We start from the raw sequence: 62,943 nt of genomic DNA on the forward strand, positions 1-62,943 counted from the left end.
GCTGCTGGTGGCCGACGCCTCCATGGTCCGCAAGTACGGGAAGGGGCTGCAGCACTACCTGCTCACCTTGTCCTCCATCGCCTCCCGGCTCTACGCCCACGCCAGCCTGGAGAACCATGTCCGGCTGGCCGTGGTGAAGGTGGGGGCCCTGGGTGAGAAGGAGAAGGGGCTGGAGGTCAACAGGAACGCTGCCACCACCCTCAAGAACTTCTGCAAGTGGCAGCACCAGCACAACCGCCTCGACGACGACCATGACGAGCACTACGACGCTGCCATCCTCTTCACCCGCGAGGTAGGCATCACCCCGACCAACGGCGACTCGGTGTCCCTCGAACGGTGTGTTGGGGGGTGACAGGGCTGCGGTGAGGCCGCCCTGGCAGCCCTCCAGCCACACTGCCCTGCTTTGCCCGGTGGTTGTCTCCTGGCAGGTTGCACTGCATCTTGGGGACTGGCACCCATGTGCACAGCTGCCGGGGATGGAAGAGGGGTTGAAAACCCAACAAACTGTGTTTGCATTTGTGTGTGCCCCCTCCTCTGCGAGGTCATCCCCACTGCAGGGTACGTGGTCATTCGTGCCGGTGCGGTGCTGGGACTCCTGGCAGGTGGAGAGGTGGTAATTTGCCTGATTGAGGGACTCGTCTGAGGCCACCTAACTTATCTCTGCTTGAGAGGTGACGTTGTTCCATCTTTCCCAGTGAGATGTTTCACACACAGCCCCTGCGTCTCCAGGAGAGGTGGTCCAGGCAAAGGGCTGATAGCACTCCCTAGCCTAAACTAGTCCCCGAACAAACCTGCTAAGGAAAATGGCAGAGAACACCTTAAAAGTACGCGCGACTTCCTTGTTCAGTGCGTTGAGGTGCTATTTCCAGCACGAACGGCTCAGCCGCACTGGAAGCTGGCAGTGCTTGTGGTTCAAGGGTAGGACATAAATGCAAACCGCAGGTAAACAGAGCTGCAGAAGTTGAGTGAGTTGGGCTGTTGGTAAGGGGATGCAGTCTCTTTCTCGCTGCCCAAGTGAAAAATGGGTGTCGTGATCAACTGTACGTCGGATCCAACCGGTCTTACCCATGCAGAGTTGTGTCTTGCTCCCTTGCGTGGTTGTTAATGAATTGCATTGCCAGAGGTCGTTAAGGGACATTGCTCTAGTAGACATGTGGCTGAGTTTATGCAGTGAAGTTCTTCTTTAAGTATATCCCTTCAGCGGTTTGGGTTTGGTGTTTTCTTTTTTTCCCTTCCCCAAGTACGAAAAAAATAACTGCATGACTTTCCATTCGTTTGAGTTCTCCTGCTTTTCTACATCATAGAAGCCTGCCAAAAAGGATGCTTTGGATGGTTTGTGGAAGGAGTTGCTCCAGAAGGGGGAAAAAAAGCGCCTGGCTTGCTTTTATAGCTGTAAATAGTTGAAACATTAGGTTCTGTGTCAGTCAGGCATCACTTGTACAGCAGGAGCCTTTTTTAGCAGTTTAAAGCCCATTGGGCCAATTCGCAAGCTTTCATTTTTTTATCATTATAATCTGAATGAAAGCAGGCTACCTGGGCTGGGTCAGAATGCTCTTGGTTTTTTTCTATAAACATCCTTTCTAATGGCTTATTAATTAAGCCTGGGCCAGAATCCATCACTTCTCACTAAAGAGTATTTCTCTCTGACGATATTCACATTTTTTTTCCCTGGGATTTATTACAATTCAGAAACTCTTAGGGTGGCAGACTGTGAATCTTAACATCAATTATTAAGTTAATTTGGATTGAGATAGGATGTGAATTTAAAGTGCACTTGCTTTACAGATGCTTATCTGTAATTCTTTGCGTGGATGCCCTCCTGCCAGAATAAGAGTGTGCTGCTAATCAGTAATCCACTTTCAAAGAGTCCTGAGCAATACATCTTCCATGCGTAGAGTAACTTCTTTTGGATGTAAGTAGTACGTAAACTAAACAAAATGTCACGGTTCCTGTGTCCCCTTCCACTCTTAAGATGCAAATACTGCCTGCGCTGTTACTTAGGGATGTAAATGCCTTGCAAGAAAAAAGCACAGGCTTCCCTTTTCTTGGTTTACATTTTAACACGTTTAAGTACGGGATTAGCTCCTCAGTGCAATTCAGCATAACTTAATCTGCTTCAATGATTTGCTGTGTGCACACACACATTTTTTGTCATTACATTTCATTATTTGACTCAGTAAGAACAAGACTGCAGTTTCTTGCTGCGTGTGTTCATGACGCTCTTTGCAGGGAGTATGTGTGAGTCCACACGATTTTTATATGCTTACACTTGAAGTGTCAACATGAATCTGTTTGCTCCTCTTGGAATGTAAACACAAAAAGGGTTAAAGGATGAAAAAGCAGTAGAGATGTTTCCTGGAGAAAACAGCCCCACTTTGAACTAAGGAGAGATTTTTTCCAGTTTAGCTTTTCAATGAGAGTGGCAGCAACTGGCAGGAGGATCCAACTTTTACAACTGTGTTTTGAATGTATGAAGTACGTTGCTTAGCTACTAGACGCCAAGCTATGGCTGCATGTTTTGATGGGCTCTGAATACCGTCATGCTAATTTTTGAACATCCAGATGTCTTCTAAATGGCTTGTTTTTCAGGCATGGGGTAAATGTGTGAGGTACATTTTCCGTCTTTGTTTACTAACTGAGGCCACCTTGAACTTTGTGTCTCTGTGTAAACAGAATAATATTTGCAAATCGTTTGTCAGCCGAACACATGTCCTCAGCTGTATGTATCTGTTTATGTGTAGTTAGAATCTAAATTATGCATGCCTGTTACCATACAGGTCTCTAATATAATAATTACCTTCGTTCTGGAGTGACATTTACTTGGATGTTCTTTTTGACACCAAAAGAGGCTCTCTGAAAAGATAGTAGCTTTACTCGAGTGCCTTATAAAGGAAGAATCCCGTCAGAATTCAGCACCATCGCTTCCTGCTTTTCTGTTGTCATTACTTGTTTAACGATAAATTAATAACCATTGATAGGCTAAGCTTGTGCTGGCAGCTCTCCCTTAAAGTTAGTACTGACAGTTCAAATTATTATCATCATCATTCATACTAGGAAGTACTTCCCATGCAAAAAGGTTTTTAGAAGGAGATTTACTGATTCCGGATTAAAACATCCACTCGCTTTTGATCATAATCTGCATTTAATTTGATAAAGGCTTTAAAGCAATCATGCTGCAGAGCATAGAAGATAGTAAATGAATATGAACATGAGTTCAGTTCACAGACAATTGGTGTTAAAACTATTTTAATGCTCTATATTTCTTATCAGTGGTGGCAAGGACTATGTAACCATCCGTTAACTGCAGCGAATCCTACGTTTACTCTGTAACTGCGAGGAAAGCTACAGGTAGCATGTCTGGTCATTATTATCACCTGTGTAGGAGACTTAAAAAATATTTAATGGGCACAGGAATTGCCTGTCGCTAAATATTGCAGAAGCTTAGTTGGGTTCCACAGTGATTATTTTAAATTCCCAAAACCTGGTCAGGAGAAATATATTTTCCCAGTGGTCTCAATCTGTCATTTTGACCCATGATGGCCAATATTTAGCCTGACAGAGGTCTGGTTTGTCAGTGCCAAAAGGTGATTGCTTTCTAATAAATACCGTGAGAGCTCTCAGTTTGGCCATAACAGCCTTAAAGAATACATGGGTCCCCTGCTGTTCAGCTGCTTTGTGGTTGAGTCCTTGACCGCAGTTGTGAATTTTTGGTCTGCATGCATCCTCAGAGCATCCTCCATGGAATATGGTGATGCAAGGATTCGATCATCTGGTGGGCAGGTGAGTCCTCTGCCCTGTGCGGTGGTAGAGAAGCGGCTGTGTGGTGGGAAGGAGGAAGAGCTTGTAAAGCCCTCTCCCCCTGGAGATTAGCTCCCTTTGTTCTCAGAGTCAATGAAGTCAACAACAAATTTAGAATTTAGTCTGTTTCAGGCTTTTTTATTGTGAGCAGTTCTCGGAAGCTGGAAACGAGTTATCTTCAGTCTTCAGGTTTTTATGGGTGCAACAAAATACTTGCCAGAATACTTGTCACAGTAGAAAAACGTATTAGATGTGGCTTGCAAGCTGCACTTGAACTCAGACTGTTCTTTTCCAAGCTCTAGCCTGCTCCGCAATTATCCTCTAGCATTCATCCAATCTATTTCATTAGTGACCCTTAGTTAAATTTCAAGTGAACTGTTGAATGCATTTGGACAAAATCCAGTTCTCTTCCTTTCCTTTCCCCCCAGTTCTGAATCATGTGAAAATTAAAATAGATATTTCTCACAGCAGACACAGGCAACAAGAGCAAGAAAAAATACTTTCCTAAGTGCTTGTTAACATCATCTGTGATAGTACCATCATGCCTGGCTCTAACAAAAAGTTCATACGAGAGCCAAAGGCCGCTGTCCTGCCTTTTTCCACACAGTAATTATAATTATATGGGTCTTGTGTGTGTGATTTAGTTTAACCGTCAATCTGACAGTGCTGTTGAAATTTAACAGCAAGCTTTGGATTATCTCAGCCCTATAGGTGATCATTTCATTGCGTGGAGCACGCACTTTCTTTGGCTCTAGTTTCTTTCCTATATTATCATCTTCCCACAATTATTATTCCATATTACTAAAACAGGTCACTGTACCAATGGTCAATAGAATATATTTCACTAATGTTTATTATTATTCCTCTGAAGAAATTAGAATGTGATGTGTCTACCAGTTTCACAGTATTTTTACCAATTTTGCTGCAAATCTAATACATTTAGATAATATCCCTGGGGAAAATAAAGTGGGGCATTATTTGTGCGGGAGAAGTAGCATGATTCACACTGATCTGCAGAGATTGTGTGGAGTTTCCCCACAGAGGCACTATGGGTTAGGCAAGTTAAATCACACATTTTTCCCTCTTCACCAGTTTCATGACTGAAATTTTGTTCGCCCTTCCCCTGCCCATTCAGAGCCCAAAATCTTTATGTGCGTTTTGTCAATATTTTTTAATAGTCTGTGGTTTGCATAATGCTGCTGCATTTTCTTTATGTGCTTTAGGAAAAAAAGAAGTTTTGTTAATAGGTACATTGAGAGCATAAAAGCTTCATCCAGTTTAGGCTCTAACGCTTTGTTGCCATGTCCTTGATGACAAGGGCCTAGGGTCCTGGTACCTTACAAAGGGAGAGTGAGAACATGCCTAAATACCCAGTCTGGTAAGGAGGTAGTTTCTGAAGCCAGCAGGAGCAGCATGCATGTGCTAAACATGGATGTTTAGCCCAACAGGACGTCACCCATACATTGTGTTTTCTTGGATTTCACCTTACCCAGAATTCAGAAAGACAGCGCTCTACATTTGACATTCAAATACACAAAACTCAGGCCTGTGTTTATCATGTTAACCTGAAAGGAAGACAACCTCAATTTTTAAGTTAAACTAGTGGAGGAAAAGATGGGATTTTTGTTTTGGTAGGTATGGCAGGTATCACCACTCCTGTTTTCCTCAAAAGGTAACTGGACTTCAGTCTTTCTTCTCAAAATATGGCCATGGGAGGACAAAGCAGTATCCCAGTGAGTCTGACAGGAGGGCCTTCCTCGCTTCACAGCAATGGCCAGGCCCTCTCCCTGCTGCCATAACCTGGACACTCGCATGAGCGAGACCCACCAGTGTCTCAGGAAGAGGACTTTTCACAGCAGGCTTCCTCCAAGGCAGCATTCCACCCATTTTGGCTTGTAAACACTCTCTTTTGAAATTGTTTGAGAGGTAAAATAGACTATTTCCTAATTATATTGTTCACCAGTTCGCCCGTATTTTCAATAGCTTTTGTGGTTGTATGTCTTGGGTCTTGCACTCCTTTTGGCTTCCAGACATAATGTGCTCCTTGAGTGATACCTGTAATACTTGCTGTTTGGGTGAACCTTACTTTCCTCCACGTGTGCCGTTCTGCGTTGCTGTGCCATTAATGAACTTTCACCGACTTTGCGGAGCGGGGCACGGGAAGGGTGGATGCGTGGGTCCCAAACACCGCCTGACCCCACCCTCCCTTTACAGGCCTGCGGTGGGAACGCTGCTGCAGGAAGTCGGAAAGTCGTATTTAATTCCTTCCTCTGCTTGAGGGATTTTAGGGCTGTATCGCCCACCTCCCAGGAGAGGTCCTTAACTGGTAGGTTGTAAGCTGTTCCAGGTGTTAAGGAAACTTTCCACCTCCCTGACCAAAGCTATGTCACTGTTCAGCGAGTAATTCAAGATTCATATGGTGAGAAGGAGAGAAATCGTGACCTGAAGCTGCTGACTGGAGCGCGCCGCTTAGAGCAAGGCGGCCTGTGTTCCCAGAGCGCGGAGAGAAGGCTGTTTCTGTAATTTACCAAAGGACTGCTCAGTGTAAAATACCGAAGCAGGCTGAGGAATAGGCACCAAAAATGAAGTCCCTTCACCCCGTGCCATAAGCACTAACTGCGGCCTGGGCTAGGAGGACCTTTGGCACACGGGCTGCAACAGGAGGAGCCGCAACTCCCTGCGCGCTGGGGCACATGCAGGCCTTCGCTGCAGACCATACCCTGGGGTAGACCATAGGGCGCTCTCCTAAGAAACACGCTTCTAAGTATCCTCATCCCTCAAACGAATGTAAAGCTGGATCACCTTCCTACTGGGCAAAGGCTTTAACTGATGAGCCATTGTAAAGAAAGGCAGAATAGCAAGCGAACAAACACACCGAGATGTAAAAGCTGTTACCTTTAAAAGGTGATGTGCAGCTGTGCCTGGTAGAAAGCCTAATCCTGTTGGTTTCTTGTCCATCTGATCTGAGAACGTCTGTAGGCTTGGCTTCCCTCAGGGGCAAAGATCGAGAAACATTAAGCATCTCAACCCCAGTCAAGCTTCAGTATAAGCTAAGTGCTAAGCTGCTCAGGACTGTAAAACTGTGGCACTTTGTGGCCCATCAGGTCACAAACTGCAAGCCCTGTGAAGGGTGGATAACTCAAAGACCAGAGGACATGTGAGCCAATTTTGTTCTTCTGCCCTTACATTCCACCAAACTGTCCGCCTTGGTGCTTAAATCCTGTTTTGGATCCAGTCCACAGGTATCTGGCATAATATCAGGTTTCACTAAGCAGTTTATTCTTGTTTTTAAGCCTACTGCTCAAATCAAAGAATTTCAGGTAAAATAAATTAACTGCTCCAGCAGGGAGCCACGACAGTTATCTTCATTCACAACAATGCCACGTATACATGGCAAACAGCCAACTGCTCTTGATGTACTTACGAATGCCAAGAAAACTTGGCCTTTAATAAGCTGTCTAATTAACTACTAGTCTTATGATGTACAGCTCAGTTTTCCGAAGTCATTCCTGTGCCAAAGCTTAAGTCTTGACATCTATTGCCTCCTGTGTAGCAAATGTGTTTCCTAGTCATTCTTCTATTTTGAAACTACTGTAACACAGATTAAGGGCCAGACTCTGCATTCCTTCTTTAGAAATATCAAGAAACACTTATTCTTCAAAGTTTCTGCCGCTACTTGGAGACAATTAAATGAATAGACAGATCTGAGTAAGCAATTAACTTTTTAAATAGAAGCCACACACCGGAGCAAAATAATCATTGGAAACTGATTTTAAGTATCATATGAGTCCCTGCTTTCTTCATGCTGTAGCTGGAGTATGAAAAGTTGAGGAGACCCACACAGATTTTTTTAGATTGCATCACTACAGCAGGGTCTGTTTTTAACCAAAAAAAATTATTTTCAAGGGAAATAAAAACTTTTAAAGTACTCCCAGAAACTTTACTTCATAAAAGTCTGAGACTGCTTTCCAAGACTGTCCAGAAAAACTAAAAAATGGCTATTGATGCTGGTAACAGATAATCCATGTCCAGTACAGCTACAGGAGATTTCAGTCAAAAGAAATTTTGCTTAGAAAGATTTAAAACGGTGGAAGTGTAAACAGGAGTGATTTTCGATATCGTCACTCGAAATCGTGCTGTTGGGAAGGACCATGTAGCTAGGGAATGGTGACTTGACCTGGTAGCAAACTTTTCAGAATATTTGTCTCAGAGATGCCACCTGATAGGCTTCAATTTTGTGTATAATATGTACTATGTGATGCTATGAGTAGAAATATATTGAAGTCCAAATCATGCAGAGGCAAGAGAAATAAAGCATAATTGAGGCTATAAGTTGAGAACATAACGGAGCTGAGTCTTCACTAATCTGCCTAAGTGATTATTGACAATGTCAGCATTACCTTACAAAATGCATCCTCATGCAGTTGTTGAGGGCTGAAGTCTGCAACGAAAACCAAAGGCTCAGCACATGCTCTCTGTTCAAAGCATAGCCAACACATGCCCTGCTCTACCAGCAGATGGGCAACCCGTAGACATCCCTCCAATAACAGCTTCATACAAAGAAGCTAATGCCAGAAAATACTCCCTGTCCTTGTTTCCAAGATCCTTCACAAGCCTCCTCCAGCACTGCCCAGCTGGGATTCGGTAGGCGGCCGCAGGGCTCCCCACGCCGCCTTGCTCAGACCACTGGGGAGGCAGCGCGGATGTGGTCACGGAGCTGGCTGAAGGGAATGGGGCTTTGCTGTATCACTGTCCGCCGCCTTGTGACCACAGTGTGGTCGCTCTCCTCTCTTCTCCTTTACGGGAATCATTGGTCCCACACCATCTGAGGACAGCTGTTTTCCAGCTGTTTGTGGGGTATTGGAGGAGCTAGGTAATTTTACAGATAAGCAATTTTCAGAATCACTTATCTTCTGCTGTGGGATTTCCTAGGAGCAACAATTAACTAATACAGCCCTTCAAGAAATTTATTTTATCTGACCTGAAGCTTTTTATAAAGAAAGCATAAAGCCTGCTTTGTTTTGTCTAAGGAACTGTTAAGCAGATGAACACTGCTTTGGAAGTTACTAGTAGGATGCTGAGATCACAGAATCGTAGAATAGTTTGGGTTGGAAGGGACCTTTAAAGGCCATCTAGTCCAATCCCCCTGCAGTGAGCAGGGACATCTTCAACTAGAGCAGGTTGCTCAGAGCCCCGTCCAACCTGACCTTGAATGTTTCCAGGGATGGGGCATCTACCTCCTCTCCAGATAACCTGTTCTGTGTATTTCACCATGGGTCATACGCTGGGAAATGATGAAAATGGAGGAACTGTGGTTTGATGAAGTGATGAGTTCTGAGGAAAACCCGGACATGTCATGTGGTAAAATGTCAATAACACGTAACATATGAAAAGTAACCAAACATTGCTATGTCCGTTAGTGCTTGCATACATACATAGCTATTTTCTTGATGTCTAATGAAGGTGGCGTAATGCAATCCTGTACTAACCAGCCAAGAGTCAGCAAGGCTGTTTATGGTTAACATCTCTGTTGTAATTTTCCATACTCCACACATCCCATCAGAAGTAACTCTAAGGAATTTTATGAGATTGTCTGCTTAGAAAGATTATATTCTTTTATTTATAGTTGTGTTATCAAATCTGGAGAATCATTGTGAGGTCTGGTTTCGTCTGCTGGTATAGCTTCATAGCCATGTCACTGGCATAGCTTCTTCTTGTATGTAAATGGAAATAAATCATGCACTGGCATAAGACATCTGTGTGCTGATATAATTGTGCCCATACTTGGAGCAGTACTGATGTAAGTATCTACGTAATAATAACACCCAAATACAAGAAAAGACCAAATGACACAGAATCTGCATGCAAAGACAGGGCCTTAAGTAATGTATTTTATACTATTCTTGGCACTATCAACCTGAGAGTAATTTAGACTTCCTCCAGTAAGCTGCTTCCTGTCTTATTTACATGCTTTTTTTTGGTTCTTGTTAAGAATTCCAGTTCAGCTCCTTGTGTGGATTCAGTTCAAATCGCACTGGTATAAAGGTATCTTTACTTCTTATGCAGCTTACACTCATTTATTTAGACCGATTATATCACCATGAAAAGGTATTTTTGTTGGTACTGTGCACATGCATTGCTTCTGAGTTTTGTTACTCATGCTGCTGAAGGTAAACCACTTAGAGTTACAGTTACGTAGAGTTTTACTATAATGTAAAATATACCCTTAGACTGAAAGGACGAGATTGGGAAGTGATACATAAAGGGCTAAATGGATACGAACAAAAGCAAAAGGAGTTCAAGTATTGCATCTTCCTTGTTGAATATGCCCCCGATGATAGACACTATAGTAACGTGACCTCACTTAGGGCCTCTTCCACCATTGGTCCAGAAATGCTGAAAATGGTATAAAGTTTATTCGCCTGAATAAAACTGGAAAAAATTGCATTTTTTTTAAAGTAGTTGAAAATGGGCATCCTTATCCTGTACCTTTCCATAACCTATGCAGAGCCAGAAGCAAAGTCTGGGGAGCTAATTGCATCTCAAGGTTGGGAGCCAGGGGCGTTAGAGAGAAAAATCCCTGCCTATTATCTGCATTGCTAGAGAATGGAAGTTTTTCTTAAACCATGGATTATACCTGTGAAAATTTGGGAATTGAAGTACTTTTGAACTTTATTCCTTCTATCCTTGTGAGCCTGTTTTGTTCATTGGTACTGCAGCATTTAAATCTTGACACTAAGTAGCACCAACAGTGCACTTACCAAAAAGAGTTCCCAGATACCTGGAAGCCAGAAGAACTGATCCGGAAATTCTTGTTCCATGTATATAATATTGCTATGTAATTTTAGCTTGAAAATTTCTTTTTAAAAAAAAATTACACTTTTTTGTAAAGAATTGCTCTGTCACAGTCTCTGTGAACTCAGTGTGTTTTTCTTTGACTTCAGTGGGATTTGAATCCTGTGCATTTTTCTGTTTGCCTAAATTTGAAACTGTCATAATCAGTGAACACTGTTGACCTGGAGCCTCATACAGGATATCTGTTATTCAGATGGATTAATTATGAAAGGCTTCATGAAAGAAAGTCATTATAAAAGGAGATCTCAAGGGAAGAAGAGAGGCTTAAAAATGAAGGGAAAAAAGGTACTCTTTGATCATTGTGATAATAACATTTGATAATACTGTCATGCCTTGAAAATGATATTTTCATTCAACAACAACGAAATGTCTAGGAGTGTTCCAAATGGCTTGGTACCTACTTTTTTTTCTCAATCAAAAAAGCATATACATGTACATTCAGACTAGTATTCTTCTAGTATTTTCAGTAGAAGCACTGAAAAGTTATTGCTGATGATGAAAATAGTATGTCTGACCAAAGCTACCTTCATCATTATCATTATCATTATCATCATTATCGTTATCATCCTGGAATGGAAAGAAAAAACTTAATGCTACCTGCATGTTTTTTGGAGACACCCCATATCTACAAGTAGGAAACATGTGATCAAGTTGTTGCACTAGTAAGTCTAGGGATTTTACACTCTGTCACATCACTAACTCTTTAAGCAAGCTCTGAGAATTGCTTAAATACTTGGTATATCGGGCAATACATTATTAAACATTGTACTACTTGACAGGTGTGAGATGAGGTTTAATATATAAAAATCTCATTTCTTTATGTGCAAGTATAAGACTTGCCTTTTGAAAAGAAAGGTGATCTTTGGTTCAAGGACTCATCAGGAGTCTGAAGCTTTTTCTTTGTGCCTTGGTTAACCTTCTGTAAATAAAGAAAATATTTCTTCTATTTTGATTGTTGTTGAAAAAATGCTTCTACAGCATGTATTTTGAGTACTTAACTCAATGCAAGTTTGAGCCTCTGTATGCATTGCAGAAATACAAATTTAAATAACAATAATTAATTATAGAATGTATACAAATCCTGTTGAAGTCAATGAAAATATTGCCACTAACTTTACTGCATTGACATCTTTAGGTGGAAGCTTATATTGATGTTTTTATCCAGGTTCTACTGTTTGCAAAGGGCTGGTGACTTTAACCTGTTGTTACCTATGGGTGTAAAACTTTATTTTAATGACTTTATTTTTTTTTTCCTTCCTGGGCAGGATTTATGTGGGCATCATTCATGCGATACTCTGGGAATGGCAGACGTTGGGACCATATGCTCTCCTGAGCGCAGCTGTGCAGTGATTGAAGATGATGGCCTCCATGCAGCTTTTACAGTGGCTCACGAAATTGGTATGCAGTGCCTTTTCTGTTCGCTTGCCAAATCAAACACTTGTAACAGCTGCATTAGTAACCAAAATACTCTGCGATTAATTCCAGATTTCCCCTGGTCCAGATACTCACTTGGGGATTAAGGCTGTATACATATGCACTTCAGGGTTAACTAATAAGGGATCAGAAAGCAAGTGAAGGCTCACAGTAGGTGTTTCCTTTCTGACAGTGTCATTTCTAAGCAGTAGTTGAAGTGAAAATTCAAAGGCTGCTGCTACTGTCCAAAGATGTCAATACATGTCCCTCCTCAGAAAGCATTCGGCTCATCTACCGTAATTTGCAAGCATTTAGTGCATACACAGTGGAAAACAACTCACCTTTTTGAACTGCTTGCATGCTCTGTTGTTACGAAACTTTTTCTTGGGACGATGCATTACCTGCAGAGAAGCCTTTTGTGGAAAAAGCAGAATTCTAGTATTTGTCCGAGTGTACTGAATTTCCACCTTTATGGTAAAATATGATGCTAATGTGAATCCTAAAATAAGTGAAATAGTATTTAGGTGATAAAGGTTTGGTCAAAAAACTGTTTAACTTTCAGTTTCCACCTCAGTGGACAGCAATTTAATTTAGGAGCCTTACATATATCCTTCAGAAGGATTTAAGATAGAATTAGATAGACAGAAGAAAGCTCATATTCTGGGACATTACATCTGTCATGGTAGATGAGAGACACTGCTGCCATCTTGATTATTTTTAGTTTACTAGTGTTTTGTGAGCTGTGTTCACTGGAAATACGTTTGGTATATGGGCTCTTCGCTTTGGTGAGTGAACAGCAATTTAAAAGTGGAGAATATTTTTTATTTTTAACATTCTTGGAAGGAAATAACAAGGAAAGGAGAACGTTCAGAGCGCGCCAGTTTCTGAATTGCCTTGTACCTCATGCCAAACCAAAGTAAAGTTTGCTTTGGGAGTATCATTGCAGTAGTTCAATTTTCAAGTAACTAGCAGGTAGAGGCCAAGAGCTGTGTGCCTTATATATACCTGGCTCAGCAACCAGAGGTCACCAAGAATGAAAAAGCAGCTGGCATGTCAGTGGCCTGACCCTTCAACGATTAGTGAACCTAACCCTACTGCTCTTACGGTGCCACAAAGAAATTAAATCAGTAGTGGCTGGAGAGAAGTCATGTGTTGCATGAAAACATAAAGTGTCGTGGCAGAATGAGTCTCCAAACTAGAAATTTTATTTTAATAAACAAGAATATAAGTGCAAAAGAAAAAACCCTCTGAAATCACTAATTCAGAACATTTGTAGATAAGCAAGGCAGTACATCAAATACAGCTTCACATCAGAGAAGTTTAATGACTGGATGCTGTGAAGCTAATGACCCATCACGAACCCGGTGTAGACTGGGACAAGTAGATAGATTGGCAAACTTAGCCTATCACTGAAAGGCCAGTCTGCTAGAGGCAGTGCTTGTATGTCCTTGCATCCAGAAGTGACGCATATTGCTGAAGGTTAATAGGCATTGGTGAAGTTGGATGAGGGACCTTCTTTGGATGCCAGTATTGACGGCATCATCATTATCTGGTGTGTGAAGAGGTGAGTAATGTGTCCAGACTACCATTCTATCAGCAATAAATACATGTTTAGATAGATTAAAATTGAAAGAACATAGATCAATAAAGATAGGGATGAGCAGTAAATATACATACTGTTACTTTGAATTTCACACAAAGAAAGTGTAAAGGCAAGTGAATTATTTTTAGTGATCTAGAAGCATATTTTTGAAAAAAACATTTTCATACCTAGACGTTTACAGGAATCTGTAAAAGCTATAATTTTCAATGTAAAAAAAGCATGAATTGAAATTAAGAAATAAGTACCCTAATGGACCAAAAAACTGTAGTTTGAGGTTGTTTAAAATAACATCCCCTTTTTTTTCTCCTCACCATAAGATTTTAAGAAAGGAAGGGTGTCAAGTCACAGAATGATCTTTGTGTGTGTGGCCTAAAGTGGGAGAAGTTGAGAAGAAAACACAGCTAAAATTGCTTGAGTACTTACATTAAATTAAAGGTCAAAAAAAGATGAAAAATAAAAGTGTGGCATGGATACCCTTTAGTTAAGCACTTTGGGGAAAACCTTGCTTTATTTTATTTGGAGAGCAGATTTCTTCCTACAATTCAGAAGTCTTAAAGTTCCCCCTGCCCTGTGGGTAGGGTGTAGCTTTAATTTACAGCAGCTTAGTTATTCGGTGGAATTCACCTGGCAACGTAGGAGATGCCCTGCAAGGCAGAGGGGATGCTAAAGGCTCTAAGCCTAAGATGATTCTTTCTGTCAGAAGGAAGAGCAAGGTGAGCCACTAAGCGAATCAGAGTAATCATCTGCAGTTTTTTAAATAACCCTGCTGCATGCGTAGCAAATGCAGCATCATTAACATGGACTTGATCCGGAGAATGGCTGTGTGTCCTTACTTTGACTTCAAGGGGATCTGAATGCTCTTGTTTCCTCCCTGAAGGAACCAAGAGCATTTCTGAGGATCATATTCTTTCTCTGGAAGGCAACCAAAGTAAATGGAATTGCAGCTCAACCAAACACGACGATGCACAGCCCAGGGGCTCAGGTTGGATACGTGCACTGGCAGCCAAAAAGCAGCCTGCTACAGAATAAAGCCTGCCACTTGTGTTGCCAGGGCTTCTACTACATTATGTGTTAGATGTTTATTTGACTTCTTTCAGATAAAATAGATGGATTTTGACAAGTGGTTTTTGAGGGGGAGAATATGAACGAGCAGCAATAACAGACAGAATCTCCAGAGAACTGTGAACGAGAGCACAGAAAGAAATAGATGCAACCAAATTCTTAGTACAACTGATTAGCTGACAATACGAGATGGAGATCCATATATAAAGACTGATGAGGTAGGACATGAATCTTGTCCTACTTGTATGTAGGAAAATCAGAAATAATTTTTCTCCAATGTCAAATGCAGAAAATTAGAATGATGCAACAAAAAACAGGAGGAATCCTTGTAACTTTGAACATGATAATCCAGTTTCTCCTCAGAATAGAGGGGAGCAGTGCTAGTAGCATAAATGTTATTTTTAAATCATAGCCTTTTAAGACATCCAGCCACTAATAGTAAATCCATATATGGTTATTTTCTAGCAAGGGATGTGCTGCTATCAGTGTGGACAGCAGTAGCTTTGCTGTCACAAAAATCATCTTCTGTATTTTTGCCTGAAATCATCAGTTCAGCTCTGTGTTGTGGCATATGGATGTCTTTTTTGACTTGGAGCAACATCTTCAGCTATGCCTCCATAGCTTTGCAGGGATATCTCAGCTAGCTTAGGCACAGTATGTAGACATTCTCCAAGTCTTTGTTATCATCAGCCTATTGTCTGTTAAAAATATTATGTTTCCTTACTTCATGCACTTCCCTGCTTCACAGAGACATCAGGAGAAAAGCATTAAAGAACCTGTGATTGCTCATAATCTCAACATTTATTTAATATTTTTCATAGGTCAGCATTAGCATATTGCTTCTTCATATATCCCTTATTAAAATAATCATCATGAAACAAAAATAACTAGGTTCTCACTCTAATACTCTAGACTTTTGGGTTGGAGATTTTGTTGCTTTTACAGTGTTGAATTATAAGCCAGCCTATGCATCCCACGAAGATAAGCATGATCCAACATCACTAACAGACACAGTCAATGAATTTGAAGTTAGGTTTAACATCTCTTACAATGGGATATAGCCAGTACATGACAATTCCTTGTTTAGTAGCCTAGTGTTGCATTTTGTGATGCAGTCGCAGTCAGCAGTTTCTGCTGACTTTGGCTTCTCCTATGCTGGTGTCCTGCAGGCTTCAGTACAGACAGCCCACCATCCTAAAGGGTTTGTCATCTACAAAAACAAAATGAGAAATGTTCAAGAGAAAGTAAGTGGAGCTACTGCTTGTTTTATCAATAGGTAATATCCCAAAATCAGAAAGGAAGTCTCAAGGAAAGCCAAGGATTAAACTTGTCTCTTGAGTTTCAATCTAGTCCTTAAATACAAAAGCATCCTTCCTGCAGTCTTTAAGCAGGCAAAGCTCCAGTTTGGTTCAGTGAGAGTTACACGGGTCTAATAAATTATATGTATCTTTATTCTTTCCATCAATCTTGGCGAATTTTTCTTTTTTTTTAAGAGGCGATACAAAGAAAGCGCTGCCTTTTTGCTCAGTGGTAATGTTCATTTGACCTTTTGCAAAGTTCCTATTTCTCTTTTATGCAACCACGCTGGCATGCTATTACTCCTTCTATCCTCCTGAGTAATATGGTTTACTGATGTTCTTTCCAAGTATTTTATTTTTAGAATATAGCTTTAAAATTGCTACATGGAACTAATTAAACCTCTGTTCATTAGTTTTCTTTTATCTTTTACATGTGACTTTAGAGAAGGGAAGGCCAAAGGGGGGCATAAAAGCAGTGTTCAAATATATTTAAAAAATTCTTGCGAAAATTTGCGTAATAAATCATTCTCCGTGTCCACCTGGGACAGCACAAGGGTCAATAGCCTTAAGTTGCAGCAAGGGAGATTTACTTTAAGCATTAGCCAAAATCATCTAACCAGAAGGACAGTTAAGTGCGGGAATGAGTTGCTTGGGGAGGCTGTGAAATCTCCATTACTGGAGGTTCGCAGGACCTGGCTGACTAAAACAGCTGTGGCTTAGGGGACGCTGATCCTACCCTAGGGCGGAGGGATGCACAAGATGGCTTTTCAAGGTCTCCTCTCAGCCTCATTTTCCATGGTTATGAGAAGTTACCACAACTTCCTCCACAGCTATATTGTGTAACACCTAAAATGAAGGAACTATACAGAAACTAAAACTAGAAAATAACGTGTTTAATACCAAATATTCTTCAGCATGTTGTCATTCTGTGGCATCTGCTATCACTGAGGACAAAAATACCGCGAGCACTGTCAGCAAAGTGTAGTGCTTTGTTAGAGAGCGTAATATTATGTAAAGAAGTAATTTTAGAAGAGAGGTATCACTCCTGGAGTCCCTACTCTGGCAGTTCACTGAAATACATACCATTTTGCTGAGTTCCGAGTAGGCTGAAATTATTTATTCAGAGCCCGAGTCTCTGTTTGACTTGTAGGTCTCTGTAGAAAGAGGGCCATGTCTACCATGTCTAACCTGTGTAACCTTCATAGCAAACTATGATTCGGACACTTCTTCAGAATAAACTGAAACCAAGAATAATGTGTCTGATTGATAGTTAAATGGTTGTCTTGCTTTTGATGTACATAGAAGAGTCAAAAAATACTTTCATTCCATATTTTACCACATGTGCTCATTTTGTATACACTCAAAGTAACTACATACAGTCATCTTTTCTTTTCCACTGCTGAACACATAGCCCTTTGATTCCTAGGCTGTCAAGATAAAGCAGATAAAGACAAGCTTCAGAGTTGATAGGTACAAATCTTTTGTAGCCTTTCATTTCAAGGGGGATACATTGCCAAGGGCACAGAATATCATAGGCCCATGAAAAAATGGTGAAGGTTGTCTGACTTTCGTATTATGTTTCCTTCATGACAGACAAAGTTTAGGCAAATATCCAGGTAATCATAATTAGGCAGATTTGCTTTCTTAAAACAACAAAAAAGAAAGAGAGCGAGTACATTCATCCAAGTCTTCTCTGATGACATACATCAGGAAAATTGCTTGATGCCTTCTCTTTGAACCCTTTTCAAGGTTCTATCTAAACTTCTGCTTGCAAAAGCTCTTGAATTAAGCCCTCATGAACATATCCCCCTTGGTTAAGAGAAAAGATGGGCAGTCAAAACTAAGCCGTCACAAGAGATGAAGAGTGGGTCAGAAAATTTAACTGATGCTTCAAAACATGAACATCAGCTGTACAAAAGGTTGCTGTTTAAAACTTAGGTTAAAAATTCTTGGCTTGCCCAACAATATTTTGATTAACTTACAATGTTATATGTAATATATAATTTTTCCACCTGCAGCACACATGGTGCTTAAAACAAACCTTTTTTAGTGAAGCTGAGAGGGTTTGTATGGAAAAGTGGACAGATGGAAGGGGGAAATTGATATGATGTAGAAAAATCAAAGCCTCAGGTTCTGAATGCGCTTGAGCTTTTCTTTATCTCCCATGTACTTTTAAGTCTGAGTAGATTTGGGATCTTTGCCTTCTTAGTGTCCATGAAGCAATTCTGACAGAAAAGTGAGGCGATGGAGGGCCAAGTTCTCAACCAGAGACTTCAGGAAGTGACTCAGACACAGCAGCAGCATTGCCTGAGTTTTCAGAGGTATTCTGGAGTTGTGCTGATCTTTGTGTACACGTAACCTCATGAAAATTAGATTAAACAAGCCCTCTGCTTTGAAAAGCTGCTATGGATCCTGAAACATCATAACTTAAAGCCAAATATGTAGAGTGATATATCAGTGTCTCTGCAACCATATGGGAATTGAGAATTAAACTGGGTTTTGCCTAATGTTTCAGAACAACCGTTATCAAAAATTATTTTAGGGACATGGTTTAGTGGTGGACTTGGCAGTGTTAGGTTTACGGTTGGACTCAATGATCTTAAGGTCTTTTCCAACCTACATGATTCTATGATTCTAAAAGAAGTCCACTTCAGCTGTGTGTGCCTGAACCCCCAGCCTTCCAGACTGCAGGGGAAAGCAGAGATTACTTTCCTCCTCGGCAGGTAAATACTGCCAATATGATCATGTAGGTTTTGTGTGGAAAGTACTTCAAGTACTGAGAGGAAGGCAGGATTACCCAAAAACAGGCAACAGGCAATGCAATTTTTACATTTTTGCACTACCTACTCTCCCAGAGTTCATTCATTTACCATGAGCTACCATTAATTATATTCTTTCTGAGTTACTCTGAGTTGGACAGATGTGAAATGGGTGTCACCATGTCCCACTTTTCATTAAAATTAATATTTATCTTCCACATGCCACATTAATTAGGATAGCAGATGTAGCGTGGACCTCCAAGACCACATCTTTTTAATGATTATTTGAGTCTATGTGGACACAGTGGTTTCTGATTGCCCAGTCCACATTGCCTGGACAGAATCTTGCCTGCAAATTGTCTGTCTGACGGGGGTGATGTATCTGTGATCTCCCACAGAAGTCTGTTACAACAAGCCGTTTCAGCAGAAGTTTGTTTTGTGTAAAGTCTGCAGGACTGGTGTATGAATGTCTGATTGTGGGGTTTTTTTAATGTCTGCTCCTGAAAAGAAGCTGCACTTCAGACTATTGTTTCATTCAGTCTGAAGAACTCTTTTAAGCCAGAAATATTAAAAACTGCCTCTGGGCTGGAGATTTAAAAGAGAGAGTGATTTTTTTTTTTTTTTTTTTCCACAAGTGGTGGATAGCAGTCAAAGAAAAGAAAATTGGAAGGAAAGTTCAAGTATGAAGAAAGAATAATAGCCAGTTTTACATTCTATGCATGTTTTTTGTAAGCTTTTGTAATTCAAAACACTTCTGTTTTTTAAGAAAACAACTTTATTAATAGTTATTGTTTAGGTCCATCATTTTTAATGCAAAATTCCCATGACTTCAAGAAGATTTCTGAGTGATACCAGTATGCAGTTCTTAACAAGGAGCCAAGTACTCGCACAAGTTAGAAAAACAGTACACGCAGAAAGAAATGCTTTTATTTTAAAAGAGTTATCACATGCAATTCTTTTTTAGTGAAGGAGGGAGCGAGAGGCTTGTGCAGAAGGTATGGGCTGGTGATTAGACCAAGGAATGTTGAGCCAGGAGTTTTCTGAATCCTGGTCCCGTGAGAGCAAATGACTCACTGGGTAACCTTGGGCAAATCACTTGACCTTCTTTTGTACCCCAGTCATCCCCACTGAAAATTAGGTGAAAGGCATGACCTCACTGAAAAACACATGCTTCATCGGAGCTGAGCTTTTCTAAGAAAACAAATTACAATGCCTGCAGCATTTTTTAGCGTGCTGTGTCACTTTGCATGTGTCCTGTGCTCAAATTTGGTGCAAGAGCTGTACTTTGACATGCTCTTCAGTTCAAGCAAGAAAGATCTGTGTATGTCCATAAACAAGGTTGGGTTTTTTTCCCAGAAGAAAGAGCTGCCACAATTTGTGTTTTAGCAAAAGCTGGGTTTTAGCTGCTGTATGTTAGGGTGCTTTTTGTTTTCTTTATTCCTGTACCTGAGATACCAGTGGAAAGCAAATGAGATTAGAGTAATTTTTGCATGCTGTTGACACAGAGAACCTCCACAGATAGTCTGGCAATGTATTTTAAGAAAATTCGGAAATAAAAGTTTTGCTTCCCAGCACACCTGGGAAGAAAATAGCTGCAGTGCAATGTGCTTCACCACACACCCAACATAGCACTGATGCGCTCCCGATTTACCTGCAGAGCTCTTTGTCTCCTGATATTTAAACAGAATGGAAGTTTTAGCTGACTTGTTATAATTGCGCTGGAGAATTCCCACCTTATTTTAGGAATATACACCTCATTCCTACAAGATATAGGAATTCTTTTTGAACCCATTGCAGGTATTATCTCCTGTTGGGCTGTAAAGCAGGTGTTGATCTTCAGTAGTCTTTGGGGTAGGAAGGCTTGTGCAGTGCAAGGTTCACTGTCAAGAATGCAGAGAGTGCAGGTGAACATCCCATCCCCCTGGGATGCAGGGGCTGATGACTGCCGTTGACTTCTTCATTTCTTGCTTTCAGGATCTAAACAGACTGAGCTGTGCCAAGAGTCCCTTGCAGATGATGTTCCAGAATACACTAGGGTCCAAAGCCTGCAGGTTGCTTTCATAGTGCTTTCAGCAGCTTGCTGAGGTAGTCGCTCTTTGTCTTACCTCAAGGGGCGAGGGAAGGTGGTGAGGAAAGGCTGTCAGTCCATTTAGCTGTCTGGTCGCGTGGGAGGGAACCAATTTACAAGAAGGCTAGCTGCTCTTCACTTGCGCGAGGGTAAACCCTGCCTCCTCGCCATCTGTTTCTTTTACCATTTTGTGCATTCCTACAGCATAACTTAACTAAACACCATCCTGCTGGTAAAATTATATTATGTCATTTTCACTCAGTGGGAACTGTCAACACCAGTAAGATGCTTCATTAAGTAGAAAACATCAGATGATCTACTAACCCATTCTCAATCAGTCATCATTTTACACAGCTGCTGGGAGTCTTTTTTTTTTTCTTTTTTCAATAGCCTGGTTTGAAGTTCATAGCAGTACAAAATGTTGTGGTGCTAAAATTGGCATAGTTTTTAAAAGCCTTCATTATAAGATTTGTGTTCATTAAGCCTTTGCTTTTGCCCAAAGCTTTCGCTGGAATGATGCTGACATACAGGATCACTTGAGGGATCACCTGTCACTTTTTCACATTGGTTTTGATGAAAAGAAGCACTTCACCAGTGAGTGCCAGAAGCCACCTTAATGTCCTGAGCCATATGTGGTTATACCAGCATGTTCATGGACGTGAGGTGGGGGAGATTTTTCACATAGGAAGGGAAGTGTCCCTTCTTTAGTTCTTGGGACAAGTCAGTATGGACAGATAGAATACATATATTTAATACCATTAACAGATATTACTGCCGCTAATGTCACTGCTAGCTAATTTAGAAGCTCAAATACTGACAGAATTGTATATTTTTTAAATTCTTTGCTACTTACTGCTTCTTTCCTCATCATAATTTTTTAAATTATATTTGAAAATTTAAAAAATAACAGGAGAGACTCACAAATACTTTGGGAAGCTTCTCCTCAAAAAGCTGAAGTATGCCAAATTAGTGACTAGTTCTTGTCGTGCATTAGAACAATGGCTTGATTTAATATGACAAAGTAGAGACTGTTAATGAAGTATGTCCTCAGTTTACCCCATTTATTATTGTAAAGTATAGAAGTTTCACTGCACTCTAATTAAAGGTGAAGTCAGTAGCTTGACACTTTCCAGAAGATGACCCTGCTTCAGTTTCCGGTGCTTTTGCCAAAGTATTTGGGATGAAATGTCCTGTGCTGAGTAGTTGCCTGAGAAGCATTCCGAACTTCTCCACAGAGACTGTCCAGCCATTTCTGAGAGGGAGACTAATTTGCAATCATTTTATGGAAAAATTTGCAGTCTCTCTGCTCAAAGTGAAGAGCTTGAAGTTTGGCTGCAAGCTTTCTCCTATCTATAGGGTATTTTTTTTTGTCTACACGGAGGAGGAAAAAAGAATGGAAGAAGAACAATGTCAGTCCACTGCTCAGCAGTTACATTCTCCGCAGAGCCAGCTTATCTCTCAGAGTAGAGAGGGAACGAAATGATACCATCTTTAGGCAGGGAAGCCAGGAGCAAGCTAAAGCAGAATAGACTCCCTGGCCTGCTCCAGGGGCCTTTGCATTGCCCAGCCGTAGGATTCCCACAACCAGATTGCTCTGACAGCAGGTAGTCTAAGCTGAGATTGCTTACAAATTGCACTGCAGGAGGAGCGGGGGCTGAAAAGCGAAAAGACAAAGAAGAGAAAGGAAGATGAAAGGGTCTTTGTGAAGCCAGGTCTGATGAAGTTGGTGCAAGGAGGAACTTAGACATGCAAAAACTGTGTTAAAAGAGTGTCATAGGTGGCAGAGGAACTCCGAGATACCCAGGTTGCACATTCAGAAGCATCAGCGTGAACAAGACCTGTGCGTATCTGCACTGTATTAAGTCTTCTGTTATGTGCTCATGTGGGATGTCCGTCAGGTAAGATGAACAAAGTTACGAAAGGTGAAGTAGGGTTATGCAGGAAGGGGATCCCTATAGGGAGTGACCTTGTATCTTAAATGGGTGGAGTGTTGCAGAGCTGTATCAGAGCCTGTTAAGGTTGAGAAACTTGAGTTCTGCCCTACAAGACTGAATCCTTCACACCACAGAGCTTTGGGTAGTTCTGAGTGGTGCTATTAAATGTTGAGCGTTCTGAAAAATTCAGTTCTCGAATTGCTGGTTTGCACCCAACTATTATTCATATCCTACAGTGAACATGCATTGTGTGCCATATGATGTTATTCAGACAAACTGTTTGAACAAACCCCCAGCTTTTGTTATTCACCCAGATCTGTTTAGTACCTTAGAAACGAAACTCCTTTTCCACTGACAGAACCTCATTACCTTATTTCACAAGTGTGCTGCAGTGAAATAATTTTTTGCAGCGTTACAACTATGAGAAGTCTTGGGACATTAAACACAAAAGCATTCTTTCCTGCCACCTTTAGGCATACAGATTGTCGCAGAGAAGGTTGCTATAGTGAGATTTGGGTCAACCAGTACAGTGCTTTCATGCTTGCTGGGCTAATTTTTTTCAAATATTTCTGTACGATTGGTAATATATGCATATTCAAGTGCACAGATTCAAGTAAAGTACAAGAAACTCCTGAACAGCTCTGCAAAGCACTGTGAGTGCGGTCCCGATTTAAATGGGGAGCTCCGCTGTATGTTCAGGGGTATGTCAACAAAGGCTAAGGGATGGGGCTAAAGTCCTCTCTAATGAATGTTTGCTTAAGTTAGCAGAACACTGGTGAAACATGCTCCAAGGAGTTACTTAATGTCAGCAGAAAATGTTAGTTTTCAGTTATTTCGTTACGTTACTACTAGGCATGTGTTGAGGTTCATTAACCGGTCAGCTCTGCTCACAGTTCTCAGACATGAGGTGTGACCTGGTGCCACTCAATGCGTTAGCGTGCATAAGGCATAGCGGTAACGTGGTGTAGAACAGCAGCCAAAAATAACATCATCTTTGTGTTTCCTGAAGACGCTCGTTGTCAGTGTCTAGGACTTTGTCAAAGTCAGAGGTAGTCCTCATTGGCACAGTAGCTGCTGATTCATTAAACGCTTAGCCTGTGACATTTCCACCAAATTTATTCTGTAGGTTAGAAGGGATGCACTGGTTATTTGCTTACTCTGTCTGAGAAATGTGTCTGCTTGAAATGATAATCTTACTAGTGAATTATTTTGCTCAACACCAGCATTTGGCTTGAATAAAACAAAGATGTCATCTCTTCAGAGCAAATATTTACATTGAGCTATATCAGATTGAAACTTGACATATACCTCCGGATACTCGGTTGTGTCTCAATGCAGAATAAAAATAACATTATCTGGCCCATATATAATAAGTATCGCTAAAGGAAAGTAGTTTTACCTATCAGAATAAAATAAGCCCAAAGGTTGCACATAAAACACACCAGTAATTAGACATGCCTTCAGTAATGAAAGTTTGATTCATTACAGTTTTGCAGCAATTTACTTGTGATACAGCACTGCAGTAGCAATTAGCAACAGTAGTAACAGGGAAACTCTGAGAACCATAACACTCTCATCAGTGTTAACCCAGGTTCTTTGAATGAATTCTCACTAGCACTTATAATACTACAGGGCCTTTTATTCAAATAGTAACTCTATTTGAATGAAGTTGGTAAATGTGTGCACATCAGGGGAAGAGAGAAAAAAAGAGAAACACCCTCTTCATTCTCCTTTCCACCTCCCCTCCAGTGGGAATTCGGTAGCTGCAGAAGACAGACTGGCTGTTCTCGTTCATCTGAGATAACTGGTACAACTAGAAGGGATAGATCAAGGTCCTGTTGTCACTTTTCCTGAAGCTCCATCCTTAGGTCAGGAACCCAGCGTCACTGGGAGTAATGCTGCCAGATGATACCTTGGCTTCTCTCACAGGACAGAAGACCTCATTTCTGATCTCCTACAGCCTTAACACACACTTCTGGTCAGGTAGCTACTTTCCCAATCTCAGATACAGCTCAGCACTGAGTGCTGCCTCCATCTCTTTCCTCTTGGCTTCTCCCTCAAAGCAGATGAAAACAACATAATAGAAAGTTTATATAAGGCAAATAGCTAAAATTTGCTGATTTTCTTCTTTTCCAGTCTGTATTCTGGACGTTATTGTTGTTATTACTATTGTCATGCCTATTACTATGGACACCAGAATACGATATCCTGCCATCAGTGTCCCTGCTTGGGTCACCTTACAGCTAGTCTACAGCAGTAATACCAAAACATGAAGCCGATGGTGCATGGAAGGCTTTTAGTTATTGCAGAATAATACAATCTGTCTCTTCAGCTGCTGTTTGAGGGCATCAGGTTTATTTCTCTGCAGTGGCTTTGATGTGTGGTCTTTGTCTTTATCATTTAAGCACTCTTGTTGTAGCCCTGGATGTCCAATTAATCATCTCCTGACCTAGGTTGAAGACTGTGAGTGTTACGTTCAGGCTTGAGCTCCCTGCAGCTTTGGTTCCCATTCCGTCTTCTGGGTCTTGGATAGTAAGTTGGCTGTGAAATAATCCAGTGTGAGCATGGAAATTGAAGTTAAACCTGATGTTTACAGAGGGAACAAATGCATTGCCTGCAATGTATTATTGCCTAGAGACTAGAGAAGACTGGGATCGCTGATTTGCAGAAAAGATTGCTGTCACACTTACAAGAACTCATCTAGCACTGGACTGAACTGCCCTGGACATGAAGGATTTTTGCAAGTTCCATCTGTTCTGCTTTGTGTGCACATTATTTTGTGTTCTGGAGTATAAGTATCCAATAACATACACAGGTAAAAATAAAAACCAGCAAAACTAAAACCCTAACCGAAACAATACTAAAAATCATCCTCCAACAAAACAAGACTCTCTACATGCAAGAGACTATTTGAAAACATTTTTCAGGTTGGTTGTTGTATTGTAGAGGGTACTTGAACTTCAGCGAGGAGTACACTTTAAGAATTTACATACAGTTTGCTTAGTTGCTGCATAAAGACTGGCATTTTTGTCCATTTAGAAAGGTATTGTGGCACCTTTCTAGACAGTTGCAGAACATCTTTACAGAGTGAAGTATTAGTCGTTCAGTCTTCATCAGGTTTCAATTAGCACAGCTCGATGACATGTCAGCTGATGGCATTACTTCCTTACTATATGTAATGCTGTAAACTGTTACAGCTTTTTTGCCTTCAAGCAGAGATACCACATTTCAAGTGGCCTGCTTTGGGCTGCTGTTCAAAATTCGAGAATTAATTATACAATTCATTTCACCTGACTCTGATCTCCAGCTGGTAAACTCTAGTATGGATAGTCATATCATTTTTTTAATTTGTTTTATTTCTATAGGGCACTTGCTTGGGCTTTCCCATGATGACTCCAAATTTTGTGAGGAGAACTTTGGCTCCATGGAAGATAAGCGCCTGATGTCCTCCATTCTGACTAGCATTGATGCTTCAAAACCCTGGTCTAAATGCACTTCAGCAACTATAACAGAATTTTTTGATGATGGTCATGGTATGTATTATGACACTTTATGTCAGCTACATGTTAGGTCTTACTGTGATCTATTTTTTTAATAAGAACATTTTATACTAGCTTGTTCATTCCTTGCTCATCTTCAGGACTATGTTGGAAGTGCTTGCAAAACAAGGCAAAGGTCTAAAAGGCTGGCAGAGTCTCACCCTCCCTTTGCATGGTTCAAACGCAACAGAAAAGAAAGAGTTGATGGAGTGTGTGTTGGCAATAATTTGGTTTGGAACATGGAGAGGTTTTTTTAAAACCATGAAATTAGTCTTGTCTTCCTAAATGCTGCAGATATGACTTTAAACAGAAGACACAAGGAAATACCTTTTTCCTCACAGAAATTAAAATGGTCTACTTAGCATTAGACTACAGAGTCTATATGTTCTTGTTACCATTAATGACATTAATTATGTTTATAAAGCCATTATATTTATTATGTTTATAATGCCATTGTATTTATTATGTTTATGTAGAGGGGCTGTAAGCAAGAATTAGGACTCCTCTGTGCTCTATATGATAAAAGATTACTTCTGCCCCAGGAGCTTACCTTCCAAGTCATGTAACTAGTATTTGTTAAATATGTCATTTACCCTTTGGAGAATAAGTGCAACACTTTCATTTTCCAAAAGTAGTAATAAAAAAGCATAGTCTTCACTCTAATGAATTTTAAAATCTTCATTGTGCTCCCAAAGCAACTACAGTTCTTAAACAAACCATTCAAATTCCAAAATGCTGAGATAAAAATGACATAATTGAGTGAATGGATCAAGTTGTTATGGTAACCAAAATGGTTATGGATAAAGAGTATGCGATGTCTGCTGAATGTAAAGGTTGCTTTGCTTTTAAATATTTTGTCGGCTAATTTCAGTGCTCTGAAATATTTTCTCCTCTTTTCCTCTATTGGAGAATGACTTCATTTTTTCTCTCAATTTTATTAGATCCATTAATCTGTACTGTCCTGTTTTATGGTCCATATTGCTCTGGCATTGATTTAATATTACCAAGTTGGTTTCCACATATGCAGAGAACTTTCCTTTTTGAGGTACAGTACAGTTCACTGGGGTAAAAAAAAAGAGGCCTCCGTCACCATCCATGAATGACCTCTTAGATGGTGCAAGGAACTCTGAACTATGTTTCCTCTTATGTTCTTCTCCTGCTGCAGGAGGAGAAAGATTTTAGAATTAGAAAAGGTTGTTCTCATTTTTTCCCTTTTTTTGTGACGTGACTTCTCTTTCCTATGTGTCCACCTAGCTACTTTCTCCAACAATAAAGAAAGCAAAGAGAGCACTTCTCCCACCCACCTCACCTTTGGCTTGTTTCTACCTGAGGGGTGCTTGAAATTTGGACCCTTAGCCATGAGCTGATCCCAGTCTCACTGTGGAAAGTAAGGAGGGGTTGTAACAATCAGTCCTACAGGTCTAAGAATATAACTCTGCCAGTTTTTTCAGATCCTTCAGAGCTGCATTATGGTATCCCTGTTCAGTATGGTGCTGTTCTCCTGTACATGAAGCTTAGCGGTCCTCAGCTGCTGACACTTTTCACAAAGTCATGTATTCTTTGCTACACGTAAAGGGCTTAGGATGTGTCAGTCTGCTAATGGATAGCTTAGGGTACATTGCCCTTTCTAATACTCATGAGTAGTTATCACGCAGGTGTGTGGTCCCAAAGAGTTAGCTATGTGATAAAATAATTCACAGAAAGTTTGAAGCTCTTACTATAGACATCCATAGTCCTCAGGGAATTAATTTTATTACTGATGCTATTGGTGTGATTTCAAATAGACAATGTTTAGGGAATCTCCTTTCTTGATAGATCAAGGGCTTCAGAGATCTTTTCTAAGTAAGTCTTCCTTTTCTGTTGAAGTTTATAATTTTTCAGTTATTTATGTTAAATCAAAGATTTGTCTTAACAGAACATGAACACTGTGAAGTAAAAATGGAAGTCAATGGTTTAAATTGCGATTTCTTCAGATTATTGTCCTGAAAGGACATGCGTTATTTTAGGAAGGGAACTTCTGGTTTTATTTTCTTCTTCCAGTCAGTGAATGAATCCACAGCTCCGTAATTCCCATTTGTAATGTACGCTGAGTTTACCAGAAACCACTTAATCCCAGCAGAGCATGACGCTGCCTTTCAGACTGCTTTGGGCTGGTAACAAAACAGTGCAAACGTGCCCTATTTCCGTGTTCCCTTCAGAATACGCATGTGTCTGCTTCTTGTGTTGCTCTTTTTTACCCTTAGCTGGGGCAGATGTACTGTCGTGTACTTGCAGTGTTTTCCCTCCCTTTTTGTTTACAAGACGGTGCTCCCCTGCAGTCTCCCCATAGAAAGAAGAAAATCCTCTCTCTCTCAAGTGCTGCTAGGCAGAGGAAAAAAAACCCTTATCCATTCAGGTGTAATTTTGAGCAGTTCCGCAGGCATAATGTAGATGAGGAAGGCAGAAAATAGCAGTTGCAACAAAACAATACAGATATTCTTATGCCAGGCTTTCTTTTAGGATGTTTGTGGCCGGATTTTGCATAGTCACAGGAAGCTTATGTGGGAAACACTGAACAAGAGAAGACTCTTCCATTCGCTGATAGGCAGCATAAGCAGTTTGCAGCGGGCTTTTGGTCTGAGTGGGCATGAGCTTATATTGTGCTTTGTGACAAACAGGGCAAGGCAGCACTGTTGTGGGGAAATAAATAAAGTGCTTCATCTGCTGTTCCTTATGGCTAAGCATAACGAAATGTGAATGAAGTCCCAAAGTTTGGATCTGTGAGCAGCATTCTGCTACAAAAGAATAGTCCATGTCTTATCAAAGCTTTAAGTAAGGTTCACATATAGATTTAGATGTTCACCCCATACTGCTGTAGCAGCAAACATCATAGTCTTGACCCTCTAACTTATCATCACTTTATCAAGTACTGATCTTCTTATTTTCTAAATTTGGAAAGTGATGTTGGGGAGTGGACTCATCTTATAAAATGTGGGCATTTACTATGTAGGTAGCTACTCCTAAACTGGGTATTTAAGTTCCCATTGTAGTGCAGAGGGGTCTAATCAATGGCATCAATGGTTTTACTGATCTTATGAGTTGCATTAGTGGTGCTGAATAACACCATAAACTCGTTTGCCTGAGTAGTGAAACATCTGATAGCTGACTGAATTGCAGATACTAGCATTACATACAGTCAGCTAAGTAAATCCCAATATAAATGTCTTATCCAAGGTCAACCAGGAGGTCTGGGGAGGATCAAGGTGCTGATTCCCTGTCTCCTGAGGCCCACTCTGAGAACCATAAACATCATTGTCATGATATCACCATTTGTTTTACACTCATGAGATGACCCCAGACAGCAGTTTGACATTTAGGAAGAAAAGGCTGAGTTAGTGTCCAGAAGACAGTGACATTTATTTCCATCTGCTTTTAGCCAACCCTCTCCTAAGGTGCTAATTGCCTTTATTGTCATGCCAACCACTAGGCTGTGGTGTGATTGCTTGTGATTTATTGTGTTTGTTGGAGTGCTCGGTGCTCTGTGCAACCTGAAAAGGGACTATTTCTATTTTAATTAATTTATATCCTGGTTATCTGCTTCCTGCACAGATCTTACTCTGCCTTTTTTCCCCAAGATATATTGCACATAACAGGAGAGGTAATGAGATGGCTTAATTAACACTGTCATCAGACAACAATGTTGCTCTATTCCAGGGCACACAGATGTTCTTTGGTACTCAGGACAAAAAATGGGAATAGCAGTATATACATGCTTTACATGTCACAGTGTAATGTAGTGACTTGAAGCACACTCTGCGCCTCTAAACCAGGGCAAACCATTCTCCAACTCCTTAACTCTGTCTTTTCTGACCATTACAAGTAGGAGGTTGGACCAGCTGGTGGTGAAAACACCTGCACTTCATTGCAACCTGTCTAACCATAGATTACTACTGCTACTATCTATAAATTTAAATGTTTTTTATTTTTTCCTGTGGGGAAGCCTTAAGGGCCTTTCCTATCTTCGGTTTTGAATTTATCATGTGAGATCAGCTGGAACACCTGGCTTTATAGACATTATACGTGTTTCCTCAGAGCAGTAGCAGTTAAGGAGAACTTTGCATCTCCTTCCCCTGTATTCTGAAGGGGAAAAAAAATCTATGTGTTAACTAAAATGATTGCCAAATCAAGTATATGCAAGGATGCACATACTTTTTTTCTTTTTTCTCTAAATTTATATTTCTAGTCATGTCAGTCAGGGTACAGCTCAGTGACGGGCAGCAGTGTCTGTCATGGCAAAATTATGTGTTATTACAATGTTTTAAAATACTGAATAATGGTTGCACTTGGGAATTTGATAAACACTGCAATATATACACATTATAGTAGTGTATACCACTAAATGTTGACGTGCTAGTGCATCCTCATCACAGCCCTAACACGGTACTAACTTCCCCCCATCACAAGGTATATGAAGTAGGACTTCCACTGTTCTTTGCTTTTAGAGAGAGTATTTTTGACAGCAACTTTTGCTAATGATGTCCTTTTCAGAAACCGCAGGGAAAAAAAAAAGTGCTTCCTCACTCTTTGCCATGACTTTATATTTTACTCTACAACAGGCTTTGAACACTAGGGTACTTTTAATTATCTTTATCTCATGACACTCAGTTCATCAGTTAGTTAGCATTGGCATACTTTGTCTTCATTAAAAAAGTCAGTATAATCCAGATTAAAGATAAGGTTAGGGAAAATCAGGGTGAGCAAAGGACAAACAGAACAAGTTTAACAAGACAGAGAGTTTTTTGGTAGTAAGTGAGTGATGATGCAGAAAGAATTTTTGGCTGATTTGGCTAATTGGCCTTAGTCTGTAGAGGAAAAAAAGAACAGCTGTAGTGTGTGTTCTGGAGGGAAAACACAAGCCATTGAGAGATGGGATACTTCGCTTGTTTAAATTCACTGCCATAGCTTGAAATTCTATTCCAATTTTGTGTAAATAGTGAGGATTTTATAGATAGCCTTTTTTCACCCATGATCTAACTGAAGAACACTGGTCGAGGTTCCAAAGTGAGGTAAATTGTGGTAAGTTATTTTGGCCAAGGATAAGTGAAGCTTGGCCAGACAATATATCCCTTTCATGAAGTGTAAAAAAGGTTACACTGAATAAATAGTTCTGCATGTCAACAAGTAAGTTTTTCAACAGTAAAAAAAAATCTTATCAGTAGACCCTCTAGTACCTAAATGTGAGTTCTCATTTCTAGAGTGTGCCAGACAAACCTTGACCTCTGCAATATATCTCAAAACAGATATTCAATACTTTGTTTATGCTACATTTTCTTTTCTTTGTTATTTATGTATTTTTGTATAAAATGGATAGTCCTCTACAAACTAATTCCAGAAGCAGCCAAGTATCATTCCTTATAAGGAATATCCAGTCCAGATTCACCGCTAACATTAGTTTTGATATGCAGCATGTATTTTTCTTTTGATCTATTGGGGGTTTTTTATGGTTTTTTTCTTTTAAGTGCCTCTTTGGCTACAAGTCTGGTTTTTGTGATTTTTCTGGCACCCCTTTAGAAGCTTTACCATTTCTGACATTCTGTCTCAAAATTCATGTGACAACTTTGCTTACTTTGCCATGAGGCTTGATCAGTCCTTAAATCTCAAATTGATAGATAGAGTCAAATGTGTTCAGAGTCAATTCAAATAAAACAAACCAGAACGAAAGGCCAAAGAGATCCGAGTAAAACTCATTTACACCCTTGGATTGGAAATAGACAGCTTGACACCTGGTGCACTCCTGGGTTAGAATACAGTTGCAATTGTGTGACCTTGGCCAAAACCTGATGACGCCTCAGAGAGCCTTTCCGTTCACGTCAGCATCCTTCAAATGAGGTTTGCTATCATTATCTGACTGACAGATTTGCAGCACTGCAGAGAAAAATAGGAAATGAGTAATAATAGGTTGGTTTGCTTGTTTAGGTAACTGTTTGCTGGACCAACCGAGAAAGCAGATCTTGGGCCCCGAGGAGCTTCCAGGACAAACCTACGATGCCATTCGCCAGTGCAAACTGGCGTTTGGACCCGAATACACAGTCTGTCCTGGTATGGATGTGTGCTCTCGCCTCTGGTGTGCAGTTGTGCGCCAAGGTCAGATGGTTTGTCTGACTAAGAAGCTTCCTGCTGTGGAGGGAACACCATGCGGAAAAGGGAGGATCTGCCTCCAGGGAAAATGTGTTGACAAAACCAAGAAGAAATACTACTCAGTAAGTTCCCAGCTGTGACCCTAGGGAATTCTAGAAGGCATGATCCTCAAAGGCACTGATTTTTGTGGGAGTGAAAGGGACTTTATGGAAGTCAGATTGAAAGCTGCCTTATTTTTTAGCATGTAAATGGAGTGTTACTGGTGAGGGATATAGGAAAAATGCTGCTTGAGTTTCAGGAAGCATATTTTCTCCTTGAAGTATTAAAGCCTTCATTCCTGGAAAACTAGGAGCATCTCTTCAGAGTGGAGGATTTGCCCATTCAGTAAGTCAGGTTTCAGGACATACAAACATGTTGTCAAGGACCTATTCATAGCTTCCTGACTTCTTGGTAATGGACTGTGAGAAAAATTAAATCTGTAAATCTAATTTGCAGCCCTTACCCAAAAGGTCCCAGGGCCCTAAATCTAGCGAAGAGAAAGATCAATGAAGTTCATCCAGAATAAAATTTCTGGAGCAGAAGAGTTTGTACCTGCAGTGACAGAGTCTCCTCTGTCAACTTTATACATTTAAAGAGTCCCTAGGCTCTTGAGAGTTGTAAGCTACACAGTTCAGATACTTCTAAATTTACTGGGTAGACGGTAGCACTGCCCCTTCTGTTACACCCGCAGGAGAGATACGGACTTGTAGAACTTTGTGATAGTTACAAACTACGACAGTCATTCAAATAAAGCTACAGGTCTTGTAACACCCTTTTTTATAGAATTACATACTTCCTCTTCATGCAGTACCAGTAAGTTGTTGCAATACTCTTCTTAGGGAGCCAGTTTAGCAGAGTTGAAAACTGTATCTGACAAATCCATCTCTTGCCAGTAGTTCAGAGCAATACCTACACATCACAGTAATTGCATTTAATTAATCATGGATTAGCCTTATAAATGTAGCCTGGCAGCTGAATCCCCTCAGTGTAAGGGAGCCTATTGATGGGAATAGCAAAAAAAAAGAGCGCAGCACATGGGAATATGGACACTATTTCTGGTGCATGTGTGTCTACCATGAAACGGGCTGAAGTTGTCGGCACAGAGCAAGGCCTAGTATTGCCTTTGCATGCGCAGTGCCAAGTGAGATGTCATCAATGTGCAGATAAAAGACAGAAATGAACTCTGTTGGGAGAAAGAAGGCTCCTAAGGCCTTTTATCCCTGATTAAAATGATTAAGGAATCGCCTTCATTTAAGGAAAACATTCACAATGTCTTTACGATATAGCACCTTTATTCACACATGGGTGATGTCCTTACTTTCCACTGTTCCATATATTTCAGGCTTCAAGCCATGGTAACTGGGGGTCCTGGGGACCTTGGGGACAGTGCTCCCGTACCTGTGGCGGAGGAGTTCAGTTTGCTTATCGTCACTGCAATAACCCAGCCCCAAGAAACAACGGCCGGTACTGCACCGGCAAGAGGGCCATCTACCGCTCCTGCAACGTTGCACCCTGCCCAGCAAATGGTGAGTGCCTTCGTGCCAAAGTGCCTTCATGCTCCAGCCTCTATGTTCATAGATAGTAAATATTGAACATCTACTGTGAAAGGAAACAACAAAGGTCCATTGTAGTTTCTCCAAAACATATTTACCAAGGCAAGACATTCAACATTAATACAATACCATAATTCTTTTCCCATCCCCACCCTGATGCCATACAGAAAGGACACTTGAATGAAAAGAAATTTCAGTCCTGGAAAATAAACCGTAATGCAAACTTTAGTCCTTTAACGCTTATTATGTCATGGGAAGATTTCCAAGCTAAAACAGTTGAAGCATTTGAAGGCCAGTTCTAAGTAAAGAGGTGAAGTGACATAACTTAAAAATTCTGTAAAAAAGAAATTGGAATAATAGATGGGCATAATGATATTTGCAGCATGGTCTGAAATAGTCACTAATGATGTGAATAATTCTACAGCTAAATCTTTTCGACAAGAGCAGTGTGAAGCAAGGAATGGCTATCAGTCTGATGCAAAGGGTGTCAAGACATTTGTTGAATGGGTCCCCAAGTATGCTGGAGTACTTCCCGGAGACGTTTGCAAGCTTACCTGCCGAGCCAAAGGAACTGGTTATTATGTGGTATTTTCTCAGAAGGTAACGGCACCTTCAGTCGTGATTTCATGCTCCAGTTTAGAAGTATCCTGTATCTTAGAAATCTTTCAGAAGTTAATAATGTGATTCAAAGATTTAACTGTGTGATTAGATACAATGGTTTGATCCACTGGTTATCCTTTATATATAGGATATATATATACACATACACATTAGGACCAGAATTGGCCTCTAAAATGAGGTAAGTTTTTCCACATCTAAGTATGTGGATTCATGAAAAATATGGGCCTCTCAGTGCACTCTGCACTAGTTTGTTTTCAGTAGTAGATAAAAGGGTTTCTGCCTGGAGAGTCATCTGTCATTCTGGCATTTTCTGGAGGAGAAAGAGTACTATGAGTAAAAGAATAAGTTTTACCCTGAATTATGTTAAGAGAGTCCAGAGTAACTTTTATGGAGCCAATTAATATAGAATAATTAGCCAATTAATATAGATGTGACTTGTGGTTGGTTTGTTGTATCAGAGGCAGTTTCAACTGAAATGTCTCCCACGCTTGTACTTGCAGTTTTCTGCCTTTAAATGTTACGAAGGTAACATTTAGATGTAGGTAGCTCAAATGCAAGGCTATCTACAAGTACGGCTATTGTTATTATTAAAAAGCTGTGAGATCATCACTAAAGCCAGGGTCATTTTAGTGTCTTACAGTGGAGTTACTTGTCATTGATTTCAGCCCTTTGCTAAGTTTCATCTGCTTTTGTGCTGGGAATGTTAGAGAAACAGGCTGGGCTGTCAGGGTAGGCACTATCTTCTGAGGAGGTGACACAAATAAATAACTGGGTTTTGCCAGTTAGAATCACAAAAGCAAATCTTTTCCATGGTAGTTTTAACTAACAGTCATTTGATTGCCTAGGTAACTGATGGTACTGAATGTCGACCGTACAGTAATTCAGTCTGCGTCCGGGGAAAATGCATCCGAACTGGTTGTGATGGCATCATCGGTTCAAAGCTCCAGTACGACAAATGTGGGGTGTGTGGAGGAGACAATTCCAGCTGCACGAAAGTCATGGGAACCTTTACGAAAAAGAGGTATTGATCCTGAGTAAATGTATCTTGTTGTGCAAATAGTAACTCTGCTATGTGCTTGCTTGCTTTCTGTCTCTAAATGCCATTTACTTTCATATGCAGATTGAGCAAAAAAGTACATTGCCTGTGCTTATAGCACTTTCCAGATGTTTACAGCTGGCCTCTTAGCATTACCCCAAAATGGCAAATAGTCAACGGGCAAAACTGTATCCAGTTCATTCCTGACACAAAGTGCCAGTGGTACAGATGAGCACCCCATTAATAGGAGGTCTGCCTAAAATAAGGCATAGCTAATTGCTATGTTTCTAAAAATAAATATAACTAATCTTCTTCCTGGTAAACCAATGATTACTCATCTAAGGATGCCAAAACACCTCTGCCAAAAAGAATGACTTTCCATGCAAATTAGTAATTACATAAACCAAATCTTTTCCAATTTGTAAATATTGAAATATCTGGGATGTCTAAATGAAGAAGACAGTGCGAGGTATACCTCCTGTGATTTGTTAATGATGAATCTGAATCCAGGCTCCAGCAAAAACGTTAAAAGGACGCCATGAATTTCAGTGAGGTCAGATTTGTAACATAGACATACTTGGAAATGGTGAGGTTCTATTATAGTTATTCCTATGAAGTTACCATCTTACTCCTCAAATCATGCCTTTAACTGAAATGAGACTCATCAGAGAGTAATATGTTAATTCAAACTCAATGCGTTCAAAAAGTTGTCCCATTTAGGAAGTAATAGTCAACGTGTAAGTAACAAGTATGTTCTAACTTGGTTCTGATTGTATTTTGGAGTGATGACAAGTTATTTTTTACTGGAAACGCGGTTTGAGAGTATGCCCTTATGCAAGCAATTGACTTTAAAATAAAACCCTCATTAACATAGTGAAATCTTAATTGTCTGTAAACTGTTTTTACATATGAAAGGGCAGTGGCTGAAGTAAAATTATCTTTTCTCCACTGAAAAATAGCAGCTCTTGCACTGGTGTCCATTAAAAACCAAACTGTAGCAACCTGTACATTAAGTGTACAGGGAAACTATTAAATGTACATGTGGAAACTAGTATTTACCATTGCAGATAATTGCCACAACAACATTTGTTTGTACTTTTTTCTTTTAAAGCGGTCAAAACATAATTTGCTGGAAAACTTGTTTCCCAAGAACTTTTTATTAAAGGCTGTAAAGTCAAATTGTCAGAAGTTGGGAAAGAGGAGAATTAAGGCTGCACGTGCTTCTTTGTGCACATGGAGTTTTACAGTTCTTTGTGCAGATGACTTGAAGTCTCCAGCATTGCTTTTAGTTTTGAACAAGTGATTTTGCAACTTTAATAACATGTTTAAACGGAGTTATTTTGGCAACTGTTATGTAAAAATACTTGTGCAGTGCTGTAGAGCAAAGTCCCCCCAGCCTGTTTTTCGCACCATATTCCTCCAGGTTTATGGAGGTGCTAAATCAATGGAGTTTCAGTCATTGTCCTATAACTGGTGGAAATAGGGGAATAGCACAAGCGTTTATTCTGTAGTCTGAGCAGTCTCTTGTGCAGCCAAAAATTCTTGAAACTAGCAGTCTGTTCTTTAAACAATCCCAAGGGAGACCCCATCACTTTTATATATTTTTTGTATATTTTCTCATTCCTTTTTTTCTAGAAGTTCCAGCACTAAACTTTTCAGATATAAGACACTTGCAGAATTGTTTTGTCACAAGTTTAGAAATGAAAATACATGTCTCCGAAGTCCAGCTGGTAGCTTGTAGCTATGTATAGTCTCCAGTTTTTTTCTATATATCAGTAAAGTTAAAATAAATAACATACTTGAGATAGTGATAAGTTCCAGCACACTTGCAGGTTTTGAATGTTTGTCACTTTCAGTAGAAGAGTTAAATACCTTTTTCTAAACCTGAGTTAAGATACTTCATAAGTAGCAACTGAGAGGACTCTGTGATGGTACAGATTAAACATTTGGGTGCACCTCATAATAGACACTTGACAATTAATCTTCGGCTTTATGAATTTCAAAGTAAACACATTTTTTCTCAGTGAACAAGATTATTTTTACATGTTCCCAAGGTACCTCTATCCAGCTGTTACTCTGCTTATGCTTTCCTTAATCATCATTACAGCAAAGACAGCGAGAAACAGCTGTAACCAATGCATATGTCATTATCTTTCCTTGGCAGGCAAAGCATGCATCATATTTCATATCTCCCACCCTTTGCTGAAATATATAAGCTATCTGTTATTTTTCATTCCTCTTGTATCTGACTCACATAAAATCATTACTAAAGCTAAAGATTAAGCAATTTGAAATAAGTGCAGTAGAAATTTCTTCAAGAACATAAAAAGCAATATAATCAACAAAGAGTGGGACCTGGTTAAATTAATCTTAGGTGAGCCTCAAGCCAGATGGATTCAGATGAACTAAAACAAAGCAAGATGTGTCCTGTCAGTGACTTCATTAGGCTTTGCAGTAAGACTTGAGGCTTATTTCTTGCTAGCTACTGAATACTCCTTTTTTTAATTCTCCCTTATTCAGCAAGGGCTACACAGATATAGTGAAAATCCCGGAAGGGGCAACCCACATCAAAGTTCGGCAGTTCAAGACTAAGGACCAGAGCAGGTTCACTGCCTACCTGGCCCTGAAAAAGAAGAACGGTGAGTACCTTGTCAATGGAAAATATATGATCTCCACTTCAGAAACAATCATTGACATCAACGGGACTGTCATGAACTACAGCGGCTGGAGTCACAAAGATGATTTCCTGCACGCAATGGGACACTCTGCCACAAAAGACGTTCTTATTGTGCAGATACTTGCAACTGATCCAACTCAGCCAGTGGATGTCCGCTATAGTTTCTTTGTGCCAAAGAAGCAAGGGCAAATGACTAACTCTGTCATCAGCAGTGGCAGCAGCAGCAGCAAAGTAACTCCACAGCTCATGCAACCCCGCTGGGTGACGGGGCCGTGGCTTTCTTGTTCTCGAACATGCGACACAGGATGGCACACCAGGACTGTCCAGTGCAAAGACGGGCATGGAAAATTAGCTAAGGGATGTCTTCTCTCTCAGAGACCGTCAGCTTTTAAACAGTGCTTGTTGAAAAAGTGTTAACCTGTGGTTGTGATCTTCTTTAAAAGAGGTTTGATTAAGCCATTGTTGACATACTGGTATTAGGTCTGCCCAGAGAGAAGCAAAGGCTTCAATGTACTTACACAGAGTCTCAAATTATGGGCAGAATCTGCCTAATTTGGACCAAATGAAGATGTGCACTGCTTTAAGTAATAGTAGGGTGATCTTAATGTGTCAAAAACAAAGCATTAAAGTTGTTACAAGCCCTCTGTGTCTGCAAAAATGTAAAATAAAATAATGCAAAAGAAGAAAAACTAGTGAATGGAGGATCCTGGGATATTTGAAGGTTACAGAATCATCTCCCCTTTTTCACCTACCTCTAATACAGTATGTCCTTAGGAAACATCACATGTACCCATGATACCACAGTAGCTTATTTTATACTGTTTTGTAAATATCTTTCATTTGGTATGTCACTTTATATCACTTGGTTCTATTAAAAAAATCTAAAGACAAACTACATAAGCAAAGTGATTGACCAAAGTATATCTGCAGCCCTTGTGGACTTGGTCCATTCTTCAGAAAGGCCCGCAGATGTTTTACTGGAAAATGAAGAGCTTGCTGCTGGTTTTAAAAAGTAATACTTTTTGGTTTTGACAAAAGGAAACATGTTCATGCTAGGAATTTCCTGACTACAGATCATTATTCTATGACAAATACTGTGTTTCCACCAAGAAATTCTCAGAAAGAGCATTGCAGCAGCTTGCAAACCAGGGATCTCCACATGTACATTGCTCAAATACCAGCACCATCAGCGACTCCTCACCATGTGTATGTCAGACACACACAGAAGGAGGATTTGGCTGCTAGAAGGAATTTGTGTACACTTTGCTTGTAAACCTTCCACTAGTTCCAGCTGCGTCGCAGCTTGGGGTCCTTGTTGCCGATGAACAATAGCTGCTAGCTTCTTTCCATAAAACAAAGGCATACTGTATTTTGTAGAAACTAGTTAGAGAACCAAAAATTACAGGTGAGATAATCAAGTGTCTTCTAACTCAGATATTCTGAGGCTGTGTTCAACTGCTTTCTCTGTTATTTTCTCTATGGCTTCCACCTTGAATCTAACAATGTGTAATGTACCTACATCTTTTGAAGAGGCTATAAAGGTCAAAAAAAACACAGCAAGCAGTTAATATTTTATCACTGTTTTGTCCATCATGTCTAACTCTGGTATTCATCTTACCAGCAAAAGTTTGTAACTATTTGTCTTTTTTGATTGTTTTGTGTGTGGTTTTGTTTTTTTTTAAAGCATTCATGTTCTGTGTATTTACCGTTTGGGAGGAAGAGGGGTGACTAGGAAGTCAAACCACATCAGGATGTGGAGGACTTGCCCAATATCAATAAGACTGTTTCCACAGTACAGGCAGTAGCTGGTAATAGTTTTCACTGGCAGCAACTTCTGAATCCCATTATTGTCTGGCAGAAGTTCTGTGACCGAGGATGGGCATTCCACCTCATGCGGGTAACAGGTGGAGGCCTGATAGCAACCCTGTTAAAATGGCTTCCTTTTATACCAGCAGGCTTTGAATTAAGCCCTAGAATAACAGGTACTGGAAGAAATGGTTATAACGCGCTGATGAACATAGAATCCCATCTGTCTTTTATTCCTTCATTCATCCACACAGGAGAGTACGAGACTGCAGGAGGATTTTCAGACAAACCTCACAGCTGTAAGGCAGTGTACTTGCGCACTGAAATACCCCAGGCTCTTCTGAAAATCCCAGTCATTAAATCAGTGAAGAAAACTTGTTCTTCAACAAGTAGCAAGAAGGGCAGGTCTCGCTCCAGGCTGACACAAACATGTTTTTGCAACTGTGGCATGTTTGTATGAACTCTTAGAAAGCATGTGATGATTTCAAAACAGCATGGAATTGCTACATCTACAACTATAAAACCTGGAGAAGTATCTATTTTTGTACCCTGTTCTAAATAAACAGTAACAGGGGCAGGGCCGCCTTCTCTGTCGAAATCAATTGCCAACGAATGTTACTAGTCATCTTCAGCTTTCAAAAATGGTGTGGCCTTCTTATTAGGAGTAGTCCTATGCAAAACTGTGGATCTTGAGGAAAATTCCCCGCTTAATCTGTGATCCCACCCTAAGAACTGAGATCAAGGCTCTGAATATTTGCAGAGTTCTGGAAAGTTAGGATTTATGCCTTCTTTACCTGTTAACATAAGATCACTTTGAAGAGTCTTATTTTCCTTTCAGGTAATCTGATTTTTATACTTGTATATGTATTACACATGTTCTAGAACCTCTCAAAAAAGTTCATAACAAAAAGAAACCATCGTGAGAGGAAAAATAAGGAGACTTAATGTGTCTCAGCATAGACTTAATATTTGTCTTGACATACAGCTGCTGTATTTAGTGGCATTTGTTTTTCCTGTGTTCTATCATAATAGAGACAGAATGTGCAAGTATTTGTGTTTGCATCATAGTAATAATTTATTATATGTTCAACAGGATGAATAAAGCTTTTGGATGCTATTCAGGCTCCAGAAGAGTAATACCATACGCGGGTATAAATTTAAAACTTCCTTAGATCAAGAGTATCTTTTTTCATAGACAGAGTTTATTTATAAAAAATAAATAAATAAATATGAGAACAAACCACTATAGTGATTTTTCCCTTTTCTCCAGTGCAGTAATGAAGCAAATTAGCATGAGCAAAAAGCAGTTGCCTTTATATGGTGAGAGGGCAAAGGGGACAGACCAAGGAAGCAACCCTACAAGTGTAAGATAAACTAGGTCAGCCTGCTCTAGTTAACACTTTTAGCCATTCTTTGTAATCGGACTCCAATTCCAAACCTTGCTTTTGTCACAGTTATTTCATGTAACTAATGAATGAAAACGTGGTGCAAGGTGTGTGACTTTGTCATTTCAACTTCTGCTCTTGGCTAAATTCCTTGCCACTCGCACTGTTATGTCATTGCTTACATTACTACCGAGTATTGCCAAACAGGATTCATAAAATGCGTCTAGGGGCTAGAAACCCGGAGTATTGCTCTTTACATAGGAAGAAACAATCCTCAGTATTAATTCACTCTTGACTTTTTGGGACACATCTCCAATGCCCTTGGGTGGAGTTGGACCCCTGAGCATCGGTGGTTTTTAGGGCATCTGCTTCTCAAATAAGATGTTCTCACTATGAAACAGCCTGTCATCTTTGGTTTGACTGCATACAAGAAATTAAATTCAGCTGCCCTCCTGTGGAAACAGTTTTATCACAAGGGGGAGAGGGACTAATCTTGTGGATTAATCACAATTGTAAAAAAAAAAAAAGCAACACAGCACTGAAAAAAATAAAATAATTTATTGTTTTTACAACTGGTATGTGAACGGATGTAATGAATTTATTTATTCTTATTTAACAGAAATACCAATTGTGCAAATTCTATATTTAAAATGTTTTGCTATCGTCTCTGTCTCTCTCTTTCTCGCTCTCTTTTAATTTATGCTTTGAATTTGTGTTTAAAGTATGCCTTATGAGTTTACATAATGTATGGCACTGGTTATTTTTTGTATGTTTTTATTTAGAAAGCTTTCTGCATGAAACAGGAGTATATGTGTATACATGTGTGCACACTGTATAGATGTATATTCTTTTTCTGCTACCATCTTTTTCTTAGAGAAGTCGTAGATTTTTAATTTTGTGACACTTCATGCTCAAAGCTCCTTGTTACACTTCACTTACTTTGAAAATCTCTCAGCTAGCAAGTCACAGAGGTCTGTGGACCCAACAAAGCCCATACCAGCTCCTAAAGAAGTCAGACCACAGACGCGCTGCGCGTGGGTGCACGCAATGCATGCTGCATGCCTCGGTGATTTACCACTGAAGCTGGTAGGAGTCGTTCTTACCCTTTGCTTCAGCGGGAGCAAGTTCAGGCTTGTCGTTAAGTGAGAGTCCTTTACATGTGAATGAAGTTTCTCTGAGTTGTCAGGGTGGCAAGTGAGTCTTCTCTCATGCAGCTGCTTATGTTTAGGTGAAAACACTACAGAGAAAGTCTTGTGTGCCTCTAAAAATATAGCTGAAACAACGTATGATTTGGTTTATGAAGACTGAACCATTAAAAAAGCTACTTTTTCAGTCTTTCCACCATTTATATACATATATAAGTATGTATATATGGATGTAAAAAGTCCAAAGTCCAATTTGGAAGGCTTTGCAATGTTTTGTTTCATTGTATTCTAGCTCTTTGCAGCACACCAGGCAAAGTTAGACGCAATAAAGCCGGCAAAGCATGCGTTCCCAGGGTTTCCTTGAAAATAACAATATCTGTTTGCTTCCGCTTTTCATCCAATACAACTAACAGCTGAACTCAAGGGAACTTGTATTGAGCCCAGTGTAAGGACAAAGATGCAGTATAGACAAACCTACAGCTTTTCTACAGCCAGTTTATTTAACAATACAAATGACTTCTGTAGCCACAGAAGGCAGTCCTACCGACTGCAAATAACCTACTTCAAACTGTTGAAAGTTATCTTGCTTATCAATGCCCACATTCACACAAGTTAAATTCCAGCTCAGCCTCTCTGGCCAGTGTCTGCTGCTGTCCAGGCACTACCGAAGACCCAGAGCCAGCCACAAGGCTTGAGATGAAATTGCGATGGCCAGTGGGTGATGCTTCCTCACTGAAGACCCACTCCAAAATGCCAGGGAATGACTATAAGCCTTGATTTTCACAATCTCTAAAGCTGGCTTTAAACAGTATTTGTAAGGATGAAACATCAGCAATTGTGGGGTTTCAGCAATAGGTTTAGGTTTTCTCCTTGTGGTAGTGAATGCCATGCTGTTCTTTGTCACCGAGGAAGATGGAGCCTATGGCAAGAGGCAAAATTAGATTCCCTGAGCATGGGCTGCAATTTTCAGAAAAAAATTGCTGGTTTGAAGGGGTTTGTTCCTTTTTTTAATTGAGTGATTTGGTTATAGAGTTGCCAGAGTGCATCCTTGCATTCATACTTGTCATTGGTAATATTTTCAAGAGGGTTTTTTACTGTGGGTACGCTGATAATAGCTTGTATGGTAAAGGTAGCTCAACATTCTTGTTTTGAGTAACATTGCAAAAGCAATTATTTCTGGTTTATCACATGTACCGGTAGTGACTCTTAGCGTGAGAGAAATTATTAGGTCTTCAGCTGACACCACAAAATGTAGCTTTGGGGTTTAGAAGATTTTATTACAAGTGCAAGTTTTCACTGAGAGCGTACAAAATTTTGAAATGCCCCAAACATATTCTTAGTCTTCCCAGTGAGTGGTATAAGAACTTATCTCCAGGTACACCGTACCAAACATCTCGATACTGTCCGGCTGCTCTTGCACGCTGCGGAGCTGCAGGTCCAAACCAAAACTCACAATGTCATTTGCCCTGGAAGTTGTCTGTCTAGATGGAGGCTCACGGTCACTGTAGGGACACTAAAATCATTTCCATATACATCAGCTGTGCATAGTCCATGTTGAAACACATACATGGGCATGTGTAGAATTTGACTGTGGCTAAATGCAAATGCGCATTTTTTGTGTGTGCATGTCTATATTTGTGTATATATAAACACATACATGTACATATATACACAAACGAGTATTTGGGTCTCCATTACTCTCACTCGCAGGGCAAAATAGTTACACCGGTTTTAGTTATACCTATATAAATTCAGAGTAACTTCATTACATCATTGGCTTTGCAGGAGCTGCTTCAGACTTATACCACTTTAAGTGACAGCATAATTTGTCTTTTAATTTATAGGAACTGGTTTACACAATTTATCATATGGACTGTGAAATTTTCAGATAGTTTATCATATGAAACATGCTTATTGACAGTCAAACATAAATGTGTTGTTGAAATCCCATCAGATACAGGAAAGAATATACTGATTTCAAGTAAGTTGGAGACAGCGTAATACTCCTGTATAGCAATAAACCGATTTAATTTCTATTGCCAGGTCATCTGCCCAACATCAGATAAGATAAAATGAGAGAGGTATTATAGGGAAGACTAAAGGGAAAGCACATCATTTGGTTTTGCTTAGTTTGTTTCGTGTGCCTCTTTCTTTATACACTCTATTGGAGTGAGCGTATTCTGGCAGGTGTCACTTTGTGCATCACAGATAACTTGACTGAAATACCAGTACCCTCTGAAAAACCAAGATGTGTCACAAAACTTTTTTCTTCCTGGTATGTGTCTAATCAAAGAGAATTAACATTTTTAGAGCACTACTATGTCAGCCAGTTTACATCATAAATAATATGTTATGCAAAATATAAATTCATTTGAACTGAATTGTACAAGGTCTACACTGTACTATGACACATTGAAGGCCAATATTTTTTGTAAACTATTACATATGTATAATTTACCAGCTGTAATCTTAAAACATTTGATTCTGTGATTTCAGTAAAAGTAATAAATATAAACTGTATCATAGGTCCAAAATATTTGTTCTATATGGTATGTTTGTGGGCTGCCGTTTGCCATTTCTGCCCCACTAGAGACAGGCGAGCACAAAGAGATTGAGCTGATGCCTACATTAAGTCGTAAACGTTCTTTCTGTATGTAAACATTGCACTTTAGTTGTGGTGGGGTGGAGTTCTGTCAAGTTGGTTTTGAGAGTTCATGAAATATAACGGGGAAGAGCAGAAAGCGGCACTCGGTGCCTATCAGAGTTCCTGTCTGTGGATGTGTCAAAGGGAAGATAAAAGCAGTAATTAGGGGATTGGGCTGGTGAGAGAGAGTTGTATACACACTTCAGTTGAACTGTGGCTCTTATTACCAAGACTTACTTTTTTCTAATAGCACCATATTATTATGCATTATAATTCAATTTTCATGGTGATTTCTTAGTTATCCTTTCTCATTCCACAACACTGAGTTGGAGTTTTTCTTGTTCCCAAAAATGATGCTTTCCTTCCAAAAGTGAAAGCAGACTCATCCTGTCTAAATCTTGCCCCATGTGCATGTCTAGTCTATTGATTGCTGCCATTTTCATGAATTTTGGATTTTGCCTTAATGTGGAGGTTTTGCTTTGTTTTACAAATTGTAAATGTAATCAATTCTTATTTACAGAAACAATTTACGTATGCCTAGCAATAGCTTTTCTTCCTATGTTGTTCAAACAACAGCAGTGAAGCTTTGCAGAGCTGCCAGTACCTATAGAGAGGCCCAAAGTCTTCAGAAAAAAATTGTCTAATGATGTTACATTCTATGTAAATCTGCTTGAACCACAGTACAAGACAGCGGTCCTGCTGGTGCTTGGTACAGTGTATGCCTATATATACGCACAATATTACATATTTGTAATATTACTGTTACATAGTCTATATGTGTAGATGTTTCAGAAAACCTTGTTTATACATTTACACTGGATGTTTATAAAATGGTCACTGCCCACCAGAAAGAGTACAGTGGTCGACATCAGTGAAGGGTGCAGGGAAAAACCTGTACTAGAAGGCAGCTTTATCATCCTGCCTAAAGAGTTTGGGGAGATGCGCCTGCTGCTGCACACGCTCTTCAGTAAAAATTGGCTAATGGGTTTTCATCCCTCCCTGCACCTTCCCTCAGCCAGCGTTCCGGGGCAGAGCGAAACCTCCACCAGCTCCTTGTCTCTCCCCTTGCCCACCTGCAGGCAGAAATAGCAGACATGCAAACGAAGCCACAACCTTGTTCCTCTGCTTTGGGATATTTTTTGTCCCTTTGAGAGCTCCACAGGTGTTACTGCCTTGGAGACGCTTCAGTACCTCCTCTGTATTTTTGTCAGCATAGCAAGCTGCAGTGTCACCGGCTGATTATGGCAGGTCCTATCTTCCCGAAATTCCATTTTTATTTCCCATGTTAGACTTCGCAGTAGCTCAGAGAGAGCCATTACTGGGAACGGAAATCCATTCGTATACAAATCAAATAGAGCAGAGACAGCAGTATAGACTTTCTCAAATGTCCAAGGCTGTCATAATCCCATTACTGTGCAGGGACTGTTCTGTATCAGGAAGATGAACTCATTCTCTCTTAATGTATTTTCCATCTCTTCATAATGCAACATTTCACCTCTTCAGAAACTATACATAATTACATGTGAGGAGGGAGACTTCTGTTCCCAAGACTCTGAACTTGTAGACCTAAATCTCATTTTTAGGTGGGGATGAAAGATGGATTTGATCCAGTTTCAGTTCTCTAGCCAAACTGATCCTTTTAAAAAAAAAACGTAACTTTTGGAAACCTCAAAATATACCCAATAATTAAACTAGAAAATGTTTGAGTCTTTCCACATTGCTTACACCGTGACCTCACTCTTCTTGTGCTGCGGCCTGCGAAGTTTAAAGTAATAAATTCATCATACTTAGACCACTCAGCATTCTAAGTTGACCCAAGGATGGGGTTGAAGAGAAAATGTGTGGGAAAAACAATTTAACAAAAGCCGAGGAAAAATTATTATTTTCCATGCTTGGAGGACCACGGCAGCAACCTATTTGCTTTCTCTTCATTATTCTGGGAAAAGTACATCTAAGTGAAAGCGCACGGACATTTTCTTAAGCAGCCGCTCAAGAAAGCTTTGTTGCAGCAGTCATGTGCGAGCTTATTAAAACGACCAGTGTGGCCGTGGCCACCATAGTCTCAGTGCTCCAAGCATTGCTAAACAAATACGGTAAGACAGGAGAGTGGGGTGAAATTCTGGAGCATGAATGTGCATTTAGGTGTGGGAGAGAGTAGGCTGCCTCAGAAGGCGTAAGGGGTGAGAAGCGTTGCATTCTGTAACCTTCATGGGCTGTAATGCATTTTGCCACAGGAAGCTCGTAAGCATCTATTTTTGCCTACCTGTAATTTGGTCCACCGGTGTGTCTTTGTTGTACGCCTTCCACCTACTCCTCTGTCTCAGTAAGATTTTGCCTAAAGGACCCGAATCTGTAGAGTTAAAGCCAAACCCTCCCACACGCCTCCCACCGCATACGCCCGAGTTCTGCTGAACAGACTCAGGTCGGCGGCCACGCTTCCCCGTGAGCGGCGGCTGCGGCCAGACGGGCGCCGAAGGAGCGGCCTCCCCTGCATCAGAAATCGGTCCTTTTCATAGCGCCGGCTCTGCCAGTCGTCTTCCTCCCCCGCCGCCTTACACACCGGTGGTGTCGTTTTGAGACAGGCACAGTCAAAACGGGTTTTACATTTTTTGCTCTGGAGGCACTGAGGCACTTAACTCCTTTTAAGCTTTAGGGTGCTGCGGTAGCAGGTGCTGTGCCCGGGCCCTGTGCTGACGGGAGCTGGGCGTTCCCGCTGGTAATTCTGTTTTATCTGCTGTAGCGGCCGAAGGCCGTACGCCCCGGTGAGGTTCGCAGACGTAAATTCTGCTCTAGCCGTGCTGGTAACCGCAGAAGGACCGTACGCATGTGTTAGAGCGCATAAAGTGCACGTCCCTGCAAAAAAAATGGGCAAATTGCACTCGACCGGCAGTCCAGCAGAGAGGCCCATCGGAAACCGGCCCCGTGCAGCCATAAAGCCGTGAAGGTACCACAGAGGAACAGCTGCTCGGTAAGCAGGAAGGCATGGGCGCAGCGAACGTCGTCCCATGGTGCCCGAGAGCATCAGGTAACTCGCATCTTGAAATAGTTGAAAGCTGGCAGCAGGCCACCTGAGGCAATTGCTTAGATGGCAGCTACCCAACGGGTTGGCAAACAAGCTTAGTTACCTAGTAAAGGTGGTCTGTAACTAAAGGGTAACGAAAATTACACTGGAAACTTTCAGAGAACTTTAAAGTGGTCAATTTAAGACAGGGCCCTGCCCACTGGAAGTGGTCCTTTGCTGAAGGCCTCACTGTGCTTAAGGATGGTTTTGTCCAGAAAAAACAGTGTTAGATGCATTCTGTGTGGGCTGGGAGGAATGTTTTCACACTGATATTTATGTGGCATGCTAAGATCTGACAGCCATCCAGAGGGGTTTCAGCCAATATTTCATTTTAAGTATATGCTGCGCACAACCGAATAAAAGCACGTGAAATGGCATTGCTTCTGAGGGGTAAACCGAATGGCAGAGCGGCCGCAGATAGCGCAGACAGGCTCCATATGGTAAACCAGCGGCTACGGAGATATAGGTTCTTTCGACAGGAATTTGAGCTATGAGAGGATTTAAGGGGAAATTACCAACCAGTCTGGCATTCAAATGCCAAAATACACAGTCAGACTCTTGGCTGTACAGGCACGCTGTAATGCTCTGCAGCTTCACTTGGAAGGGAGACGGGAAGCAGCAGGACCTCTCTGTGTAAACCTCAGCCTCTTCATGCCTGCAGGAAATCACCATCAAAGCGCTAGCCCTTCATCGGGCTAAAACGAAACGCTGAACTGAAGTATGATATATGAAGAACTCTTCCTTCAGAGGAGAGGAGAAAGCAGCAAAGGATGTTCTGTTTCCCTCTCCATCAAAATAATTATTATTTTGGGGTGAGTTCATTGTGTATTTTTGACTATTTTTTTTCCCAAAAATAGTTTCTTAAGGCAAGGTAGAGCCAGAGCCAGAAGCTAAGACAAGTTGTGAGGTTACTGTGGAACAACTTTGCCTCCAAAAGGTCTCTGCCTGCCTCAGCCCACTGAAGGCCTCTCCAGTATGACTCCAGTCTCCGGCTCCTGTTCCTCAGAGCCTGCACCTTCTACCCCAGGAGCCATTTCCTTTGGCTGCATTCATAATGTTTAGCTAAATCATCACCTGGTTTGTTTTCAGAGATAGTCAGATTTCTATAAATGTGTAAAAGAGGATGATAACCACCTAGCATCTTAGAAAAAAAAGACATTGGCAAAAAAATTAGGAGACGTAGTTACCCCTCATTTACAACTACAAAAGAAAAAGGAGGAAAAAGCTCCAACAAGGAACAGTATCTACAGTTATCTCTTCTACCTTGAATCTGGATGTTAGCCATAACCATGCAGCATCCAAAAACTTGGGAAAGCAGGAAGTTAATCTGGATCTTGTAGAAATCCGTATATTGGGATAAACTTCAAAATACAAAGCAGAACAGCTAAAATGAAAGAATGAAGTAGCAATAGAGGAAAAAAAATGTTTTACTTTTCAGTTAGACACAGCAAGGGACAAGAAGTAACTAAGAAGGGAGCTTGGGCAGTTTAGGATAATTTCATACAAGATTAAACTTATCAGATAAATGTACGGAACAAAAATTTTTGATTCTATAAGGATAAATATGGAATTCCATGAGAACTAGTAGCTGAAGACTTCATAGCCCAATTATTTATGATAATGTTCATATAGTTACTAGGACCCCTGAGGACGCTAGCCTGGATGGGTTTATCTTTTTTAAAAACTTTTTTTAAAAGTTTTTAAGACTTTTTAAAGCTTGAAACAAAGTCATAGTTGATTTATTGAATTAGATATGCCAGGAGGTCCCTACTCTTGCATGGAAGCAATTGTAGCTGTTAATATACATTGCAACTCACAAAGGGGTGGAAGTCAATCAGTCATTGACTGTAACATCAATCAACATTGCATCGTTCCTGATGTAACACTTGCCTTTAAAGCAAAGGGTTAGTCGATAGACTAGAAAGTTTCTTCCATACACATGGTCAGGTCAGTAAGATGTACCTGCAGGAAACACACCTCACAGACAAGGGATTTAGACTTAAGCTTGACTAACAAATACCCCAAGGGCTCTTGATGTCCTTACACAAGAGAAGGCTGCTGGCTGAGCTAAACAGGAACATGGGAGCATTTCTCCTCTCCGTGGGACCACAGTAAGGGACCCAGCTGAAGGTGCACCATGACCATGGGTTACAAAAGCTCATTGAGGGACAGTCTCATAGGTGCTGACCCCAGAAACTTGTGAGAATTAAGGGATACAGCCTTTCTGAGAACCGGTGTTTACGCAGGGGTATGAGTCCAATTCACCTGACTAGTTCAGTAAAGATCCCGTGAGTAAATAACTAACTTGGTCATTTGGGACACGTCTCAAAGCACTGAAGGAAAGTAGCTAGAGGACCACAAAAACTGCAGTGGTATCCATATGGCAGCAGACAGAGGTTATTTTAGCAGTGTGAAATGTTTTCTGATTCCAACACCACACGAAAAAAGTGCCAAAGCAATTTGCCAGTGACAATAATGTGTGGTGTAATGTTGAGGATGAAAAACCCTCAGCTGGGTTTGACCCAATATAAACCATCCCTGGGTCTAATTCAGTAATATTCAGTGTTAACCAACTATATCTGGGCTTTTTATCTGAGCAGTATCTGTCACTTGAATATAGATAAACATTAAATTATGTCTACACTTAAGGCAGAGTCCTTAGTGTTGACTTAAAATGTAACTGATGTTTCTAAATCATTTCAGTGAATTTGTAAATCCCATCCTTAAAGTTTTTGAAAAACATATATTATTATTTTTTTAGTCTGTTTTTTATCACCATACTGTGATTCTAGCCAAGCCCTGAAATCCCATGCACAGCAGATTATGTTCAGTTCTCTGGCTGTCTACATATTTTTCTCCCCTATGTACCTTACAAGCCAATGCCTGAATATAGCCCTAAAAGCATATCCTTAGCATGTACCCAAGAGACAACATTCAGTATCCTGTCACCCATCATATTGAACTGATTGATTCTACCAGGATCGTTAATAGAAGCATAATTTCAAAAATGTCTCTTTACTTAAAGCTTTTTTTTTTTTTTTTTATGGTATAGTAGTTATAGCAACTGCTTCCTGCCACCTCTGCTGCCAAAAGCCACAATCCACCCACGAAAAAGAGCTCCTCCATCTAAAGACTTTTTTCAGTGGACAGCAACATTCCCTGGCTGGAGCACACTCTTCCCTTCCCTTCTGGCAAACTGGAAGCCAAACAAAATCTGTAACAAATGTGAGCTGAGAGTGAGGAATTAAGTGAACTTCTTACAAATTACTTTGTATTTTTACACGTACATGCAAGAAAAAAAAAAAAACAAACCTCTCAGGGAGGTGTCGGGGGGGGGGGAACCAGCCACCCCCCAGGACTGTTCAATGAAAGAAAATGTTTTCCTTTCTTAGAATGCACGTTTGGGATTCAAACTCTCTTAAAAGTCTTGGCATAATAGTAATTAAAACGTTGGTGAGTTATTTCCCCTTCTACCTTAGTTTTATTCTACCACAGAGGTCAGTAGCAGGATTTCTTAAGTCTGGTGTATTTCCTGCATGGTGATCAAAGTTTGCCTTACAAATTTAAAAAGAAAATGTTCATATTCTTTGCTAGCACCAGAAGTCTGAGTAGACCTTTCTGGTCTTGACACAGAATAATTCTTACAATTCTTATATTTTATAAATGCTTTAAAATTATTTTTATGGGCTGTATTTATAAATATTATTTTCCCACCTTAGGCATAATTCCGATGCAGTTATGTGGAGCTTGCTTGTCTTTTCCTTGCTCCATTGGCTGTGACCTTTTACCCACTCAGAAAATAATTAGCACATTTTCCAGCAGATAGTTGGATGATTTCATGCTCTCTTATTATGAGAAAACATTGTAACAGACCACTTCAGCACTCTATTGTGCTGCTCTTTCAAGCCCATGTATGGCGAATGAATACAAATGTACAAGAATGTCAAAAAACTGAATGAATCAAGAATCATGATAACAATGAGACAAACTGCCACTTACAAAGCAGGAATTCTCACAGATTGAATTTAGAAGTTTTATTAAAATGTAACACAACCATCATGATACAGGTCACTTTGAGGTTTTTGGCTGGGTATGAGAAGAAGATAAGGTTCAAGTTCCAGTACTGATCAGGCACTGCACATATTGTGACCATTAATAATTTCCACCACAGTAGCTTCAGCCTACAAAATATTTTCTAAACAAATTGCAGAAACACAGTGTAGACAGCATAAGCACCCAAAGGCACATACAGCAGACAAACCTGAAATTATGAAAATTCGAGCGGAAGGAAAAGTAACAGCAGAGACACAGGCCCAATTCAAAATTGTGAGGCCAGTATTACTAAGGCTTTGCTTGCAAGCTCAGCAACAGGACAGTTTTAATCAGTGAAATACTGCCTAGTATTCTGTGTCAATGCAGTTTTCACTGATTAAAACCCTTTTTATCCCCATGAGGTACCTACCTCACTGAGAATTTTGCCATCAAAATGATTTTCACTGCCTCCGTGCAAGTGACGTATAGCTATGTTAGGCATTTTAGCTTTTTTTATACAATAAACATAGACAGCTATTGCAATAGCACTTGAGAGTATTTAGAAATCCCTTCGCACTGGTTAGCTTAATGGCAGGAGTCATCAAGTGGCCCCGTCACACATGTTCTTAGCGTGCGAGTTTTGTGGCTAATGGTGGAGTTACACGAGCCCTCTCTGCAGAGTAGTTCCAAAAAAGAGGAAGACTGCACACCAGCAAGGATGTCTGCCCCTGCTCTGTCTCCAGTTCCCAAACTTGAGCCAGCATGCATTGCGGCAACAGGAGAATGAAAAGAAATGCAAAGAAAAAGAGGAAGGCTGCACACCATCAAGGATGTCTGCCCCTGCTCTTGTCTCCAGTTCCCAAACTTGAGCCAGCATGCATTGCGGCAACAGGAGAATGAAAAGAAATGCAAAGAAAAGAAAAGCATATACACAAGATGCTGCAAAATAGCACAAAGTTTGTATCTCCAAGGGTTCACTGATTAATTCATTGCTTCGTTTTTCTCCCCAAACAAGTTATGCTGGGTTGATCCAGGACTAAGCTAGCTAAAAGAAAGTGTCGCCATTCGAAGCATAATCCTAATCAAATATCCCCAAGTTTCCCTTAAGTGTGAAGTTGAGCTGCAAGATTTCAGAATTTGCCTGTGCTTATGCAGGTCAAATGAAGTGGTGACAAACAGAGAGGCACCAGAAGATATCCTTACCCCTGTTTCCCAGATGAAGCAACTGGAAGACATAAAAGTAATAATTATCCTGTTTTAAGTCATACAGTGAGCAGAAGCAGAGCCACGAATGTACCATGGGCTTCCAGGTTCCAAAATAGCAATATAAAACAACTGTTCCTCTTTTGCCAGGGTATTTAACAGCTCCTTTCAGCATCAGGTTGACATTCTCATTTTTTTCATTCAAGTCCCCTCATGCAGCTGCATCCACAGAAGCAGTTCCCTGCAGCCCTGGGCCTGCCTACAGCAGCTCTTGAAGTGCCTTTAATTAGTCAACCCAGGCACCTTGGCTAACTGACAGAGAAGAGTAGGTACTTGAAAGGTACAAGATTTGTGGCTTTTACCATTGACCTTAGGATAAGATGAGCTGTGCCCCACAGGCTCTTTTTTCTCTCCATTGGCCATAAAGGTGATGGAGACCATGTAGGTTATGAGATGTGGAGAAGGCTTCCACCTTTGACCAGACAAAGCCAACCCTGGCCTCAGACTGCTCTACAGACAGCTTTGTGGTACAATGGTTGACTTCTATGCAAGTTGGTCCATGAAGACAAACACTGCTGTCATAAATTATTCCAGTGGCATGTTGTCTGCCAAGGGTGCATTACACTGTTCCTCTTATTCATTTTTTTAAGTCTAAGCTCATAAAGCTATAGCAACTGTTTCATAGTCTTTCAAAAATTGAAAAAAAAAAAAATTGTGACCCTGGGGAGGGGTTTCCTCTCATGGACTTCTGAATCTGCATCTGAAACTGTCTTTGTAGGTGCCTTTAGATTCAACAGAGAGAAAATGGGCACTTCACACATGCTATTCATTTCACCCTACAGTAGACGTCCATAATAGGTTGGATGAATTGCACATTACAAATGTCTATTTCTTTCCCATGACAAAGGGACATAGGGTTCAGATGTAGACAGCTACAGTGCAGATGTCTGAAGCTGAGTGAGATGAATCTCATTCCAGGTCTCAAAAGGGCTGAAAGTGCTTGGGAGCAGTATCCTGTTTCCACAGAGTTTTCAAGTAAAAACTCGGTTCCAATGGCTATAATTCTTTCCAAAAATTGACTGGATGAAGGCAGGTTTGTTCTGCAGCATTTTTTTTCACTGAGCTACCACTGTGAGAATTAGTAATGTTCCAGTTCAGACTCTCTCCCTCCCTATCATCCCTCCCCCTTACATCCTCCAGCTCTTACTTCATTGCAAAGTTATCTTTAAGCTTGTGTAAGAAACTACACATAGTCTTTGGTATAGGAAATATCTGCAGTGAATTCAAAACCCCTCAGAATATGAAGGTTTTACATATTGCAATGACTGTCAGAAAAATGCTTTGCTTCCCTCCCCCTGCCCTGTGGAGTGATCTAATTTGCATGCAAATACTTATTTGCAGGTTTTTTTACTAATATGAAGTTGTTTAAAATCAAATTATGAAGGCGTTGGAGAGATGCGGAAGTATTTGTTTCACTTAGACTTGATATACAATATTAAAATCGTACATTACTATGGAGCTTTTAAAGTCAATTACTGAATTACATATTCACACTGGTTATTACAACTCAGTATCCCTGTTACACATCTAATATTGGTAAGCCTTTAGCTTCAACAAGCTGTGACAATGAGATCCAAAATGTAATGGTGAAATATATGGTGCCTTTGAATGCTATGTGTTGTGCAGAATCTCTCAGTGAGTAGATCTTGTTGCTGTGTTGCAAGCACAAAGAGAACCCAGCTTCTCGCCCATTCATTGTGAGCATATTTCTGTTGTCTCTTCTTTTTTGGCTTCTTTACCCCACAGTGAATAAATGCAATCAAGACAGCTGGTGCTTCCATGTCTGTGCACCGTTTTTCTGCAGGTGGCACTAAATTCTCTTGAATATGCTCCAGCTCATTCCCTGAAGACCGACATCCAAGTTTCTTTTTTTCATTATAACCAAATAGAGATTATAATTTAACCATATTATAACCAAATTATTGTATGAGACAAATGCCTTACCTTACCTGTCCAAAAAAAGAAAAAAGAAAAAAAAGACCTACCCAAATGTAAAACCTTGACTCCCTTTTCTCAGCTGATACAGTTGATTTAAATGCCTTTAATGTCATCAGTGCACAGAGCTATGGAGAGCTCAAGACTGTATGCATCCATGCTGGCTGTGGCAGCAAGAAAGGCAGAAGTGAGCAAAATATGAGACTCGTCAAGGGGACAAGCTTTGGAGAAAGCAGTGAAAGAAGTTTTTGTATCCAGCAGACTTTACACTGCTTGATTCCCACTACATCTGTCCTGGTTCCTGGGAAGTTTCTTTTTATCCTTCTACCTTAGGCTGTAGGTTTACAGGCAACCACATTCAAAAACGAAGTCTCATAATACAGAGGAATCAAACATTTGTGGAAGGCACCAGATCTCTCAACTCCTTTTGGTACCCAAATGATTTCTGAAGAAAAAGTGGTGTTCTTTCGTTTGTATCATTTGTTATTAACACGTAGTATTTGATTAAAATCATGAAACTGAAGTCATAGTAAAAAATTACTCCTACAGGACCTGAGGATTCCTCCTCCAGCACTTTTTCTGAACATTCTCATCTTTAGGGTTTATTATAAATTAAATCCCATGACTGAGTTTTCAGAGGTTGTAAAAATGAAAGGGATTTTTTTCCCCCTTCAACTATTACATCGTAAAATGGAAGGTGACTAGTAGAAACATGTCTTGTTCTTCCCATTGCAGACCAGCTAAGCTGATTTAAAAATCAAAAAAAGTAGTGACAATAGGCCGGAGCTTCCCCTTGCTAACACTTGTTATTCCATGCAGCTCTGTGGGCATTGGTAGAATGACTCCACATTGCATTCACTAAATAAAAGCACTTCTGGCCCAATAACCAGAGATTTACAAAGGTCAATATACAGCAATGGCATCAGTAGCTCCTTAAAGAAACAAATATTTTAAGTAAGTAAGTGCAGTGCCTAGCTTCTGAGTAATTTTAACATTTGCGCTGCTCACCCAATGTCGGTGTCATGTTTACAAAAGTATGAATGCTTTCATGTGGGTCTAGAAAAGTAATATTTACAGTACAAAGTTTATCTGCTTATATAAAAGTGTTTGTCCTCAATTTTCCTGTAGGTCTAACATAGAATTATCTAAGATGACTTCTACTTTTGCACACAAAATTACAGAATTAAGCTAGTGAACTACTTCTTTGCACATTATTAGCAAATTTTGCGCGCGCGTGTGTGTGTGTGTGTATGTGTGTGTGACTAAAGGTTGTTTAGTGCCATCTTTTGGGTGGTCCTAATACTACAGAACAACTTAATCAAATCAATTACACACTTGCCATCATTCACGTGGCTAGCAAGCCTTGTGTTACAAGGCCCCTAAACTTGTGTCTAGAGAGTTTTGGGGGGTTTATTCTAGATTACAGCTCTCCATAAGATTTTGCTTTCCCATGTGTATAAGCTCTCTAAAGAACAAACGGGCAGCGATGAAGGGGGTTGCGCTGATTTCAGGCCGTGTGAGTCGGGGGTGCAGGAGCAGGGGCACTATTTGGCACGGTGGGACCAGCCTGGCAGAATCAGTGAGGCAAAGGCAAGGCGGTACAACGGGTGACGGCGGGTGTAGTGGCACCACAGAGGCAGACTGATGCTCAACAGCTGGGTGAGAAAATACACGCTTAGGCCTCTTGCTTGGCAGAAGGCTGTTGTGGAGCTGCTGGGGACGGGAAGTGCCTGTGTCGATCTTGTACCAGCTTTCAGAATTGAAGGGAAAATGGGTCGGAGAGCCTTGCCCGCAGTAGCTCTCTGAAACAGGACAGATACTGAGGTTTCTACAAACTCCTTTAGGGCACTCCTATGGTGCGGGAGTATATATGCGCCCTCGTAAAATCAATCAAATTTCACCCTCTGCTTACACTGTTTGGTTCATGATAACTGCAGATTACCTTGATAGGCAGCAGGCACCTATGTGACAGCTCAAGTCTGCTGCATTTTGTTAATTCTTTTTCAGGATTTTTTTTTTAAAGTGTGTGACTTTAATTACGAGATTTTAGTCTTCTTCCAGTATCAAAATGCTTCCAGCCCTCCTTACAGCCACAGTTAAGAGAAGACCGTACACAGCTGAGTGGCAGTAGTCAGATGACAAAGAAACTCAATGTGAGGATGAATTGCTGGGAGTATTTCCATGCTGCCAAAAGAACCCCCCAGCCCTTTCTTACCACACAAATCCCCAAATCCCCAGCAGCAAAATATTTTCCTATTTAGAAACACTGTTTTTTTCCAACTTTGGCCAATGTTCATGCTATTTTATAAGATAATTATCTATGAATCCCAGTCACACCCTATATCACCAAATTTCTTTCTTCTGACTCCTAACATGACCAACAATAAACTCATTAAATTAATTGTTTATATTCTGTCTTTGTTCCATATTCCTTGCTAGCTCTAAAAACAGTTCATATATCAAAACCACAAAAAACCCCGAGCATCCAAAAATTTAACTTAACACCTACACTGATGCCATAGAATTAGAAGTGCACATTAAATATTATGCCCATGGTACCTGGTACATGGTAACTAATAACCAAATATAGCCGTAAAACCCTGCCTTTTCCACAGATGGTTTAAAATAGGATTAGGATCAATTTCCCTTTGAAAAGGTCAGCGGTCAACTGGTTTCATCTTGGGCAAGAACAAATTCAGTGCAGTGAAGCAGGTTATGCCTTCAGCAGGGTTTCCTTTTCCCTTAACGAGATGAGAGGCCTTTCTACCCCTCATCCCATTCTACCCTGGGACAAACAAGCTACTTCCCATAGCAAAGCCTAATTTCACATGTGACAAGGGAGAGTTCAGGGCTTGGAGGTAGCTGGTCTTTGGATATTCCCTTGACAGCAATATAGGCCCACAAAGAGCAGGTCAGGGTTCGTACTTGTGCTCCCTGACTCATGGTCCCAGAGACAGCACAGACAGAGCCAAAGGAATTACTCATGTGTGGAACAGCATTTATTGTAGATATTTACAGCATTTGGCTTTGGAATCTAAAGCACCAGCTGATCCTTTTTTGCTAGCTGTTAGGGTTGAAATGACATATGCACACACAGCAAAATTTTGGACAAGGCAGCCTCCCCAACAAAATGCTGATGTCTGCAATTAAACTTATCTCTGTGTGGAAATGTTCCCCAGGCACTGCTTCCTAGTCCAAGTGCTTGTTGGAGGCCTTTTGGAGGTTTCAGAAGGTTTGCATTCCCCTACTCTTGGATAACCAAACACTACCCACAAGCTTGTTTGGATGTTGCAATAAGCCCAAGCAGGGAGTTTATGCAGGTGCAGTTTGTGGCATTTTAGCGACATCAGTCTGGAAGGCACTCCTTTCACCAGTGTATCCCTTCCTCTGCTGTGGTAGGAGATAGATACGTGTAATTCAGTTCAGAAATTCATCAAGTTCGGTTTTACAGCCATTGTGCCCTTTGTCTCCATCCCTCCTGTTGGAAAGCAGATCTACCCATGTGCAGGCCTTATCATGAAACTGCACCAGTGAGAGGCCACATAGGCTATGGATTCAGCGGTCTGCAACATCAATAGTCTGGTCTCTTTTCATTGGTACCATTAATTAAATGTCTGGCTTGTGGACAACCACCATTTATATTGCTCACAGCTAGAGCTTTTGGTACTTCTCACATCATAACTGTACAATCAAATGATCTAACGGCAGTTAAAATAATGCACAACGTATTTCCATAGTTCTTTGCAGAGTTACAGTAGTCAAGAAGAATTGCACTGTGCTAAGGAAGAGGCGGGTACGTGCCGGAATGCTGCTGTAGATGGAAGCTAAGAGACTTCCAGCCACACAGATCAAAGCCCTCGAACGCAAAAGAGATTCTCAAATGACATGAAGTCAATGGGCCTCTGTTCAAGCGCAGCTGTCCGCCGATATGTGAAAAATACTGTGGGATTGGGGCCACAGAGATTAACATAAAGCAACAAATGCTGGCAGTTTTAGCAGCGGATGTCCTCACCTTAATTGACTTTTGCTTTTCTGCCCTACCTGAAGCAAACAGCACAGGTTAATGTTGTCACTTCTTACAGTTTCGGAGCTTTTACTTTCTTATGTCATAGTTTGAGTGTTTATAGTTTTTCAGCTTGTTTCCAATACTATGTTTGAGTTTGAATTCTTTTGAAAAGGTAAAAAGAGAACATTTTTCTCTTGGAGAGAAATGGAGAGCTTTGAAATCCACATTAATAAAACTGGCAGGGCCCTCTCAGTTAAATTTGGTTTCACTTTTTTGTCTTATTAGCGATTTCTTTACACAACCTATTTTAACTCATGTATTTACCATATAAAGCACTGACAGCTCAGCTGGCATCACCAGGATTATATAAATGTATGGTTTTAAAAAGTGGAATTTTTTTACCTCTCTGTTTGCTAAAATGGCTGATGATGCTTTGGTTTTAAAAGGTGTGTTACATGTGACAGCTGTGCATATTTGCGCTGTAGCTAGGATTTTTATACTACACCCAGTTCATAAATGTTATTGAGCAACAACCTGTGAGATTTGTCAATAATCACAAAAGAAAACATTGGTGAGAGAAGCAGCACAGAGTAACACTGATTTTCTTCTTTCCAGCTGATTAGGCATTGTGCTGTTCTACTTTGAAAGTGTAAGAAAAAGTCCAGGCTCAGAGGGAGCCCTCCTATGGGACCTTGGAGGTCTCAGGGAAGGGGTTTCCCCAGCTGCTTTCATTTATGCCTTTGAAGCCACATAATATGCAACCAGATATTCCCCTTGGGATGTCAGCTTCAGAAGCCCAGGACATCTCCTCCAGCTCATGTCCCTCATTAACTCCCACAGGATTATCCTGGGCTGCCCCTGGACCAGCCCAGCGACGCCTGCTCTTGCCAACACACCACTGAAGAGCAGCCCATAGGCGGCCACATGACTTTGGCCAGCAGCTCTACCAAGCCCGAAACAGCCTCTATCGGCCACAAGCAGCTTGAGGACACTCCCACACCTCTTCACCCACTTGCATTTCACAAGGGGCACACAGATGTCCCTCTGCCTGGGCTTCAGTGTGCAGCTGAGGCAGGCAGAGGTGACTGCAACCCAAAGAATTTGGGGTTGCCTCAGCTGTAGTCCCTGCGGATCCTAGGGAGCTGGAGGCCAAACTAGGCATCAGACCCCAGCTTCTTTCACAACAGGAGAGGGCATTGCCAGTGGGCAAGAGCATATGACACCTTCCTTCCAGTTATGCCTGGCTTATGATCAGAAATGACGGCTGAGTTTGTGCAAGCAATAAAATTAATTATTCTGCTAAAAAAAAATTATTCCATGTAAAACTATGATGCATTTTTCTCTCTGCAATATTTTAATCACATATTTAAATATGTTTTGAATTAAAACTTATAAATCTTCTGAATAAACAGAAGGTGGAACTCAACAATAAGAGAATGAGTCAAAATACTGAGATTAATCGGTAGATATAATAATATTGGGAAAAGTTTTCCGCATGCCTACTTTACCCCCTCCCTCTCCTCTTAGGCCCACATAGTCCTAGAAGACTTGAGACTTTTCAAAACCTGTGATTTTTCCCTTGATCAATTCCCTTGATTGAAATCCTTTCCTGTGATTTCCTTGAGACCCTTGATAAGGGTATATGGCCTTAACCATACAGCCAAACCTCTACTTTTGCCTTAAGTATAGCTTTTAATTTTAAAGCGTGCATTTGGCAATCAGAACCATTCAGTCAAATACGCTGTGACTTCCCCATGACACTCATGGAAATAAGATCGAATGAAAAGGTTTCATGAACATCCCATGCTCCCCAATTTTAGCTCTTTATCACCCAAAACAATAACATATCTTGTGCCACGCTATGCAAAAAAATGTTGGTGGCACAGCAAAGGCAGCACACCCACAGGGATCCCAAGCATCTCTTGCAAAGATTTGTTCACGTTTAGCATTGCACCCACTGGAAATCAAAGGGCCTGTCTACACCACTACAGCGAAGGCTTTGCATAAGGGTTTGTGTATTAAAGCCAAGAGGAAAAATATAGTGATGCTAAATTGGAAGTTAAAAAAGAAAGTTTGTTGACTGACTTTATGGTGCTCGGTCTTAAGCAGAAATGATGTTTTACCAGAAGATCTACTGGTAGCAAGAGGGAAAATACTAATCCAGGTATTGGTTTAATAGGGTCTTCTTATTTCTTGCCACGCAGATCTCTTACAGTGTCTATGGTATAAACTGACGCAGAGGAGGGATGGAAGGGTGTTTTGTTTTAAAAATTTCATTTGTTGTATAACCCGTTGCACATGCTTCCTCTTAATATCATTTGTAAACAGAGTACTTTAGCCAGAATTTTATTAAGTTTTCAATTCTGCGAACACTCGAGGGGTTAGCAAGATGCTAAAAGTTAAGCCTAACTATAAATATTTCCAGGACTGGGGCCTACGTGTCTGCTCCAGTTCTCTTTGTTAACATTATATGATTGAGCTACGTGTTACATCGCTGCAACGAGGGTTGCTCACGTGGGCGAAGTCTATTAATAGTCTTAATATGGAGTTGTGCAAGCGAGGTTAAGTGCCAGAGGAGTGGCTCACATGAGCTGCTCCAGATCGGCCAGGGAGATAGCGAGCGCGACTCTGCAGTGAACTATGACAGCGATTTAAAATCTTCCAAAAACTGGAAGGAGCGGTAAAGGGAGGCCCACGCCGCCCTGGTGCTCACACTCCTCCTGCTGACAGCTGCTGGTCTCAGCCAGCCCCTTGATGGCGGAAAGCTGCAGATGAATATGCATGGAGGGAAGGGGCCTCCTCACCTTACCTGCCCTCCTCAGAGAGGAGCAGAAGTGGTGTCAGCAAGGAACAGCTAAAAAAGGGGCATCATCAATCCAAGCCTAGTGAAAACGGTTTGATCTATTTTGTCAAGCACTTAATTCCTGAACAGAGAGCGTGGTATTAGATTTTTGCATGGCTCGGGAAAACCTTACAGCGCGGACAGGCGGACGAGAACAGCTGAGGGGATTGGTTTCTGTGACAGTGGCAAACACAGCACCATTGCAGTGGCCTTTCTCCCTGCTCCTGCTGCCCCCTCTCCGGCGCCCTGGCCTAGAAGGGGACTTGTCAGAGGGAAAAGGCAAAGGGAACGGCAGAGAAAAGCAAAAGGGAAGCGCCAGCCGGTGACAGCGACAGTGAAGCCAGGCAAGAAGACAATGAGTTAGAAAGTGAAAACTACAGGGTATCATTCTGCATCACCTTCCTGCAGCGTTTTTAATCTCAGTACCTGTACCAGGTGCAGGCGCCCAGGGG

The 62,943-nt window shown here is 40.7% G+C and overlaps 1 protein-coding gene across 1 annotated transcript; it reads left to right on the top strand.

The window, feature by feature from the left end:
* Positions 1 to 4: 4 nt before the first annotated feature.
* ADAMTS5 (ADAM metallopeptidase with thrombospondin type 1 motif, 5) lies at positions 5 to 38,789 on the top strand (the record flags this gene model as incomplete). The annotated part of the gene is made up of 8 exons (XM_010293389.1): positions 5 to 292; positions 11,919 to 12,051; positions 26,156 to 26,323; positions 32,285 to 32,568; positions 33,828 to 34,011; positions 34,463 to 34,638; positions 35,505 to 35,680; positions 38,216 to 38,789. Coding segments are annotated over 8 exons (1,983 nt in total), but the record flags the coding sequence as incomplete, so codon positions are not given.
* Between the last annotated feature and the right edge of the window lie 24,154 nt (positions 38,790 to 62,943).

This window comes from Phaethon lepturus, unplaced genomic scaffold (assembly GCF_000687285.1).
Source record: "Phaethon lepturus isolate BGI_N335 unplaced genomic scaffold, ASM68728v1 scaffold5758, whole genome shotgun sequence".
Taxonomy (NCBI): domain Eukaryota; kingdom Metazoa; phylum Chordata; class Aves; order Phaethontiformes; family Phaethontidae; genus Phaethon; species Phaethon lepturus.